At 47.0% G+C, this 72,089-nt stretch overlaps 1 long non-coding RNA gene across 1 annotated transcript; it reads right to left on the minus strand.

Annotated features, from left to right (window-relative positions):
* Positions 1 to 12,176: 12,176 nt before the first annotated feature.
* Positions 12,177 to 46,047, minus strand: LOC129386876 (uncharacterized). The gene is made up of 2 exons (XR_008614175.2): positions 45,715 to 46,047; positions 12,177 to 14,105 (listed from the first exon to the last, which is right to left on the minus strand). It is a non-coding gene; the product is annotated as an uncharacterized lncRNA (long non-coding RNA).
* Between the last annotated feature and the right edge of the window lie 26,042 nt (positions 46,048 to 72,089).

Genomic DNA, 72,089 nt, shown 5'->3' on the forward strand with positions numbered 1-72,089 from the left:
TGATTCGGTTGGGTTCTCACACGGCATAATGTAGGAAAGAAATTAGATGCAAGCATAGAGGCCCGTTTCACGAAGACACCGCAACAGTGACTTGTTAAACGCATTCACCATGAACCACCACTCGTAGTCGTCAGATTGATCATTTTATTGGCCGGCCTTTGAACAATCAGCTGTAATGGGCTAGGGCTATGGCTTTAGAAGCGATCGAGCAAGCAAGCCACTGAGCTATCACGAAGGCGGGTAGGATTGCTCTTCTGGATTCATCCTATTCTGCCTTGCCGCGACAACGGTGCAGGAGGATCTCAGCCATTAAGGCCACCAGCGAAAGCGCGAGTCCAGTGCAAAGAACAGCTAGGTATTCGTGCGACGGCATGTCAAAAGAAATGATGTCTTCGCTCACTGGAGGGAACGGGTAACGGGAGGCGGAATGCATCCAGATTCCAGATTCGGAGACAGCCATCATGAGCCGTTTGTGCTGGTACCTGCGCAGAGACCCGAAGGCGAACGCTGATTTTGTAACATGCATGCATGTAAACCATAGACGGAAACCAAACACAAAGATGGAGTTAGAGGCTGTTGATTATCATTCGTATTTTACACTGTCCTGTTAGCATTAGAATGACGATTGTTAGCTTGAAGCTTCTACATTTGCGAAGAACTGCACTTTCATTTCGTTATTATGTAAGCACGCTTAGGAATAACACAATTTATTTGAAATAAAAGCATATAAATACACTTACCTCAGCGGGAAGCGAATGTGCACCGCAGAGTAGGTTTGCCAGGCTGCCAAAGTACTCTCCCCGACAACCAGTCCATGCGTGAATGCTAGGCGACGTTCCTTTTCTACGCACATGTTGAAATAAACGTGCGTTCCATGGCGTGCTTTCTCCATACAACCAAACCCGTACGTGGATAGGCAGCTCGGCTGACATTTGTCAAGAGCTCTGGCGAGCGGTGTGAACACTGGCTGCGTTTCCCGGTCCCCTCGCATCTGCAAGGAAAAACTTGCAACGCACGGAGTCATGGTACCTTCGTGCAAATGCTTTAGCAACTGCTCTTTGGTAATCTCGGCTGAAAGCGCCGGCATGCTCCTGGAAGCGGTCAGGCTGCTCTGCAAGTAGTTCCCGGTAAAGAACATGACCAGCAACCATGCCACAAGCGCCAACCTCGGTGCTGGGCCACTGACGTTCAAGCCATGTGGACTGCGGCCCAGAAAAGTCGTCACGAAAAACACGATGACATAGGACACGGGAACACGTTCACTTGGACGAGTGTTACCGTGAAAGTGAAATACGAATATGATCGCGAAGCAGAAGGGGACCAAGCAAAGGAAACACAACAGGAAGAAGCTCCAGAAGTCGTAAAACGAAGGTGGAACGGGGACGCGAGCACGGACGTAGAAACAAAGTGCTGAAGGGGAGAAGAACCCATACTTGTAGTCGAACAAAGGGCTTGACTCCTTTTTGAGCCAGGAGTAAAGGACAAAGTCGACGCTCTTTTCACGTAGGAGAGCTTCACCAGAACTCCAATCAGCGCACTGCATATAAACTGTAGTGTTGATGGCGTAATATGCGTCTAAAAGAGCGGCTCCTTCGGGATGCCTCAGCTGGAGAGAGGGAAGTGCCATGTTTATAAACAACAGAGGCCCCATGTTTGTGCAGTCAGGAGGAATCGTTCCTCTCTCGTGCAGCGTGTACGTAATGCTTCTGTCCCTCGGATACGTTCCTTCGAGTTCCGGGGATCCCAGCAAGGTTTTCCATCGCAGGGTTGAACTGGTCACCCGTTCACTGCAAGACTTGTACCCATCGAAAGCCAAGCTGGTGTCCTTCTCGGCAACGGTCACTACCTGACAGGAGTGATTCGAAAGAAGCCCAGTCACATCCGAGTGTTCATCGACAGAGAAGATCCAGTACACGTTTGGGTCTAACCTGTCTAGCCGCCGAACCTCCTCGAAGATTCCTTTTGGCAAGCTGCGGCGCCACGGTGCAATGACGAATCTGGGCCTCGGAAAATTATCAGACGGCGAGATGTATCGCAGAAACAATTCGTGGCATCTGCTGTTCACGCCAGGACATGTCCACAGCGTTAAGGGAATGGGAAAGGTGCGATAAACCTTCCTCAAAAGGTTGCCTGTGTCTCCTGCTGCGATAAGAGCGACCGGAGAGCCTGGAAACTCTCGGATTGACTTCATCGTGTTAAGGAGGCGTTCACTAACGCTTGCCGACACAAAAGGAAGGCGAGCTAGGCATGCAGTGAGGAAAATGGCCAAAAGACATCTACTACCCAGAGCCAGAGACATGGCGGTGCCACCTCACCCTCCGTGAATTGAATTTTATGGCGTAGGATTGGCGTTTAGTGCGTGCCTGAATGCAAGGTCCCGCTATAACGTCTGATGTCGCTGCCTTAATGCCACAAAGCAATACTGCCAAGCAGTATTAAACTAAATGCTTTTCCGACAGAGTTGTTTCTTGATTCACGAAGTAATGCCTTCTTGTCTGGCGCTGACAGCGTACAACTGTGCGGTAAACATTGAGTTGGATTCGAGGTAATGACCTTGCGTGTATGACAAGCCAATGCTAGATAACACGGTGTTGCTAAAAGAAGAAATTCGCACCTCGATCCCCGTAAAGAGCTAGCCTAGAAACGTCGATCGAACTGCATTAGAGTGGTAATGGTTGCGATATCGTTATTGAACGAGGGCGTCTAGAAGGGTAGTCATTTTACTCCACGAAGGTGTCGTGACTGCACCTAGTTCACAGCAGGGAATGGTGCGTGTACTGCTAATGTACGCTGCCAGTTTACTGGTGACTTACTCGCCACTGGCTGACGTGCTCTCGATAATGGCCGGAAAGGGCAGGTAGGTCACGGCCGCTCGATAAAAAAGCAAGGTGCGGCCTGCTACGTCGCGCCGCGAACAATACGCGGGCGCGTCTCGGTCGAGTTCACAGTTGCGACCACTTTTCTTGGTGAGGGCGCCACTGCTCGGGGATACTTTCGCGACTTCGCGCCGGAGCTAAGCGGGCGTTGGTTATCGCGCCAGACCGTGTTTGCCTCGTGCTTTAGGCATTCACCTCATGCTTTCTCGCGCGCGTGTGTGATCAAGTTTGCCTGTGTCTCCTATGCTTTGTTAAGGCTCTTCGGTGTGCACGTGTGTCATATCCAGCCTCGTCCACGTGGCGCGATGCCGCGCAACTGTTGTGTGCCACTCTGCGACGCAATTGCCAAAAAGGACCCGACTGTGAAATATCACAAGTTCACCAGCGACTTTGAGCGTCGAGAAGGGTGGCTGAAAAATATCTCTCGCCATGGAGTGTCGGGGAAAGGAAACAAGTCGGAACCGACCTACAGGGCTCTTGTATGTTCCCTGTACTCTGCAGAAAATGACTATAAAAAGAACACGAAGCTTAGCCTCCTGCTTCCGACTGCAGTACCGACCGTGTGTTGCAAATATCCACAGTACCTTTCCACAAAAATCCACATATATCCCCAGTATACCGTGAAATTTCTAACGCTATGGTCAGATGGAGAATTAGATCTTGAACTAGCATCAGTAGCTTTTTCTGGCTGGGTACATTGTACGAGCTTGTCAAGAAAAAGTATGAACAGTTTTTTTTTGTAGTGGGCACAAATCTTGTTTTAAGTTGAGCGTAATGTTTGTGACCCTAATGTTTGGCCTTTTAATTGACCTTAATGTGAGTGCTTTTGGAAGTTCCGGAGCCTGTGCATAACTGTGCGCTGCATAAATTTATTTATAATGTTACGACCCTTTGAGCAGAACCCTTCCTTAGCACAATCAAGTTGTTGCTTAATGAAACATTTGACACTGGTTTTCAGGTGCCATGCGAATTCTGCAAGACCCAGCTGGAAGCACCAGAACCAACCGGGCCACTCTACGGGTTGATAGAAAATATGCACAATGAAGGCTTGACTTACGCTAAAATGGAAGTTGTTAAGCTTTGCCAGCTGGCTTGCATCTTTGTTCAGCGGGTCATGAAAACATATGAGATTCGAAAAAGCCGCAATCTGTGCCACCTGTTGATGTCAACATTACTTCCACATTTCACAGAGTGTCGTCAGTTAATGTATGGGAACAAGGACCATGCTCACAATGAGGAGCTTTCAAAATATTCGTGAGGAAGTTGCTGCGGCCCCTCTAGCCAACTGAGCTAGGAATAATCATTCAACAGTGGATCGACTTTTGAGGTTGTCGCATAAAGCTCTCTCAAGAAAGACTCTCCACTCGGTCAGCCCCAATGGCTGCAATCCTAACGAGCAAGCTCACTCTGCTGTGCGAGATCTCACATGCCGCGCATCAGATCAGGAACTGCTCCAGGATGACTGCGGCTCCTACTAAGACCCACTTACTACTTTTCACGAGATCACCTCACACTATAGGGACGGCAGGAGGTTTTTTCCTCCCCCCCCATCAGAAGCTCAACCGAGCTCAGGCAGTCATATTAAGAATGATTCAAACTAAATCTTATCCCACACCTTCTGTGCTTAACAAAATTGACCAGGATTTTCCCGCGGAATGTAAAAGTTGTGGACACACTCCGTGTCTATTTGATCATATGTTCTGGCTGTGCCCCAACCAAAGGGCTTCGGATCTCAACAGTGAGGAGGACTGGAGTCGGCACATATCCAGCGAAGTCCTCCAAGATCAACTCCTGGCCGTCCGGAGAGCTCACGACATCGGGAAAGCCTTTGGCCTACCGGTGCCTACGTGGGCGGAGCCACCGACTTAGCCTGGGGTCTTGTGCCCTCGGACCCTAGTTTCTCTGGACTAAAATAAAGTTCTTGCCATGCCATGTTATGTGAATACCAGTGAATATGTCCTTCCCTGCTTATGACAATGCAATAAATGTATCAAGGTCCTGGCTGAAGCATTTTTTGCACTTTCCTTCGCTGCAGCTGCACTCGTACACTTCCGACTACTTCACCTGTATTGAATTGTTTGTTTCAAATAATCACTTAAATGTGGACATCAAGGCAAGTAACAAGAATAACAAGAATATGTGTATGTGAGTGTTTGTGTGTGTGTGTGTGTGTGTGTGTGTGTGAGAGAGAGAGAGAGAGAGAGAGAGAGAGATGATATGTGGTGTTTAATGGCGCAAGGGCCAGGTATGGCCAAAGAGCGCCATGCCAAAAGGTACTTATAACAATGTATTGCGAAGGCGGTGGACAGTCAATTCATCATGGTAAATGTGACATGGCTGTAAAAAGGCCTAAAAACTGTCGCTTTAAATGGCGTAACATACATATGTACTAAAATGATGTCACTGACTAGGGCATGGGCGATGGTAATTGGTTTCGTTAAAAACATGATGGAACAAAACAACACATAACAGTGACAGTAGAACCTCAACAGAGCCCTTTAATAGAAGGGCTGTAAGTCGTGTGCTAAAAATTACCTGTCCAAATGATTTTGAAAGTATCTGTATTCGATAAAAACTGTAAGACTAATTTCATGTTAAAAAGCGGTTCATCACTAAGAAAAAATGCAGGTTGAAGAGGTATATTTTCACGATATGCAGAAGGAAAATACTTTCTCCTCTATATCTCTATTGCAGGGCACTGAATAAGAACATGGAGTACTGTCAGACTATTGCCGCACTTGCAATAAGTCGGGGGATCGCCTCCAGTCTAGAGATAAAAGTGAGCACCGTATGTGTGGCTTATCCTTAATCGGCAAAGAATTACTTCCTTGTAACGTGCTGTTTTCCCACTTATCCAGTTCCCCAGGTTTTCTTCTATTATGTGATGCTTATTCGTTACTTGTGTATCCCACTCGGCTTGCCAATGATTCCTTAATTTACGGCGTAGAAAAGGCTTTAGGTCTGTGGCAGGGATGCGAATATTTCCATCTCTGTCGGCATTTCCATCTGTTTCCATCTCTGTCGGCATTTCCTGTCGGCAATGCTATCATGCTGATAACGCGCGTGCCGTTCGTTACTGGAAAGTACCGGGCTCGCAGCGTTAAAGAAAGGAAACGCATCAAGGCAGATGACGATTATTGTTGTGTGGCAGAAGGGACACTCCAAAGGGTGTAAACTGTTCTTAGAGTGTATAAGGTGAGTTCATTTTTGGAACGAATAGAGTGCAGCTAAGCACGCCACCTTGTGGTACACCTGTTTGCTGTGTAAACAGACGAGATAGCACATTACCAACTCTGACTCGGAACGTGCTGTTAGACAAATAACCTTGGATGACATTCAGCAAATTGCCTCGGACTCCCATTTGGGCCTAGTCACGGAGAATTCCGAAGCGCCACGTGGCGTCGTAAGCTTTCTCCCATGTCGATAAATACTGACAAAAAAACTGCTTACGCACAATAGCATCACGAATATTCGTATCGATGCGGACAAGGTGGTCAGTTGTGGATCTACCTTCCCTGAAACCACACTCTAGGGGATCTAATAGTTTGTTACTTTCAAGAAAATGAAAGAGACGCCGGTTAACCATTTTTCAAACAGTTTGCTTAGGCAACTTGTCAAGGCTACAGGCCTACAGCTGTTCACCGAAGTTGGGTCCTTGCCATCTTTTAGTATTGGAATAATTATTGCTTCCTTCCAGGCAGATGGAATGCAACCGGCAGAGAACAAAAAGTTGAAGAGTGACAGTAGTGTTTTGCGAGTTTCAGGGTGTAGGTGTTTCTCATTTCTTTTAATCCCATCTCCCCCACCCTGCTCGCGCTGAGCCGTGCTCCCGCATGGGTTGCAGAAGATAGTGCCAGACTTTCCTCCTTTCCCACAACGACCACTTCTCATCATTACATACAATATTCCGTCACTTCCTGGAGCGGACTTGTCAGAGCCATTTAGCGCAGCCTGAAATTCCGCCATGCTCAATGGGCGGTTGTAAGGTTGGTTGCTATTTCCTTTCCGACCCAGAGGCAGTCGTTCCGCTTGTTGCCGGTATCTCAGAAATGTATCTGAGTAGTGGGATGAGCTAGAAATCCTTTCAAGATGTACCCCTAGAGAGTCAGGTTGGTCAATGAGTGTATCTCCTTGTGTATTTACCAATGGTAGAGGATGAGTTTCGCGGCCTTTTATTTTCTCTTTTGGCAAGGCGGCGCGTTCTTCTACCTTCTGATTTTATTTTCTTGAAACTGATAAAGTTCTCGATAGTTGGGCAGTCGCGAAGGCGACTCCAAGCCTTATTTTGATTTTTGCGGGTTTCCTTACACTGCTCATTTCACCAAGGAACACGTCGTTTAGAGGGTGATTCATTCGTTTGAGGGATACATACTGATGCAGCATCAGTTATAAATGCCGTCAAATATGACACTCTATCATCGATTGAGAGAGTACAGATGTCATCCCAGGTCAAATGTGTCAGCTCTCTGCATCGTTTCCAGTCAGCACAGTCGACCTTCCAACGGGGCAGATGTGGAGAAAACTTATCGCTTTTTGTTAATTTTAATACAATTGGGAAATGATCACTCCCATATGGATATTTGATCACACCCCACTCCAGGTATGGCTCTAGTGTACTTGATGTTATACTTAAGTCAATAGATGAGAACGTTTTATTCGCCAGGCTGCAGAATGTGGGTTCTTTCTTGTTTAGTAAGCATGCATTTGTGGATCAAAGGAACTTTTCTAATAGGCACCCTCTCCTATCACAACGAGAATTTCCCCAGAGGGTGTTATGTGCGTTTAAATCGCCTACTACAATGTAAGGATCGGGGAGTTCTGCGATAAAGCTCCGGAGTTCTGTTGTGGAAAGTTGATGGCACGGAGGGATGTACAGAGAGTTAAATGTGCCTAGCTTATCAAATAGCACGGCTCTGATTGCCACTGCCTCAAGGGGCGTTTGCAGATGCAAATGTTGGCAGGCGATACCCTTATCAACTATAATAGCAACACCGCCTGACGAGGCGAGAGCGTCACTGCGATCTTTGCGGTAAATGGCATATTGTTTGAGAAAGTATGTGAAGGATTGAGGTGTGTCTCTTGCACACAAAGCACCCTTGGATTAAACTTGCGAAGGAGTTCCTTAATATCATCAGGATTGTGTATTAAACCTCTCACATTCCAATGCATTATCTGTGTGTGCATATCGGAAGTGTTTTATGGTGTGTGTCAAGAGATCAATTAGGTTAGCTCACGAGCCCTTTCCAGGCCCCGTGATGCGGAATTTTTCTTTTTTGTTGGCGCGCTCCAGGGAGCTACGCTGTTCCTTCGGCGTCTGAGACGCCGGGCTAGTGTGTGTTACATCCATCGCCCCTTAGGAGGCGCTGGATGACGCCCGCTCAGCGGGCACTCTCGGGAGTTTACGCCATCACACGGAGTTGATGGCGTAAACTCCATCACACGGAGTGTGATGGCGTAACCGCCGTCACACTCCGTGTGACTCGCGCGGCCGCCGGAGGATGTGGCACTGCCCCCCGGTGCGTCACATCACTATAGGACGGATTTGATTGGTAGTGAACAGAAAAGCGCTTGCGCGCTTCTGTGAATGGAATGCTTACTTTCACCTTGAGTTCGATTATTTCTTTTTCTTTCTTCCATGACGGGCACGATCGCGAATAGGCGGGGTGGTCTCCGTCACAGTTAGCGCAGTGGGTTGCGGAAGAACAGTTATCTGATGTGTGGCATGGTCAGTTATCTGACCCATGCCCAAAACGCTGACACTTGAAGTATCGGCGCGGATACCCTTGCGGCCCAGAAAATAGGAAGTCAAAAGAAATGAATAGAAGACAGGAAAGATGGAAAAGTGGAAGAGAAAGGCGAAGATGAGGGTAGAGAGAGACAGAAAAAGGCGACTGCTGGTTTCCTCCAGGTGGGTCAGTCTGGAGGTGTCTGTCGTCTATCTGAAGAAGATCCCGAAGAGGTGTGTTGCCTGCGCCGGGGGGCCTTAAAGGTCCAAACACCCAGCATCGGCTCAACCCCCAGGATCCCCCTTTTCCCAGACACGGCTAAGCCGCGCACGGCTACACGCGGGAGGGTCCAACCCTCGTGTGCTCGGGTACGTGGTGTCGCAACACACCAAACGCCTGCTGACGCAGACGCCCCTGCGGGGAGTGTATGTGTATATATATATATATATATATGTATGTGTGTGTGTGTGTGTGTGTGTGTGTGTTTGTGTGTGTAAGAGAGAGAGAACGTGTGTGAGTGCATTAGCTTGGAGAGAAGAAAAAATAAGATCAAGTGCGTTACTAAAAATATTCGCGCTTTAGGGCCTCCTTTTGAGACCATCAATAATAAAATAATGCTCCCATTTTCAAAAGAGTTCGTTCGAAAGAAAAGTGGAGCTTGTATTGTTAGAAGCAGTGGCAGCTTCATTACACACTTAAAGATAACGGTGCATAAATGCGCACAACCATTTCTTAATTACGGTTCCTCTCGAAGGGTGAAGGAGGTACAGCGATAGCAAGCACGCGAGACCAGTGCTCCTGCGCAGCGTAAACAGCACCCCAGAGAACATCAGGCGTCCATGACTGCGTACGTAGCGAAGTTCCGTCGTTGGAGCATAGATGTTCTCTATGTTAGCGCTCCCGCACACACATGTTCAAAAGTGAGGAGACGCGCGCACACGTCGTCGCCCGTAGACGCCGATCGACTTGGAGCGCTAAGCATTAGCGCTCCAACGAGGATTAGTGGCTAACAAGGTAAAAAGAGTGTTCAAAAAAGTATCTATTATACTGCGAAGAGCTTTTTGGATAATCTGAAGTGACGGACAGATAAGAGATAAGAGGCTGCCGCCGCCGCCGCTACCCTGGCCTACGTTAATAAGATTGCGCGAGGTTCCATAAACCTACAGCGTTTCTGTTTCACTCACTTTTGCCACTTCCTGCCATTTCCTCTTCGCACAGGCGAGTAATAAATAGAACTTTCTTTGATATACCGTCTGCCACACTAAACTGCAAGCTGAAGACATAACAAGCTGCTCACAGGCGGCAGACCTGCGTGCGACCTACAACTTTGTTCCGTCAAATACCGAGAAGATTTGTTCAACGAATTGACGTTTAGAGATGGTTGACTCAAACAAAAGAAGGGGCTTGTTCACCCTGTGTTCCAATACCCACCACCAGTAATGACTCAAAAATGTCAAGACGCAGATCTCAAACCCGTTAGTTACAGTTTTCTGGAAGTTCATACGTCAGGGATCGCGGACGTGAAATATAAATTCAAGAGCACTGGACACACTTTCCACCACGACAGCAAAGACACAGCTCTCAGTTGAGGTGTGAGGAAAAACTGTGCAATGTTCGGCACATCTAGAGTTCTGAAACATTTCAAAGCAAACTGGCTAGAAAAATTATCCCACATTTGGCTATAGGTCGTTAAGTATAAAGGGCGCTAAATATGGGCGTTAGCTAGATGCCAGTGCCGGTGCTCAGCCTTTGCAAGTAAATTCCTTTGTTGATGTTTGCGTTCACCTAAGAAAAGTTTGCACCCGTTAGGGCTCATCACATTCCCCGACTATGACCGCAATCTACACTGCGTGCCCGGATCTTCCAGGACACGAAAAGCGGCATGTGCGTAATCACTCTGATAGCATTCTTAGATTCGTAGATTTGCAGACAGGAAGCGCGAACAAAACAGTTTATTGGTGTTCGGGCACAAGATAGGTTTCAAATGGTGTCATCATTTTTTTAGTGTATAGAAGTACACACCGAAACAAAATTTTTGAAGAAGCTGACAGGACATCGCGTAACAGGCGGAGGAGGAGAAGGAGGAGGAATGAACGTTTGTTGTTAGAAACAGCGAGAAAGTGTTCTTTCTTCGCCCTAGGTGGGCGGCTCTCTTAGTCCAGAAAGCCGTTGGCTAATGCCGCAGCCCGGGCCCGGTCCACCAGACTTCGCTGATCTTCCAGGCTCTGTGCCTTTAACATTGCCTCCCACATTCTTCGATCGCTTGTAGTGGTTCTGAGGCATCATCTTGATTGTTGTTCTCGCGGTATGGGTACGCCAAGACCATGTGTTGGAGGGTGTCTGGTACCTCAGAATATCGACATAGGTATGAGAATTTGGCGGGGTGCATCCGGTGCATGACAATTCCATGGACATACGTATTCGTTTGTAGTCTGCGGACTGCGGTGGCTTCTTCCTTGCTTAATTTTGGATGTGGTAGAGGATATTCTCTTCCTTCCAGTCGGTAATGTTGTAATATTGCGGCGTAGTTGATGGGAACGGCCTCCACCCCCGTCGCTTTCCGGAGATCGTGCGGCAGGAAATCCCGGCTGGTATGCTCTCGGGCGACAGCATGTGCTGCTTCGTCTCCTGCCAGGTGTTCGTGGCCTGGGGTCCATGCGACGTAGGTTTCGCGTAGTTCTTGGCGCCTTGTTATTTCTTTTAGAATCTTCACTGCTGCCGCAGAAATTCGGCCTTTTCGTAGGTTTCTACATGCCGTTTTCGAGTCACTCAAGATGATTGCTGTGTCTTTGTATGTGGCGATGCCGAGGACGATGGCCACTTCCTCTGCCGTTTCTGGTTTTCTGGCCGGTATGGTGGCAGCGACTAGCTCCACCATACCGTTACCATGTTGGTGACGGTAATTGCGTATGCTCTTCTACCTGGGAACGCCTTAAGCAGGCGTTCACTAACGCTTGCCGACACAAAAAAAAAGGCGAACTAAAGATCTAATCAATAATACGCCGAGAAAGCCTTTCTTGCCAGCACTAAACCCCATGGCTCAACCACCTCGTACGTGGTGAATCAAATTCTATGGAGTGCGTTCACCGTTGAGACTGGGCTTGAAAGTAAAATCCCGCAAAGCAATTTGTTCAGTGCAATGGGTCAATACTGCCGAGCAGTACTGAAGAAATTGTCTTTCCGTGAGTCTTCTTTATTGATTAGGAAAGTGCTAAGTTGTTTTCTCCCGCTAGCTGCATCCGACGCCATGGTAATTTTCCGTTCGACACGAAGTAATGGTATTCAATGTATGTAGAGCAAATGCTGAGCAAAAAAGAACTTGCGAAAGAAAGCGTTCTTCGAAGATGTCATTACTGCGCGAACGATATGGCATGGAATAGTGCATTTAGATACATGTTGTGTGTTGCCACTTAAGTGGGAGCAAACAATGGGCCTTGCTGTCTTGCTATCAATCAGGCTCGAAGACAGCACACAGAGGCAGCTTAGTTTGCCCGCTGCTAAGTGCTTGAGTGCAACAATGCACTAAATTTAGCGAGACTTGTTGCATACATAAGAACAAGCAAGAGTCTAGCGGTTGCAGAGAACGAATTCCTTTATTCAGGGGATCAAGTTTTAAGACAAACGTAGGAAAGCCGTAAAATTAAAAAATAACTGAGATATCATGTTTAGCACTGTGTGACTCAACAATACAAAAGGTTACCACATAGTCTGTAAAACTGCGCCTTATATCAAATCTAAAGCGGACAAAACGCGTGCATTACACACCTGTCTGAAATTGCTGTTCGAAGAAGCACCAAATCATTTTAAAGCTTTGCCTGTGGCAGTGAGTACGAATCTAACCCTTGATCTAAATTACCCGTTGGAGAAGCCACTACTTCTAAGAGAAATCGAAATTTTGATTGTAGAGCATAAGTTCACTAATTACATATTAATTGCTTATTTTACGGCACATATTTAAATTTACGAATTGCAGCCGGTGCAGCTCACGAGGCTTGCCTACTCAGAACGAATTCTCGTGACTACGCCAGTTTCGAAATATTAATTTTCGATGGGTGCGACGAAATTCAGTGACATTCCAGTTACTTTTACGTTTAATTGCGTCAGACAGCTGTTTCCTAGGAGAGTATAAGTGGAGGAACTGCGAATGTTTACCCCATGCTGGACGGAGCAAAGCCCGAAACCGGTGCTATATCCTCGAAATTCGTTCTAAATCCAAATGCCTTGCATACACGCGAGCTACAACTCGTAGATATAAATATGCGCTGTTCAGCAATTATATTGATACACGAATTAAACACATTCATTTCTCTTTCATGTAATCTAATAGTAATCTAATATATCTAATTATTAAGAATAATTAATCTAGTAATTTACATCAAAGATTAGAATTGTGCTATCTGTCACAGGCAACATCAAAGAAATTTGGTACAATTAAAGGAAAGGAGTACCCAGTATACCGACAATTTGCGAGCATATGAGTTGCATAGTCATTGTAAACATTGCAACCATTGCACTTAAGGTGCAAATAATTACATGGAACTTGTTCCCTTTAGGTGCTCGAATAGATGAGGTTTAAAGAACTGCGAAATCTGCTTTTGCTGAAGAGTTACCGATTAGCAGACATTATACTTCATTTCTATTCGTAACATTTTTTGAAACATTCAAATTCCTAAATCAAGATGCTCCTACGCAGAATCACGAGAATTTACCTTTCTCCCTCGATTGCAACAAAATTCATTCAAATCGGTTGAGTAGTTGCTTCCTCAGAGCATTTCTGCGTTCCACACGCATCTGAAATGGAAAATCAGAGCTGGCCCCGACCTAAATCTACCTTTTCAGGCATACCGCGTGTACTGCAACGCGTAAGACCATCATCACGATTTTGACTATACACTTTGCGAAATTCGACGCCAAAATACCCCAAGCACAGTTAGAGCATTAACGTTTGATATATTACTTTGATTTTTTCCTTACGCCTTCGGTTGCAAAGATATTAAAAATGTGGGGTTGCCATGCGGGATAATGTGGGAATAAAATTAGACGTGCGCATGGACGCTTGTCTCACGCACATACTGCACCAGTGAAATGCCAAAAGCACTGCCTCGAACCATCGCTCATGGTCGCAAGGCTAGTGACTTCATAATGTAGCATGCCCAAAGTGATTTCGGTGACACGCCAGCTTCTCAGCCGACACGCTACCCTGTGCAAGAGCCGTGGTTTTAGGAGCGAGCAGGCAAGTAACTGAGCTATCGCGCTGGCGGGTGCGATCGTTCGTCGTGAGTCATCTCGCTCTCACTAGCCCCCATAGCGGTGCACGAGGATCTCTGCCGCCAGGGCCACCAGCGACAGTGCGAGTCCAACGTAAAGAACCGCCAGGTACTGGTGCAAGGACATGTCGAAGGACACGGTGTCCTCGTCCACCGAGGGCCCCGGGTAACGGGAGGCGAAACGCATCCACATGCCAGATTCGGAGACCGCCATGACGATCCGCCGGTGCTGGTACCTGCGGAGAGGCGCGAAAGGCGAACGAACGCCCGTTTCGTATCACGTGTAAGCATGCATGTGTCAGAGAAATGGAAAGGAAATAAACAGAGAGGAGATGCGGCAAAAGGGGAGCATAACCAGACTGTTTGTTTTGTTGGGCATACCCTGTACTGGGTGTTGGGGGGGGGGGCGTCACTTTCTCTCACCGGACTGCAAATGGCGACGCCCTTACAGCACTGTTTCGTGCAATCTTAAACAAAATGACACCCTTTGGGTCGTATCTTCCCACACGACAATAATCGTCCTCGAGCGCGGTGATATTCTCCGAATCCGAACATCCCTGTTCGCTTCACAGCTGGAGCTCCATTACAAGAAATTATTAACAACTTCTCATGTTTGTTCCCTATTCTCTTTATGTCAAACTGACAGTACTTAAAAAAAAATCGTATACACTTGTTTGTTCACAAATATTTCACGTTTTTGCTTTGTCTATGATGTGCCCCGGTTGTTCATTTTATTCTGCGTTGTTTAGTGTTCTGTTGTATACCTTGTCTACCTTATCTTTTGTATATTGTTGAATATTGTTGCTTTTTCATTCTTTGAGTAGCTCGCACGTGTATTTATGTCAATTTTACTAACCTGCCCAGGAACAGCATTATAAAAAAATACAAACACAAGAAAAATTCGGCACGGACGCTTAACACTGTTTACGTGCAAGCATGCGACAGCATTTTACCGTTTGTAGACCTCGGAACGTCTTGAAGGCGCTCATTTCAAATACTCACGACGTGGCGCCATCTCCTCCTCCCAATTGGCTGCGCCATCACGTGCCCCAATGACGCACACATTAGGCACAACTTTACTCAGCCAGAACTGTGGAGCCGCCATAGCGGCGGGTAGGCGTGCACATCTCGCACACCAGAGCCTCGGGTTCAAATCCCACCCAGGCGGAGATGTACAAACAAATTTTCTTTTCGAAGGCATTAACTTGATTTCTTTACTGTAACCTCCCTGAAAAATTTCACCTCAATCCGAATATTTTTTTACGTGTATCTTACTCATTGCGCCGTCGGCCATTTTTCGTACCATCTTTCGGTCACGCCGCCTAACATGAATTTTGGCTCAATGGGCATATTATGCATTCGCATTAAAATGTGAAATAGAAACTAACTATAATGAAAAGGAACAGTTCAGAATAAAGAAAAGCCATACTGAATTCACAACAGAAAGACGGAGAAGAACATGAAAAATGCGTGAGTCAATACAAGTAATTTAATCGATTCAGCCTTTAGATTAGGTGCCCAGGAAAAACCACGAGGTTTTCATACTGGCATACAGGAAATCTAACTAAAATATAGCTTTCAGCTTCAAAAGAAAGGAAAGGATGGATGTACACAAAAGACATTTGGGCATAATACTAGCACACAACAGATTACAATGAAAGTTGCTAAAAGAAGTTCTTATCTATCGACAAAGAAAAGGCAAATCGAAAATGAATAGGTTAGTGCGCAAGCACAATGAAAAATAAAATTCTATAGCTAAAGACACAAAAGTAAGGCAAACTGAATAAGGAAAGGGCAACGGAGACATGAATTGCATTTACATGTATTTTACAACAAGAACATTAAATGTACAAGAAAAAGAAAACCTTGGAAAAGTGCACACATTGCCAAGCAAGCTGAAAGTTATTAAATCACAGGGCCAAGGAGAGCACCTGCACCGAGAAGAGAAAGAAAAGGATGCATAGAAAGGCAGGGAGGTTAACCTGAGGAAGTTCAGGGTGGCTACCCTTCACCGTACTTCCCAGTACTCACCTACGGGGCAGAAACCTGGAGGCTTAGGAAAAGGGTTCTACTTAAATTGAGGACTACGCAACGAGCTATGGAAAGAAGAATGACGAGTGTAATGATAAGGGATAAGAAACGAGCAGATTGGGTGAGGGAACAAACGCGAGTTAATGACATCTTAGTTGAAATCAAGAAAAAGAAATGGGCATGGGCAGGGCATGTAATGAGGAGGGAAGATAGACGATGGTCATTAAGGGTTACGGACTGCATTCCAAGAGAAGGGAAGCGTAGCAGGGGGCGGCAAAAAGTTAGGTGGGCGGGGAAGAAGACGAAGTGCTTCTCTTGCGGAAGACAAATAGTTTGGCTTTACTTCTAAGCATACGAAAAACCGCCTGCTTCTTGGCCAATCCCCCATAGTGGGTATGCGCCACGGTCTGGGACACACGACAAGACATCTCGCCCGTCTCTGTGCTTTTCTGGACTTCTCACTGCACCTATGGGGTCTACCGCCCCCTCCATCAGGGTGATGGATGTACAACACCCCGAGGATCCTCTCGGTTCCCGTTCACCCGCGGACATCGGTTCGAGGAAGCGAGGAAATACGTCGAGTGGTAGCGAGGACACAGAGCTGTACTCCGCATCAGGTGACCAGTGCTCGGAAGGCAGCTTTCGACTTGTCCAGTACCGCAAGGCCAAACGAAGAATTATCAACTCATCTTCGGCGTCCAGCCCGAACACTGTGAAAACAGCTCCTCAACGGTGGCCTCACTCCATCCTGTTTGTGCCACAGAACGCTACCGACAACCTGCGCATCCTCAACAGGCAAAGACTCTCCGTGTATCTAGAAAACACCGTGCCAAACGAGATAGAGGATGTTAGGATAAACACTAGGCGAAACATCCTGGCAATCGATGTGTTGAACCCGAGCGCGCTGACCATACTACAACATGTAACGCAACTGGGAAACATCAAGGTCCGATCCATCGTGCCAACGAATGGTGCCACAATAACAGGAGTCATCTATGACATTGAAAATGAAATATCTAATGCAGACCTCCCAATTCTCATAAAACCAGCAAGCGAACACAACGTCATTGTGCATGTTGGTCGCCTCGGCAACGCACGCTGTGTGAGGATAACGTTCAAAGGCGACTGCCTTCCACCCTACGTGAAGGTCAGCCACTTTCGCCACCAGGTTCGACCATCTATTCCAAGACCAATGCAATGCTTCAATTGTCAGAAGATTGGACATGTGAAGGGTGTTTGCAGAAATTCGGCTGTGTGATTTGATGTGCCGAACCCCACTCAGAAGACAACTGCAGCACAACCACGTTGAAGTGTCCTAACTGTCAGGGTGATCACTCCGCCTCTTCCAAAGCCTGTCCCCAGATCAAGAAAGAGATCACCATTCTTAAACAAATGGTCACAATGGAATGAGCCACATTTAAGAAATACGCGACTGTACTCACTTGATCCCACACTAAGTCTTCGAGCACCATCACAGCTTCGCCGTAGAGACGCCATGGTTTTATATCGACTTTGGTTAAACGTTGCCTTTACCAAAGCCTATGCGTTCCGCATAGGGATGACCGACACACCAACCTGTGACCACTGCGGCCATCAAGAATCAATTGGCCATATTTTGTGCGCCTGCCCGCAGTACAGTCCACAGAGGGCATGCCTTCGCCACGAACTTGACCAACTGGACGACCAACCGCTATCTGAAAAAAGAATTCTACAACATCGAAAGGACCTACCGTCACAGAAGAAAGCCGTGCAAGCGCTATTGCGCTTTTTGCGATCTACCGGCCTGTGTGAACGACTTTAACTGGAACGCCTTTTGCGTGTGCGTGTCTCGATGTGTGCGCGTTTCTTTTTTTTTCTTCCCCCTTTTTTTTCAACGTTTTCCTCTCTGTCGTCTTTCTAACCCCTATCCCCCATCCCCAGTGTAGGGTAGCAAACCGGAGACTCATATCTGGTTAACCTCCCTGCCTTTCTTCTTCATTTTCTCTCTCTCTTTCTCTCTTAGGTGGGCGGATGAGATTAAGAAGTTTGCAGGGACAACATGGCCCCAATTAGCACATGAACGGGGTAGTTGGAGAAGTATGGGAGAGGCCTTTTCCCTGCAGTGCGCGTAACCATGCTGATGATGATGATGACCCTTTACGGGGGAGAAGCAGTAGGGGCATAAAAAAAGAAAATGAGTGCAAGAGGGAGATGGAGAGAGAGAAATCGAGACGAGCACAAATTAACCGTGTACACTATATATAGAGCGGTAGGGGGTGAGGAGTTCTGAAAGTATTCTGAAGGTTCGTAGACCGCAGGAACCTTAGTAACGCGAACGAGACCTTCACTGCGGATGTTCTTTCGGAACACTGACCTAAAGCTTTCAGTTCTGACAATGGACGATTGTCCAACTGGTCCAGCCCTCTGCACATTACTTGTCTGTGGGAACTATATCGCGGGCAGACACAGATAATTTGTGCGAGCGTCTAATCGCTGCTGCATTTGTCGCACGTGGGGCTGTTGGCCATTCCAATAAGGAATGGAATACGAGTTCGTTAATCGAAGCCTAACCACAGACTGTACAGCATGGTCTGTTCACGTCCTGGTAGATGCATCCGTATATACGGAGACGACGAACGCAAACGACACATTGTGAACGCGTTCGAGTCCCACAAGGGCAAATTACATTCACGAGACATCAATCGCAGCCCAGCCGCACCGTCTGTTCGCGAAAGCATAAATAAGACACATTGACCACTTCCATGGGCAGATCGGGCCCTTCGTCGGCGTGGTCATTCCCGCGAATGCTGCAATGTCCTGGAAGCCATTGAAAGATTTTGTTGTGTCCCTTGTCATGGCAACGACGCTATATCTGTAGAATTTCTCAGGCCAGTTGTTCATTGGATCCGTGGCGCATTGGGCTTTGTATGCACTGAGGGGCTGCCTTGGAGTCAACAAAGACTGTCCATTGTTGCGGTGGTTCCTATTTAATGAAATCAAGTGCAGCACGCAGTGCCCTAAGTGCAGCAGCCGTCGATGTGGTCAGACATGGTTTTTAATTCGATTTCATCAGATTTTGCCGGGATGATGACTGCAGCAGCAGAGTTCTTCAGTTTTACCGAACCATCTGTGTGCACATGCTGCCGCAATGAAGCGGCAGCATGTGCACATTGTGAATGCAATGCACGTTGTGAATGTGTTCCAAAGTTGCTTACTTCAAAACTTGAAACGGCACTCCAGCTTTCTTTTTGATGCCCGGAATTGTCAATTTGTACTTGCGGCTGGTGCACACACCACAATGGGCCTGATAATCGTGTAGCAGGCGTGAATTGTGACGCCAAGTAGGACTGATTGATGTCTTACAGTACTTTTGGCAAATGTTGAATGTGGCCTCGTTGCTGGCAGGCAAGCAAGATGGTGTGGGGGAATCCGAGTCAGTGTCAGATGTGTGCTCTCAGGACATCTGTAGCAAAGCAGCCTGCCAAAGGAGCGTCTCTGGCAGTGACAACTGTTGCAATGAATAACGTAGTTTTTGGCAGACCGAGACAGGTTCCGAGTGCTTGGGCTTGCACATTCAGGAGTCTGCGGAAACTTGCAGTGCAAGTACTTCCTAGTAGAGGTAAACTGTACCGCAGGAAGCCCAAAAATGGTGCTTTATGTAATTGCAGCATTCATGGTACTGTAGCACCGCAGGACATCCCGCCGAGAAACGCGGAAGGCCCACAGTGGCGGCCAAACGCTTTGCCATGTACAAGACGTGAGGGCTCCAAGACGAATCTCGATCAATGATCATGCCAAGAAATCGGTGCGTTCGTCTGTATGGTGCAGTTTGGTCATTAATACGCAATACACATGGGGCCATCTCTTTGCGAGTAAACGCAACGAATGCACACTTATCAGGTAACACCTCCAGGCCTTGCCTTCTTAGATATGTTGACACGGCCATTGAAGCCTTATGAAGTCGTGCGCGGACCTGTACACGTGTCATTCCTGAAGACCATACGCAAACGTCGTTTTCATATACGGAGAGCTATACAGTTTGCGGTAACGAATCGGCGAGACCAACGATCGAGAACCAGGTTGAAGAGGGTATGGCTGAGTACTCCGCTTTGCGGTAAACAACGACTGGTATAGCTAGACAGCGTTGGTCCGTCTTCAGTCAAAATAAAGAACTTGCATACAAATAGCTGCGTATTCAGCGAAAGGCATGTCCACCAATCCCTACAGCTTCTAAGGTGTGCAAAATTGCATGATGAACTACATTATCATAGGCATCTTTAACATCAAGGAATAAGGCCGCAGTGATTCGTTTCAGATGTTTCTGGTGCTGTAGATACGTTCGCGTCGATAGCCAGCCAATACCTCTGGATAGAGGTTATAAATTCAAAGTACCATTGTAACCATGTAAGAATCATACTCTCCATTACCTTGCCGATACAGCTGATCAATGCTATTGGAGAGTACGATGACAATTGTAATGTATATTCGCTTGGCTTGAGGTGTGGAAAAAGGCGACTGGAGTTCCACGTGCTTTAGCCGTCATGCCACGATGCATTGCATAGGTCAAGAAATGCATCTCTGACCTCTTGACCAACATTTGCAAGTGCAGAGTATGTGATGTCATCGGGTCCTGGTGACGAAGATCGCCTGCACACAGCGAGTGCGGCCGACAGTTTGACGGAGAAAGAAGCGTCCATAAGGGGATCTCGGCAGCCAAGGGGGAATATAGGAATAGGTTTGCAAGGCTGCAACGTCGGGCCCGTGATCATTGCCAGAGTAATAATCTCCGGCTACGTCGACTTCCTGGCGTCCTTGATGGAGGACTAGAGATTTAAATGGACGGCGCTGTTGAGGAGATGTTCAAAGTCTACGGACTGTTTTCCAGACAACCGACAAAGGTTTACGCAGATCGAGATACTCACAAAAAGATTTCCAGCATTGGTTTTGCAGTACAGCCAGGCGACGTCGGGCCTCTCTAAAGTCGCAAACCGACTCTGTCCCTCTGTACCGTTGCTCCGCTCACCGGCGGATTGCACGGAGGCTTTGTATTTCCGCCTCAAAATTCATGCATTTCTCCAATGGCCGAAATCAACGCATAGCATCCCGCATGGCTTTGGCGATCCACGCAAAATGCTAAGTCTAAACAGCTACTGTACGTCCGGCTGCGCAGAAACGTGGGACTGCAATCGTATAGACAGCAAAGTTCATGGTCGCACGCAAAGCAAACGAGGTTTCTCCCTTTGGAATTTACCTTGATGGTTCCCCAAAGTGAACTATGTACCTTAAAGTCCCCCGAAACAACCCATCGACCAGGAGCCGTATCTAAAATGTTACTGAGTCTCTGTCTGTCGAAGCAACTTGATGGAGAAAGGTAAGCGCCCACTATAGTAAACGCAAGTTTGTGTTTTTTCACGGTGAAACAGACATACTGATTACTGTCATCAGGCCGCACTAGATGAACAACATAGGTCAGCTCACATCGTATGCAGATGATCACCTTGCTAATGCTATTACAAGTCGATGACATATCAGGTCCATAGCCTCAGGGTCGGGGGGTTCCGTAGGTTCTGTTCACAGACGACAATAATGGGGAATCGACTGGCGAAAACGTGATGGTGAAAATTAGAAATATGGGATTTCAGTCCACGGGCATTCGACTTCATAATAGACGCTTCCTTGACTTGCCTGGGGAACGGCAGAGGCGGTGGAGCCATTGTGCTTGCGACTCGAGGCTAGCAACAACCGGATCCAGACTGTCCAGCACTTGCAGTGCACCCCGAGCAGATGGCATTTACCAACGCACCAATGACTTTCATTAGATACTTGATTATTTTGATTACTTGCTTGTTTTGACTTCGCACGCGATTTGTGCCGTCAGTGGTGCGTCGGTAGTGCACCGTCAATCTTTGTTCTGCTGGAGGACTTAATGTCGGAAGTGTAGGCCAGGCGCTTGCAATAGGCGTATTCACTGCCTCACCAGACACTGTGTTGTCAGTGCGGTATACCGACTTGGGAGCACGAATTGCAGGATGTAGCACCTTTTCTTACGACGGTATCAGTGTTTCCAGTCGACGAAGATCGTCAGCGATGGACACGACGCCATCACAATTTGGCGGCGAACTCTTTGTGCATTGAGTTGTCTCTCAGCATTTGTTTTAGGACTTTCAGCTCTGTCTTGTGTCTCGGTCAGTCTTTAGACGATGCTTCATGGGGACCAGAATGATTAGCACAATTGAAGTCAGTCGCACGGCAAGCATCAGCGCTGGCTGCCCAGAGCATTTACGACACACGGTCGAATTTTTGCATATGCCGCTGACATGCCCGATCTTCAATTAATTACGGCACTGAAGAGGTCTTGGAACGAAAGGTCACCCTGGATGACTAAATAATAAAACTTTGACGTGGACGGGAAGCTTCCTCCCTTGAAGGTTATATTCACACAACGTGATCCTCCTAATCCACGAATTACAATAATAATTACATTTGCTATAGCGGGTCTAACCAATATAGGCAGGTCGTTGTCGTTCATTGAGTCATCGACATCATAAATCACGCCAGACGAAGTATCGCTGTCCTGTATCTTGTCCAGCACTTTGACTGTACTCAAGATATCCAGCGGTGTTCAGTTCTTGACGTGGACCGCCAGAATGTTCTTACGGATGTTAATTCTCATATCTGTAATCTCATGCGGAACATGAGCCTCTAGTGCGACAGATATGTGGCTTGCCTGTTTAGCCGATTCTGGTTGTCGGTCGGTGTCTCGCCCAAGAAGAGGCTGGTATAAGCCGGTGATTGTTGTTTGCAATCCCTGTCGTCCTTGTTGATGAGAAGGAAGGAGTGACGATTCTCCTCTTTCCTTTTTGTCTTACAACTGTCAAGTAGACGCCGTCATCCGACAGATCTTCTGAAGCAGACTAGTACAGCAGGGCCTGTGCGGCCTGTGTCGTTCATGAGGTGATTGCGCTTACTAGGAGCTCTTCACGTTGTGACGTCTGTCTCGTGTAGACGTCTAGCTGGCTCCGCTTCCGTCACCGAAGGTCTCGGGAGCGGCGCCTCCCGAAAACACGCAAAAATACTCGTAACATGAGAGCAGTGGAAAACAGGGTTTTCCACAAGAGCCACTTCTTCGTCGCCCTTATACACTGAGAAAACTAGCACACGACAATATGAAGATGTGGACAGAAGAACTAAAGTGACTGATCAAAAATATCACGGTCAACAAAACAGGTATTATACAGATTTTGTATTCTATACACAGCAGAATGTTTGCTTTGACAAACAGGAACGAATAATGGTCAGTGCTCACCTTCTCCGGAATCCGAAGCGTGACATAAATAAGTAGCTGAGCGCAGTTCAGGCTTCCGTGAAGGAGCTTATATACAAAAACAGAAGGTCCGCTGCGATACGTTGGCAGGTTAGCAACCGTAGTAAACGTAAATTACAAGCTTCGCAAGATTTACCAAAGCCAGCGCAAGAACGATGATGATAAATTGCGACAAACTTTTTTCCGTACTCTTTCTAATCCATCACGACGGGATCTGGCAACAACCGATTCCTGAATGACATGACACCGATCTGCAAGTTGTTGATGGCTTTATCCAATTCAATACTGTAGATGGTGCAGTCCCTACAATGCCCCCTTTTCCCTTCTGCTCAGTTTCAAACGCCACTACGCGCCTCCTCACCATGACCCTCGTGCTACATAAAGCGAAACGGACAATAAGTGTGTCGCCATATTTTGATTCTCACATTTGCAAATACACACACCTTCATTTCCCAAATGTGTAAGCACCCAAATGCGTAAATGATGTAGAACATTTACCTGAACGGGGAGCGAATATGCACGGCTGAGTATGTTTGCCAGGCTGCCAAAGTGCTCTCCCCGACAACCAGTCCATGCTTGAATATCATTGGACGTTCGGTTTCTACGCACGTGTTGAAATAAATGTGCGTTCCCTGGCGTGCTTCCTCCATACAACGGAACCCGTACTGGTCGAGGCAGTTCGGCATACATTTGTCAAGAGCTCTGGCGAGTGGCATGAACACCGGCTGGCTAGTCTGATCACCGCGTACCTCATAGGTAAACCTTGCAATGCACGGAGTCATGGTCCCTTTGTGCAAATGTTGCAGCAACTGCTCCGTGTTAATCTCGGCTGAAAGTGCCGGCATGCTCCTGGAAGCGGTCATGCTGCTCTGCAAGTAGTTCCCGGTAAAGAACATCGCCAGCAACCACGCCATAACCACCAGCCTTGGTGCTACAGCACCTACGTTCATAGCCTGCGGACTCCGACCCAGAAAGGTCGTCACGAAGAACATGATGACGGCGGGTAACCGAGTACTTTCGCTTGGACGAGTGGCGCCTTGAGCGTGAAATACGAATACGATTGCGAGGCACAAAGGGGTCAAGCAAACGAAGCAAAAGAAGAAGAATATCCAGGACTCATCTAATGAAGGTGGAACAGGGGCGCGAGCACGGACGTAGTAACAAAGTGACGACGGGGTGTAGAATGCGTATTTGTACTCGGTCAAAGACGCTGACTTCTTTTTGAGCCAGGAGTAAAGGAGAAAGTCCACGCTCTTTTCTCGTACAAGAGCTTCGCCAGAGGTCCAATCAGCGCACTGCATATTAACTGTAGTGTTGACAGCGTAATACGCGTCTAAAAGAGCCGCTCCTTCGGGATGCCTCAGCTGGAGAGAGGGAAGTGCCATATTTATAAAAAACAGAGGCCCCATGTTTGTGCAGTCAGGAGGAATAGTTCCTCTATCGTGTAGCGTGTACGTAAGGGTTCTGTCCCTCGGATACGTTCCTTCGAGTTCCGGTGATCCCAGCAACGTTTTCCATTGCAGGGTTGAACTGGTCACTCGTTCACTGCAAGACCTGTACCCATCGGAAGCCACGCTGATGTCCTTCTCAGCAACGGTCACTACCTGACAGGAGTGATTCGAAAGAAGCCCGGTCACATCCGAGTGTTCATCGACAGCGAAGATCCAGAACACGTTTGGGTCGAACCTGTCCAGCCACCGAACCTCTTCGAAGATTCCTTTTGGCAAGCTGTGGCGCCACGGTGCAATGACGAATCTGGGCCTCGGAAAATTATCAGACGGCGAGATGTATCGCAGAAAAAACTCGTGGCATCTGCTGTTCGCGCCATGACATGTCCACAGCGTTAATGGAATGGGAAAGGTGCGGTAAACGTTGCTCAAAAGGTTGCCCGCGTCTCCCGCTGCGATAAGAGCGACCGGAGAGTGTGGAAACTCTCGGATTGATTTCATCGTGTTAAGGAGGCGTTCACTAACGCTTGCCGACACAAAAAGAAGGCGAACTAAAGACGCAGTCAATAATACGCCGAGAAAGCCTTTCATGCCAGCACTAAACCCCATGGCTCAACCACCTCGTACGTGGTGAATCAACTTCTATGGAGCGGGTTCAGCGTTGAGACTGGACCTTAAAGTAAGATTCCGTAAAATAATTTGTTCAGTGCGATAGGTCAATACTGCCGAGCAGTAGTGAAGTAATTGCCTTTCCGAGAGTCTTCTTTATTGACTAGGAAAGCGCTAAGTTGTTTTCTCCCGCTAGCTGCATCCGACGCCACGGTAATTTCCCGTTCGACACGAAGTAATGGTCTTGAATGTATGTAGAGCAAATGCTAAGTAAAAAAGAACTTGCGAAATAAAGTGTGCTTCTCAGATGTCGTTACTGCGCGAACGATATGGCATGGAATAGTGCATTTAGATACATGTTGCGTGCTGCCACTTAAGTTGGAGCAAACAATGGGACTTGCTGTCTTGCTATCAATAAGGCTGGAAGACAGCACACAGAGGCCGCTTAGTTTGCCCGCTGCTAAGTGCTTGAGTGCAACACACAATGCACTTAATTTAGTGAGACTTGTTTCATACATAAGAAAAATCGACAGTTTAGCGGTTGCAGAAAACAAATTCCTTTATTTATGGGGTCATGTTTTAAAACAGACGTAGAAAAGTCGTAAAATTACAAAAAAACTCAGATATAATGTTTAGCACTGGGTAACTCAACAATAGAAACCGGTCCAAATAGTCTGTAAAACTACACCTCATACTAAATCTAAAGCGGACAAAACTGATGTATTGCACACCTCTATGAAATTGCTGTTGGAAGCTGCACCAAATGTTTAAGCGTTGCCTGTGGCAGCGACTTGATAGATTTGTAGAGTTTATGGGCGCAAGGGCCAGATGTGGCCAAAGAAAGCCAAGTCAATGATCCGTGCTTCTCAATCATATGTGAGTGTTAATTGCGGGGAGTAATCAAACACGGCTGTATGTTAACATATTCGCTAAACAGTGCAAAACATACATGTGGCGCAATGCGGCTGTACAAGGAGCTAAAATTTATTCGCTCTAAAGTGCGTAAGATACAAGTATATACATATTAAAAATGACATTGATTGATAGTTTCTGCGATGACAATAGATGTTTCACGAGATAGGGATGATCAGTAAAATAGGTAGTAGATGTAGCACTAGTGCCTCAGCAAGGCCTTGAAAGCAAGGGCAGGGAGGCACGCGCTGTAGAAAATGGTTTCGTTGCAGCTACGACCTGCAAGTGGAGGCTGTGCTACAAGTAGACTGGCCAAATCATATTTAAGGTGTCAGTTTCAGTTAGAAAGTTTAATACTGATTGAAAAGTAAAAAGGAGTTCATTGCTCAGAAAGAATGCTGGGTGTAACAGTACGTGTTGGAGATAAGCGGAGGGAAAGTACTTTTTTCTTTCTGCCTCTATTTCAGCACATTGGATGAGAACATAAATAACTGTAAGCCTGTTGCCATATTTGGTACATGTCGGAGGTTCGCTTCCCGTCAAAAGGTAGGAGTGAGTGGTGTATGTATGTCCTATCCTTAATCTACAAAGAAGGACTTCCTTATGCCTTGCTGATCTTTCAGATATCCAGTTACCTAATTTGGGTGTGATAACGTGTAGCTTATTCCCTACTGCATTATTCCATTGATCCTGCCAGTACTTCCTTAGTTTATGGCGTAACAAGGGCTTAAGTTCTGTTGCTGGTATGGGTTTATTCACATCCGTTTCATTAAAGGCGACTGACGTTGCACTTTCGTCAGCAGCCACATTACCTTTTATGCCCGTATGGCCTGGTACCCAACATAGGAGGATATTTTGGTTGTACGTAAAGGCTAAACATAGTTGTTTGTATAGTTCATTAAAAATAGGGTTCTTATGTTTCCGAAATCTCATTAGGGCCCTTTTTACGCTTAATGAATCTGTGAAGATGATGGCCTTATTGAGATTTCTTTGTCTGATGTGTTTTACAGCTAAGAGTATCGCGTACGCTTCAGCCGTGAAAATACTTGTGTTGGGATTTAGAGTACCGGAGGTGGAAAAAAATGGCCCAAGAGCTGCATACGCGACACCAGCAGATGATTTGGAGGCATCTGTATAAAACTCGGCACAGCAGTACGTCGCTTGGAGTTCGAGGAAGTGTGATCGTATGTGTGCCTCAGGTGCATGTTTCGTTATTTCGACAAAAGAGATACCCCACTGCATAGTCTGCCATTCCCAAGGCGGTGCAAGGCGAGTGGGAGGCATTAGAATATTTTCCGGGAAATGGATGTCTGTTTCTTCTGCCATTGCTTCCAAGCGCAGGCTCTAAGGAGTTATAATAAGTGAGCGGTTGCAGTAAAGTCTGGCAGTGGCCAGGTCGCTAACGATGGTATGACATGGATGCTCGGTGTCTGATTTTACCTTAGTGTAGTATGAAAAACTTAAGAATGTCCGGCGTAGATGTAAAGACCATTCGTTGGACTCGACCTACAGACTTTCAACAGGGTTCGTTCTAAAGGCGCCTGTTGCCAGTCGTATACCGAGGTTGTGGACTGGGTCGGGAATCTTTAGCGCACTCTCAGTTGCGGAGTGGTACACCACGGCTCCGTAGTTGAGCCGCGATTGTACGAGACTAATATAAGCTAAGCAGGAACTTCCTGTCACTGACCCAGGATGTTCGAGAAAGCAGCTTGAGGAGGTTCATGGTCTTTAGGCACATTTCTTTAAGATATTTTAAGTGGGGAATGAAGTAAAATTTTGTGTCCAGGATAGCACCTAAGAATTCGTGTTCAAGGCTGACAGTTAATCTTTCTCCATTAAGGTCAATATCTGGTTCTGGTGGTACACCTCTCTTGTTTGAGAACAGGACACATTTGCTTTTTTTAGGGTTCAATCTGAAACCATTCTCGTCTGCCCACTTTGAGAATCTATTCAAGCCAAGCTGTAGCTTCCTCTCGCAAATGCTAAGGTTACACGACATGAATCCTATCTGTATATCGTCCACATAGACGGAGTAGAAGGGTGTGCGAAGTAATATGGTGTGTAGTGAGTTCATTTTAACAATAAATAGCGTACAGCTCAGTACTCCACCCTGCGGTACGCCTGTCTCCTGTATGAATGGGCGAGACTGCACGTTGCCAACTCTCACACGAGATGTCCTACCAGACAGATAACTTTCAATTATTCTCAGCAGGTTGCCCCGAATGCCTGTTGCAGAAAGATCCCGAAGGATCCCGAAGCGCCACGTAGTATCATACGCCTTCTCCATGTCAAGAAACACTGATAATACAAGCTGTTTGTGGACAAAGGCATCCCTGATGTACATTTCTATGCGCACAAGCTGATCTGTCGTTGATCTGCCTTCTGTGAAACCACCTTGATATGGGTCTAATTTCTTGTTTATTTCTAGATAGTGGGCCAGGCGGCTGTTTACCATCTTCTCAAAAACTCTGCATAAGCAGCTCGTCAATGCTATAGGCCTATAACTATTTGCCAAAGAAGGGTCCTTACCCTGTTTCAAAATGGGAATTATGATGGCCTCTTTCCAAGCAGAAGGAATTTGGCCGGAAGACCATATAGAATTGCAGAGACAAAGAAAGGTTTTTTTGTGTTTCAGATGGCAAGTGTTTTAGCATTTCATATAGGATTCGGTCAGAACTTGGGGCAGATTTGTTGCAGCTATTTAGTGCTGCTTGAAGCTCTGCCATTCAAAAAGGCCTATTGTACGCCTCGCATTTTGTGCTTTTCCGTTCTAATGGTTGTCTTTCTATTTGCCTTTTGTACCTTTGGAATGTTTCAGAGTAGTGCGACGAGCTTGATATCTGTTCGAAATGTGCGCCAAGAAAGTTCGCCTGATCTTCCATGCTGTCGCCTTGAGTATTCACCAAAGGCAGCGAGTAAGGCTGTCGATCCTTTATTCTATTCACTATATTCCAAATCTTTGTTTCATAAGTGTAAGAGTTAATGCCCGATATATACTTGCTCCAACTGTCTCTTCTAGCTTGTCGCCGCGTTCTCCGACCCTGGGATTTGACCTGCTTGAAGTTGACTAGATATTGCTTGAAATTGACTAGATTTTCTGCCGTCGGAGAATCCCGAACTAAACCCCATTCCTTGTTCTGCTTCTTACGCGCTGTTCGACACTCATCATTCCACCACGGAAGACGGAGTTTTGTGGACAATCCACTTGTTACAGGGATACATGTCGAGGAGGTGACAAGGAGAAAAACCGTAAAATATTTAACCGCAGCGACTATGCTTAAAGCACACATGTCGTCCCAGGATAAAGAAGCAAGATTTTTGAACTTTTTCCAGTCAGCTGAGTCAGTTTTCTAGCGAGGTAATTGTGGAGGGCGTTCATTAGACATTGGTGTGCTTAGAAATAGAGGGAAATGGTCACTCCCGTAAGGGTTTTTAATAACTTTCCATTTAAAGTAAGGTAGAAGAGTAGGAGATGCAATGCTAAGATCTATTGAGGAGTATGTTTTGTTTGCCAGATTATAATACGTGAGCTCCTTCCCATTTAAAAGACATGCACCTGAAGAAAAAAGGCACTGTTCAATCAAGCGACCTCTCGCATCGCAGCGCGAGTCGCCCCATAGGTTGCTGTGTGCATTTAAATCTCCAAGCACAAGATATGGTTAGGTTGTTATTTATTGTTTTGGAATTCTTGTTTGTGAAGCTGAAAATGCGGCGGTATATATAAAGAGCAGATGGTTGTCAGTTTATTTAAACGTACAGCTCGAACGGCCACTGCCTCAAGAGGTGTTTGTAGCTGTAAGTGTTGACAGGCTATTCATTTGTGAGCTATGATGGCTACGCCGCCGGACGATGCGAGGGCATCATCGCGATCCTTCCAAAATATAACAGAGCGACGAAGGAAGTGTTTATGTTTGGAATTCAAATGAGTCTCTTGGACACACAGCACTTTTGGACTTAGTTCATTAAGGATTTCTTGGACATCATCGAGGTTGCAAAGCAGGCCTCTGATATTCCACTGAATAATCAGTGCATCCATGTTAAAATAAATGTTTGCTATGTGTCAAAGAGAATGAGCTTGGTTTAGCTTACAGTGCCCTTTTGGGGTCCTGTAATTGGAGTTTTGTCTTTTGACGTAGGCCAGCAAGATGCAATACGTCGAAGGAGACGCTCATGAATGCTCGAAGAAAACAGAGCTAATTTTCTTCGTGAGCCGCGCCTTGGAGGTTTGAAGGCAGCATTGCCGGACAGCATCATTTTGGGGAACTCGAGCGGCAACGGTGGCGTTTCCATTCAAGTGCGAGGTTTCATGTTTTATTTGGACTCGCGGCTTATCATGACGTAACGTATGGCCGGCTTCTCATAGAATAACGCATGCCAGATGTTCGTGTTTATCACATGCCTGTCATTGCGCTAGTTCTCAAGTGCGCCCGACGTGTCGCCACCATCGTGAACGTTACGGATGGCGAAACGCGTTAAACACTTCGCTGTAAACGAAAGTGTATTCGGCGTAGGTTTGAGACTGCATGACGGATGTGCAATCCCTATTGAGTAGCACCGCAGAATTTCGTTAACGTGCTTTCGGCTTCTTTATGGGGTGTTTTTGGTATTCCGTTCGCAGTAATAATCGAAGCCGTCATGGGGTGTGTTCAGAGGACCGTCAGAGGGGGAGCCCCGAGCATATATATTTTAGACTATATATCGCCTAGATTAAAGCGTAACTGTCGCTTCTGGACACCCGTCACGGGTCTTTGATATCTTTATCGAACCGTGACGGCTGCTTTGTTCCATCCGGATTCCTAACTACCGAAGGCCCGCTCGCTATTGTTACAATGCTTCATCAACGTCCCGGTACTACGCCAGAAGCCAAGGACGGAGTTGGATACGTCTTGTGAGGTCCCCTTGATTATTGCCATTCTCTCAGAGGGCAATGAACGAGTTGCGTCTGCACAACCCTTTGCTCTCGGAGAACGCCTGGAGACAAAAAAAAAAGCGGGCCATCATCAAGGGACGCTAAGTTGCCGATGGTTTCTCCGACGAAGGGGGAGCGGGTGGGGAGGTCAGTGCCCGGCTCGAACATTCATTCCGCGCGTGTGCGTAAGCTGCGACTGTGCTCGAGCCGAGATCAGGGTGTTCCTAAGAGCCACAAAGACAAAAGATCTCCTAGAAAGACGGCAAATGAAGCGACCCGCACGCACAGAGGCGCACGCCTACAGGGCGACAGGTACAGACAAACGCGCAAGCTCGCACGAAGCCGCGCACGCACGCACGAACTCACAGACACGTACGCACACGTGAGCCCAAAACACGCACGCACGAACGGGCAAATACTCTTGCAGGAACACCCGCTTACAAATACACACGTGTGCAGGCACACACACAAACACAAAAAAAGACACGGATAAAAGGAACGAGTCTAACGTAACAGCGTAATAGGAAAGGAATGCCTGCGCGAAAGCGCAAGTCCAAGCCGTCTTCGCATCGTCGCGTGCATGCGAAGAGCGCAAGGATTTCTTGCTCACGCAAGCGCAGGCTTTCACGAGTCATCGCTCCGGCCACAAGTATCGGACGCGAGTGCGAAATCACTCGGAAGGGCGCGGCGGTGGAGGGCGTCCGCGTTTGATATCATTGCCGGTACTAGTGACCATTGGCGAGGGCGCCCAATTGCTGCCCATTCGCTTTCATCTTCGCCACAGAGAAGCGACCCCCTCGGTGAGGAAAGATTGGTCCCCCGGAGATGTTTCCGCGAGTCAGTCGTTACTACTTTGTTCCTTGTTTCGTTCCTTTCCGCTGGCACCGCCGAACGGCACGGAATGCCGTTTCCGAAAGGAGACTTTGGCGTGAGCAGGAATTTCGTTCGTTGGGTCTTTTGCAATTGGTTAGCCCGCTTAAGCATTTCTAAATATTAAGAATATAAGGCGTTCTTTATTTCTTCACCAACACAGGTTTGTCTGCGTCCGTGGAGAAAAGGCAGACCAAATACAATAAAGTTCACACAAAAACCTGTGCGGACAGGAGGTGGTTCGGCGTAGAGCATGTACTCAAATAGCAAATAGGAGGTATACGTGTACCAGCAGGGAAGATCATGCTGGAAACCTTCATCAAGGAAGAGATTCCCTTCGCTTTACATTGGCATGATATTCAAAGCCTTAGCAAAATTTTGGACCTCGTAAAAAACCTATCTTGCGATAGCGTAGGTGCATACAACAGTATCGGCGCAAATTTTTACGTATAGAACACGAGTGGGCTCGTGAGAAAAAAAGAAACTCAAATAGACGTTGCAGCAGTAATTACAACCGCAAAGTCCGGCTCAGTCGGTGGTAACAGCTTTCGTAACTTCTGCAGCTTCTCACTTCTCCACGACTGTCGAACAAGCAGAGACTGGTTAAAGTATTTTCGTAGTTACAAAAGTGCACAGTAGTTATCGCCTTAGTACACCGCTGTCCGAACAGTTCGAGAAACGTTTCAGGCAGGCTCACGGCGTGACACATCTCGGTGACATAGCCTTTAAAACGCTTTTATGGGCCAATTATTTGATGAATAAATCACGGCAACACAATGGCCTTCCACCCTTCAACCTTCCGTCGCTAAATTCAGTTGTCTATTGTGCCAACTTCCGCAAAAGCACCGTAACCTTATGACAATGCCGCGACATAAAAGAGTCATTGCGGGCCACCGCGGAACTCGTTTGCCATGAAAGAATGCGACGTCGGTAGCCGTTATTTTCTCTCACGCGTCAAGCCCGTTTCTGGACAAGTGGACCCGTCCCTACGGCCGCCACATCTTTTATCTTTCGAGCATTCTGCGGATTGCAGCGTACGTGAATGCAACAGTATAGGCACAATAGGGGATGAGGACTTCGGGAACAAAGGCTTACCTGCTACATAACCTCACAATATCTCTTCCATTCCCCGGAAAAAGCGCACCGACTTCTTACCCGTCGTATGCTCATGAGATGCTCTTATCTCTCTATTTTTTTTTTTTCTTCTTTCAAGCGCAAGAGTGTTACTTCCGTACGCTGGTCATGAAATACTGCGTGTGTTCTTATGACCCGTAGTTGAGGCTCACTTAGGCTGGTCAAACTGGCGTGCTTAAATGGAGCGTTCGTCTGAAGCGCGAAAAGCCACGCCTGAGGTGGCTTATCGTGCCTTCAACTAAACGCTAGCATCGTTGACTGCCGAGTGCAGCCGTTCTTTTTTTTTTTTTTGCACTTGATACACACATCGCCGAGCGCAATTACTTTGTCTACGTTTCGCTTACTGCTCTTTTCCGTGAAGTAAGCCTCGGACTTGTCCGACGCGGCCGGTAAAGCTCCGTTGATGATTTTGGTTGTTTGTGCAAACGGGCTGTTCTCGTTTAACTGCTCACTATGCCTCGTTGAAGCGAATAATGAGATAACAGCGGCGCCGGCTCCTTTGCGCACGAGCCCAAAGCGTTGACGCCGACCGACGGTAGCGGAACACACCGGGAAGAAGAAAGGGAAAGAGTTACGCGGAGATTGTCGAGACAAGCGAAACGGAAAACGTAGGAAGTGCAAAAGGAAAAGGCCCGCCCGTGAGCGCGCCTCAATTTGCACTACGTGCTGTCACGTGCCAGCGAAGAAGGGGAAGTGAGCACCGTCGACGTAATGCGCACCAGTCAGGAAAATTGAACGCGGATGCTGACTAAGTTTGTTACATAGCAAAATAACCCGCGTACATCAAGAGTCTTGCCTGCCGCGTACTTTACGCGTCCGCGCACGTGACTCGATATCGTATAGCTCGCATCGCTTACGCTGAACTCAGGCTCGCTTCCTTATTAAAGAGATGCACCGCTGTTAAACACGCCGGCGGGCAATGGCTCCATCTGAACTTGACCGACAGGCACAGCGCTGCCGGCCCGAGGTGGGGGGGGGGGGGGGGGAGCAGCTAAACGGAAGCGACTGACCCTGGCGCTTGAAGCAACAACAGCACGCTTTGTCGACCTTGCGATTACCGCAGGTCATCCGTTCTTTTTTTTCGTTGTTGTTTTGCGTTCATGCACCTGCTCCTAACTCGGCGGAAGCGTCGCAACGAATATTTCTTCACACGTGACTGCTGCGACAGAGCAATTACGTGTGACCGGCGTTCCCCTGACACTGTCTATACCACATGGCAAATCGTAGTGACCGATTGCCCCCTTGTTGGTAATAACTTTATTGGATTGTCCTGCAGGTTATTGGAAACCCGGGCTCAGGTTTCCCACAATGGGACGTCGAGACCTTGTCTCAGCCTCGCCTCGTGAACCTGCTGGACGGCCCAGAGTTGGTCGCCGAGGCTTGAGATGCGCAGAGCGGCGGCCCACATGGGCGATAGGGTCTCGGAGTTTAACTCGTTCTTACGTTGGACGTTACATTCCGATAGCATGTGTCTGAGGACTGCTGTGTCCAGTTTGCATATCTTACCTGTGTATTCTTTGTGTACTTCAGGGAATACCCGTTTGATGTGATACGGGTAAGGAAAGGTATTTGTTTGTAGTTGGCGTAGGGCCACCGCTTGTGCCCTGGTTCGGTCTTTGTGTGATGATGGGAATGTTCTTCTGGCTTGTTGGTACATCTTTGTGATGTCGTTGTATCTGGTCAGTCTGTCTAGTTCGGCTCGGGGGTCTTCCCGAGAGGCCGGCCGGGTGAGGTCCATCAGCTCTCACACTCTGCGGTGGACTACCTCGTTGAGGTTCGGGGATGCCTGGTCGCCCGTGTTAATGCGGGCGGGGAACCACACCCTTAAGCTTTCTTTTTATTCGTAAATCAGGAGGGGGAGTGGGCTGCCTTCATACCTCAACGAGCTCTCAGCTGTCGGTTTCTAACGTAAGGACTCTCCTAACACGTTTGCACAAGCACATTCGTGGCTGTCTCACGTGGTTCACCATCCCTAAGGTGCGAAGTAGGCTGTTAGGAACAGCTTATTGATGTCTCTGGATTAACTTTGGCAATGTGTATTGAGTTCTCTGACGCGTGGCCTAAGCCTAAGCATTGGAGCGTTTCTCTTATCTGGTTCAATCCAAATGCGGCCACCACGGCCGGGTATCACGGTTAAAAGCACAAAGCCTTATTGAGTCGCATGATCGATGCAGCAAAATAACATGCAGGCATAAATTGGTATATACAATTCTACGAGCAACAAAATTCCAGTAACAACCACTTCGGCCTCCAGAATTTCATTCGCGGCTACTTCTTTTCATGAGCAAGAGCGCAAGAACGGCAACCGGAAGAATAAAATCAACAGATCACTTTTTAGGCAACGTCGCGCTCAATACGAGTTGTTGGACAAGTACTATGCTTTGAACTATCGTCATCCTGAAGGTCGCTGCTGTCTGTTGGGCTTCTGTAGGCCATTCATTTCTTGAAAGCCGCTCGCCAAAAGAATTACATGCCTGCGACAATCTGCCATCCAATCTCAATACCACGTAGCCACCGATCCAAGCTGCTTGTTACAAACCAATATGAAAGATGGTAGCCGTCTATCCTTCACGGTCTTGATCTATAGGCCACCGCCTCCAACGCGCCACGCATCTAAAGAGCGATGTGGCTCGTTACAACCCGTTCGGAAAGCCGGTAGCCTCGGCTGGCACGGACGAGATCAATCGGCCTCCGCCTTCCGTTGGCCTACTGATCGAACGCACGAGGTCACGGGCACTCAGACGGAGGCGGAACTGTACGGGAGCAGCGTCTGGAAGGCCAGCGGCAATCACTTCCGACAGGTTATAGCTATGAACTCCGGGAGATCGGGGCGTGAAAGGGGGTGGGTGACAGTGACACTGCCGCGGGCTGCAGCTCGTCATCGTCATCGCTCCTCGTTCGAACAAAGCCGGCTGCACTTCCCAGAGTGAAACCCGTCGTCGCCATCTGCTCCAGAGGTCAACGGAAGCAACCAGAGGGAGAAGGAGAGGCACTCCTCGACACGGAGCTGGCCATCGTTTTCGGGTGCGTGCCGAGAACAGTCACACATTGGCATGCGGATCGCCTGCTTGCTTGGCATGCGGCTGCTGCCGCCTCGGCGGGGTCTGGACACCACGCTGCGCCTTCACACGGTAGCAGCACAGACGGCAGCGGGACTCACCGCGAGGGGAACCGTCTTCAAAGTCGAGAAGGTCAACCCGCCGCCGGGGTCACACCGCCCAATGGGGGGTGGGGGCGGCGGGAGGTAAGAGCCGGGCGCCCGGAGATGAAGCTCTTGTAACGGCCGGCAACGTATATGCCCTTCCCAACCACTTCTTGGCCTTTTGACGGCCGCGATGCTTTTGTCCTCGACAGACCAGACCTTCGGCCCGCTGCAGCCGGCTCGCGTGTTACGCATACGTGGCGCTATGCTGCGGCGAATTGACCGTTATGAAGGCGATGCGGCGCTCGGTATGGAAAGGAGTGGCTGTGTATAGCACTCGGAAGCTGGCTGCGTGCGCGGAGTGCCATGCGCGGTGTGTTATTGTTGGACGTCGTGCGACCGTTGAGTTTCTTGGGCGCCCCGCTGGTCGTTTGGTTCGCCGGTCTTTGTGGGATCGTTGATAGCGCCGTGGCTACGACGTTGCTGCTGCTGCTGCTGCTGCTATAAGCTCGTCACGTTCCGGGCTCCTCCATTTCCTTACTGTACGATTCCCACCTGGGCTCTCTATGAGGCCCTAAGCCTCTTTGTCAGCATCGTGGGCGGACACTGTCGCACGGTTAACAGTGCAGGGGAGAAAAACGAAATATGGTTTCAGGCACACCATCAATGAGACGTATTTCGATCGACGGTAGTAGGCTGCACTCTTTGCAAAGCACGTTCTGCACCTATAGTACGTAAACGGCGCGAGCAGTGGCGCAGTTCTGAGAAGTTGTTTGCTCGTTGGGGCTGCAAACACGACGCGTTCGGGCATTCACCGCGGAAGCAGTACTGCCAACGATGAAGGATTCAGTAAACTTTGGTCATATTTTTTTATGCAGTCGGGCACTGTCACCGGGCATGTGCGTTTGTGTGGGCAGTAAAATCTTGCTTCCGGAGATCCCACTGAATAAACGGAACATATTCGCCGATGTTGTTTAACGTCCCCAGTCAACACTGAAGCTGCGAGAGGCGCTTTAGTGCATCGATTCTGCATTAGTGAACGGTGGTGCATCGTAACCACTTCGGGTTATTTATCATGCAGATCGACCACACGGGTGCCTTCTTTTCTTTCTTCTTCTTAAGGCTGCCGTGACCAGCTTTACGCGTATGACAGCAAACATGGGAACGCGTGCCGTTCGGTGCGCGGAGAGCAGTCTAGGGATGCACCGGCGCACTCTCACGGGTCGCACGTTTAGCGGATCTGATAGAGCTCGATCACGCGTCGTCTGCTGCAGCTAACTACTTCACGCCGCCAATCATGTAATGATTGCATTCGTGAAGAGCGGTGTGCTATAACTCTCTTTCTTTATGGGTGTTTTAGACGGATCTCGCAGTGTACTTTCTTTTTTTTTTTTTAATGGAAGCACATAGGACGTTTCTCGTTGGTTTTTCTGTGTTTCACGTTAAGATACCGCGAGCGTAAGCGCGCTGAAAAGATAAATAGATGTTTACTTCGCGCCTGTTCAGTGCGCTGTGCTGCAGCATGCCGGTTCCCGCGCAGCCAGCGCGAAACGGCGAGCTCACCATTGTTTTAACAGCTGCCGCATCTGCTTCTACATTGTTTATGCGCAATTTAACGAAAAAGAAAATTAAAAAAGAAGAGCACCCCCATCGCCATCACCAACAATAACAACATACGGTGCCCCTCTACGCGATACCATGACGACGTGTGCTCATCGCAAATAGAGCAATGCTGCAATTATGCTTGGCTACCAATACACTATAAGTGATCCGTGAAAATTTCTTTGTGCTGCAACATTTCACAATGACGAAGATGTTGAAATGGAAGCCGCAATCGACAAACTAACAGAATCACTAACTAATGAAAGCAAAAAAGCGCAATTCTTCTCCGTACACTTAGCTCCGCTGACAACTCGATCTTCAAGTCGCCCGGAGTTCTCGTTCGCGAACAGGCGCCAGTGACCCTTGTCGTAATGTTTGCTTTCTCACTCAGAGCACTTCCTTCTTGATGCTTCTTCGGGAGACTGCTTTAACCATACCACTAGGCAGACCACTAATAAAAGCTCGATAATTGACAGAGCGAGTTACGGCGTCCTTTCAGACCTAACTGTCAGCCGGTTGTGTCAGTAGAATACGTGTGCGCGCTTCTGCTTTGACACTGCGCCGTCTAGTTAGAGTAGTGAAAGCTCTTCAAGTAGAGCGTTGTGGGTGGGAAGGGGGGGCGGGGAGGAACGTGATCGAGAAATCCCGTACGGTAGCCCTTTTCAATGATAATCAGCGCCAACACGGCTGATGGCGCGTTTTTGTAAGGAAAGCTGCAGTGGATGTTAGCCTTCAATGCGTTATAGAATAAAGGTCCGAGCAGTGCGTCCCGATACAGTCTTTGACTATGGGACCTCCTTATGTATACTACGCACATGTAATTATCTGTATCTTTACTAATAAATAAATTGTGAAATTATGAAAGCGCACAAGAATTCGTGTTTAGAAACGCCATAATCAGCAAAAGAAGGTCGCAGTTTAGCCCGAAAGCCGAAGCATCGATTGCAAATTAGTGGGCAGCTATACGAAGTAAGGATATCAGTTTTATCGACCGTAAAAATTTGTAAGCATAGGCATACTAACTAAAGAAACAAGCATTGTGTCACGCGCGCACGAGCAAGCATGAAAACATCTCACTCGACGACCGCGGAGACTCGCTGTCAAAACGCTGGAGTGAGGATGCGCGGCAGCAGCAGCGAGCGAATTGACCTTCGTGCTGCCTCTCGCATCAACGCCGACTTCGGCGCGAAAACACAGCGCAGCGCGGACTCTGTACTTGTCGCCTATGTCTTTCAAAATACAGTGGCTCGGCCGTGTGCGCCCGGCTGCCGGCAAGGAGATTCTTAATGGAAGGAGGTGACAGTTGAACCCCTTAACACAAATGTATCTTTATTTTTGACGTTTCTATGTTTTGAATGTATACATGAAAAGATCTTCGTAGTTGCCATAACGGTATTTGTTTTTTACCTTGCATTGTATAATATTTCCACTATTTCAAAACGCCCAGTGATGTAAAGTCGTTCAAATTTTCGTTTTGTGAATGTATCACTTTGCCTGCTGTCTGCATGGTGCCCAGAGCGCCGCAAGTTGTCTGTGACAACTTTTTTGCCTGGAGGAACCTCAACACTGTGTTGGAGATAAACCGAAGTGAAATGAAGATAGATAAAGTGCAGCGCAATAACTGCGCGAGCCGCGATAGCCGGCTCCCCCTCGCTAGCTTTCACTCGCAAGTACACCATATGGCGCGCGGCGACGATTTTATCGTCCTTTGACTTTATACGGAAGCTCACGGCGACGGCGACGCCAACATCAGAAATGCGCATGGAGTGTCCATATAATTGCGATCGCAATGAAGCAACACTGGCCAGCCTGACCCGTCTTTCTTCTTCGTCTTGGTTTCGTGTTTACCATTGGTTCTTTAGTTATATTTTATGAGGACGCTGGCTTCGTCAGAAACAATCTCTAGCGATAGGCTTTACTTCAGAGAGTGTCTTACTGTATATCCTGCAAAATACACTGCAACATATTTTTGTAACATATTTTGCAACCTCTGCGTTTCGTGCCGGAGAAGTTACGTGCAGTTGTACGTCGGTCACCTGCCATCCCAAATTGAACGCAAGCAAAGGAGTTATCGCCGAGCCGTCTTCATGTTACTCGATACTCAAACCGGAAGTGCAGGTGGTAATCGGCGGCGTTATCTCGTTCAGGCCTCACAGCCAGAGAAGTGCCGACCGCAACGCTAACGTAACGCGCGGCATCGATGGTTCGCTGATTAGAGGCGGGCGCACCTGGTTACACTCCCAGATTCGATAGCGTCGCGCGCGGTAACTGGTAACGAGTGTTCGCTCCCTGTAGGGGGGGGGAGGCATCACTGTATGGCTAATAGCACTTGAGCGCCCAGCTTGTGGGAACCTCGTAGACGAGGCTTCGTCTTGACCGCTCCTGGCTACCGGGTCAGCCAGGTCTGGCGGAGCAGCCCCGTGCCGTCGGCGCATGCCCGGAAAGCTACGGCAGCGCCCCAAGCGGCTGCGTGAGTGATGTGGGAGTCTGTCCGCTGCGGAAGAAGATGCAAGACAAGCGTTCGCCGCGCCGCCCCCTTCGGTGGGTCACGGAGGCCTTTGCTGCTCTTGTTGCTGCGCTCCCTTGAGAGGCAACGTTCCCTTCGGCGCGATGTTATCGCCGCGGGACGCCCTATTCTTGCACGTTGCCTAACCACCACTACGACGGTGTTTATTTATTATTATTTTTTTTCACGAGGGAAGCGCTCGCTTCCGATGTTTCCGGAGAGAGTTTCGCTGCAGGTGAACATGCCGCCTCCAGATAAAGACAAGGGGTAAAAATTACGCGCGTCTTCGCGCTACTTCTGGACGACTTGCTTTGGTGGAGCCTGTGGGCGCTATGTAACTATATTGGGTGTGTACCTTTTTTTTTTAGAACGTACAGAAGTTCTTTTTAAATTGCATGTGGCAAATAGCATAACTCTGGTCACTGAGCTGAATTACTTAAACAGGTAGATATTACTCGCTCGCTAAATCAAAATCCATAATCGACTAATTATCAAAATATTCGCTAACTAACGTTTAAAATATTCCTTTACGGCACATATTGGAGCTTATGAATTGCAGCCGGTGGTTCGCAAGGCGTATAGGCTTGGGACAAATTTTCAGGGTGACAGCAGTTTCAAGATCATCATCATCATCAACTTATTTATTGGTCCACTGGAGGACGAAGGCCTCTCCTAGCAGTTTCGAATTACCCCTGTCTTGGGCTAGCTAATTCCAACTTGCGCCTAACTTCCTGCCGTCCTCGACTGCGCTTCCCTTCTCTGGGCAGTCATTCAGTTACCCTAATGGTCCACCGGTTATCCGCCCTACGCATTACATATGGCCTGACCAGCTCCATTTTCTTCTCCTAATGTCAGCTAGAATATCGGTCATCCCCATTTGCTCTTTGATTCACAACGCTCTCTTCCTGTCTACTTAACGTTACGCCTAACCTTTTTCCTTCCATAGCTCTTTGTGCGGTCCTTACTTTGTTCTCGAGCTTCTTTGTTAACCTTCAAGTTTCTGCCCCATATGTTAGCACCGGTAGACTGCAACGATTGTATGCTTTTGTTTTCAACGACAGTGGTAATCTCACTGTCAGGATTTGCTAAGGCCTGCCGTATTCACTCCAACCCATTTCTATTCTTCAGTAAATTTGTTTCTCATGATCAGCGTCCCCTGTGAGTAATTGACCTATAGATAAACCTACTCCGGCACAGACTCTAGGGGCTGACTGGCGATAATGAATTCTTGTACCTTTGTCTTCTGCATGATAATATTCAACTATGACATTTTCTTGTTTAACTTATTCAGTCATTCGTTGCAGTTCATCCCCAGTGTTGCTGAACAGGACAGTGTATGCGCAATTCCGGTTGTTGAGATATTTGCCGTTGATCCTTACTCCGAAGCCTTCCCAGTCTAACAGTTTGAATACTTGCTCTAAGCATGCAATGAATGGTATTGCAGAAATTGTGTCCCCTTACTTGACCCCCTTCTGGATATGAAATTTTCTACGTTTGTTGTGGAGAAGTGAGATAGCTGAGTAATCTTTGCATATATTTATCAAGATGTTGACGTATGCCTACTGTACTCATAGATTACGTAATGCCTCCGTGACTGCTGGTGTTTCTACTGAATGAAATGCATTTTCAGAATCTCTGCAAGCCATATAGCGAGGTTGATAATACCACGGAGATTTCTCAATTACCTGATTGATAAAACGGGCGTGATCCAATGTAGAATATCCCTTCCTGAAGCCCGCCTGTTGTCTTGGTGAATTGAAGTCAACTGTTGCCCTGATGCTATTGGACGTTATCTTGTTGAATATTTTAAACAATACTGAAAGCAAGCTAATGGGCCTAAATTCTTCAATTATTTAGCGTCTCCTTTCTTATTGATTAGTATAATGTTCGCATACCTCCAATTCTCTGTAGCGCTTAAACTTTTACACGTTTACACGTATATAGTATATACACGTTTACATAGTACATAAACGTTTACATAGTATATCCTCGATCTTTGATTAAATCCACTGTTAAGGTATGCTCCCCTGCCGCTTTTTCCCGGGACAAATCTTGCCAGGCCCTACTCACTTCATAGTTAGTTCTTGATGGAGCCTCTGTATATATCATGCTCACGCCTACTTCCAATGAAGTTTGCATGGCAGCTGTGGGTACAGTACAGGTCAGTATAGAATTTTCCCGCTGCTTCTACTATATCATCGAAATTGCTGATTACCCTCTTGTACTGTGTACATCGTGCCCTGTCCTATGGCAAGTTTTCTTCTCACCGATTTCGTACTGCGGCGATTTTTCACTGCTTCCTCAATCTTTCAGACGTTATAATTTCGAATATTGTTTACTTTCTTCCTCTTTGTAAGCTTTGACAGTTAGGCGAATTCTGTCTGTATATACGATTTAGACGCATTCATGCTTTGTCGTTTCATTAGTATATATGGCCATTTTTACTTGGAAGAGTTTACCTACTGGCAGCCTTGGTGCCTTACCTCCCACTTCAATTGCTGCTTCTTAAATCAGCCTAGTTACGGTTCCACTCATTACCTCTATGTTAGCTTGACCTTGTTCTAAAGCTGCATATTTGTTTGCAAGTACCAACCTCAATTCGTCTGCTTTTACCTTTATTACGTCTAGATTTGCCTGTTTCGTCTTGAAGAATTCTTTCCTCTTTATCTCTTCAAATTGAGATCAATACTAGACCTTGCTTGCTATTGTTCACTAGGGTTGATGATTGGGCGAGTTGGTATTGCATTCTAAAACTGGTACAGCGCAACACAGAAAGGAAGAAACAAGCCGAGCCGGCCAGATGAAAGAACAGAGCGCTGTGCACGAAATATATAGCTACAAGATAGCATCAGCACATGCCTTCACCACACTTCACTGAACGTCACACCATCATGAGTCACACAACGGTCAATTCTGTCACACACGGTTAAATTGATCAACAAAGCTTACTTCGTGTGAAGAAAGGCACGAAGATGGCAGGCTAACACACGTGCTGCCAGCCCTTGCTATGAGATCAGCTTCAATAATCTCCCGCGTAAGTTCTTATCGGTGCTTTTTTAGGACTTCACACCGATAAAAATTCGGCTTACATCCACTGTCGCGACAGTGAATTCCTAAGTGTCCCTGTGTAGCTCGGTGCACATTGTCTAAAAATCGGAAGCTGTTGTCAGTAGGCATCTCATAGGTGAACACAAGCGGATGAAAGCCATCTGTTCAGCGCTATTTTCTTTCATCTGGCCGGCTCGGCTTGTTTCTTCCTTTCTATGTTGCGCTGTACCAGGTTTAGATAGCTTGGTAGTGTATCATCATTGCCCTCTACCCTGCCTAGCACTTCTACATCGTTTCACTATTCGGGGATCGGCAGAGAGTATGAAATCTATTCCATTTCTTGTTTCTCCATTAGAGCTTTTCCAGGTCCACTTCCTGTTACTGCACTTCCCGAGAAAGGTGCTCATTATTCGGAGTCTACTCCATTGCGTGAATTCTTTGCTCGACTGCATGAAACGGTGAACTGCTAAAAGAGCCAGTAGAACAATAGTGCGTGCGGACCTCAAGTATCATGGCACATATCTCGAAACCCGAATATTCTCGAATATTCAATCCAAATGAATATGCCTTGCGAAGTCACCGGCTACAGTTCGTAAACTTTAATGTTCCGCAACGTAAATAATGAAAAACTTAATTGGACAAGTTTTGGTAATCAGTCGATTATATATTTTAATTTCTCGTGCGAAATAATGTCAACAGATTCGACAATTCCGCTATCTGCACAGACGACTCTTAAAAACTCCGTACGGTCTAAAAAAAGAAAAAAAAAGACACCCTATGCCAGGATATGCATGTACAAATAACAGCGCTATGCAACTGCATACGTTGCATACATGCCCTTTGTATTCATATACGACATAAAACGACAGTATTCGTGATCATTGTCCCATCATTCACACTAATTCCTGGCAATACCTCGTGCGTGCTAATGAATCCCGATGTATTATCGTGCTCAAAATGAGCTGCAACACGCGAGCCGTGGCAGCAGCTATGCTTTCGAATAAAAAAAAAAGAAGAGTGGAGAGGGCGTCGCCATTTGAGCAATGCGCATGTCCCCTGCTATCTATCAGTCGTCTGCTTTCTTCCCGGATGATACACTGGCCCACCGAGCTGATATCGGTCCACTGCGGATTGCAAAAAGAAGGAAAGAAAAGCGAGAAAGAAAAAGGATAGTTACAAAGCTAGGGCAGCGCACGCCATGACGCAGCAAGCCGCGCAAAGGGCTCAGGACATTACGAGTTGCCCTGCGGGCCACTGTATTATCGCTCCACGAAAAAAGCAGACAGCACAAGGCATGGGGGGTATCCGCAATTCTGAAATGGCGAGGCCTCCATTTTTTTTCTTCTCCAGAGCGTAGCCGATGCAACGGCTCCCGCATTGCAGCTCACATTGAGCACGATAGTACTTTCCATATTTACTGTGCATTACTACACTGAGACACGCGCCCAAGTATGAAGATTGAAAAAACATACTGACAACCGGACAAACGTACTGGCGCGCTACTCCTCTCTGAAGGCGGAGCGCGAGGCTAAATTTAGCTCAGATCGCGTCATGCGTGAGGCGACAAAAGCACCATCTGCGCACGACACACATGCGTGGTTTCTTTTTTCAGAACGGCTTCTTTCGACCACACAACGACACCAAAGTAAGGTGTATGGGTAATGCGGCCGCAAAGATATAAGCGAGAATGGTATAACATGTTTTCGTCACATCGGTTTCAGCGAGCGACCCCTTTCGGTCGTTATCAAAGACGTTTTGCGTCAAAAATGTGTTCATCAGGACGTGCGAGCTAATGTCGAGAATTCATGTGAACGACAGGTCTTCACGGATAACAGAGGTAGGGCGTGCGCACTTCTGAAGGGAAGAGTGCAGCAGACGACGCTTGCACGGCAGGGTTTCTTTGTGCACGTGCGCGTAGTAGATCGTTTATTTAAATAACTATCGATGTACAAAAAAAAGGGAAAAAGAAGCGAAGGAAAATTACTGCTGGTCGCACTAACTGTTAAACGCACTCTTTTGACACCTGAACCGCGGTCGGCAGAGGAGGGAGGGCAGGAGGGAGGGAGGGGGTTGAGTAAAACGACAGGGATGAAAGATAGAGCAAAGGATAACCATATATATTTGCATATGCACAAGATAGCGACTATGTAACTACTATCCACAGCTCGCTCGCGAGTGACTTCCACGAGAGAGTTTGCACCATCGCCGAACTCTCCGATTCCCGACAAAGCACGCGGTCGACGCTCACGCTATACGGCAAATATATCTAACAGATTGTACGGCAAGTTATAAGAGCGCAGCTGACCACAAAGTAAGACATGCTCTACTCACTACTAGGCTCAGCAGTTGCCGACGGCGTACGTAACGATGGGACACCTCCACGCCATTCCTTCACAGCGTGATCTTGACTGAGCAGTCAACACAGGCGTAAGCACAGGTCCCTTTGGTCACTAGCACACGTCACCAAACCACGCCGAACGTTTTCTGAAAAGGAAACGTTCGAGGAAATTACACTCGCAGTCTTTGCGTTGCCACAAATAGGCGCCACTTGCGCCCTAGGTTCTGCTGTTCCGACGCTCGATCACGTGACACGTTCGGTCGAGTCCTGGCAAGATTTTCTCCGTATAACCTGCACACGAACAGCGGCGCTTGCGGCTATCTGCGTTCTTATGTTATCTTACTCTGCAACGAAAATGACGACTCGGCTGACGATTCAGCGCGGCTCAGGCCAATCGCGTAAGGCGAAACTCGACACAAAGTGAACGCGCGTTTAGAACAGCGATATCTGATCGCGCCCCACGTGCACAGAGACGCAACGACATAGCCACTGATATACCGCGGCGAGTCATGTGACGATCATCGTGACACAGAGTGCACACCTCATTTGCTTGATAATGAACACTGAAACCCTGCGCAGCAAAATATCGATCCCTACAGCGCATTGCGAGTAACGGCAAAACAAGATTTAAAGCGCGTGCTGTGAATGAATACGCGTTCTCGGAATACGCCTACACATTTGACATGCCTATAACGTATACTATGCACGATGACCAAAGTATGAGCTGTCCGAACATTCCGCATTGGGATGGCCGAAAACCCTGCCTGCAACAAGTGTGGCTGCGAGGAGACGATCGAGCAGACCCTCGGTGACTGTCCCCGCTAGAATGTGGCAAGTGCTCACGACCACGCACGAAAAACTGGGCGATCGCCCCTTCACAGAGGAAAACGTTCTAGGATATTGGTCCAGGCGGCTTTCGGCACTCAAGGTCCTAGGAGCTCTGCTCAAGTTCTTAAGGGCTTGTGAATTATGCGACAGACTGAAAGTTGTAGCACGTATAGCATAACGTTATTGTGTGAATATATGGCATTTTATTCTTCTTCATTTGTTTCTTCTTTCACCTTTATTCGCTTTACCCCTTTCCCCAGGGTAGCCAGCCGGTACTTGCACTGGCTAACCTTCGTCTTTCCTTCCCTTTTGCCTCTCTCTCTCTCTTAACGAAGTCATGCAACGAAACGGACTTTTCTAGACCACAGAAAACTATGCTTGTTAGATCGGAATCTCACTTTTATTATTTATTTTCCTCACAGCGTGTCCAACACGATAGCACGCTGGCCTAAACGCCAGCATTCAGAAGCTTTCCTAAACGCCACACCAAGATTTAGTATTAATACGCAAGCGCTAAGGGCCCCGTGCCGCAAAAAAATGCGATGTCGGCGTCGGACGTCGCTTGGCGCAAAATGATTCCGAACCCCAACCACGCAGGCCCTCCGGGTGGCGCAGGGGCGTTACCGAACTAATTAAGCTCCTCAATGTAAAATGCGTCAGATAAATCCTAATGTACGACCTAAACACAATCTGCAGACATGATATCGTCGGAGTTTAATTTGAACGTGCCAGAAAACATAATTCTGTGGCTCAGAAACTCAAACACAAACCCCTCTTCCGAGTGGCGCGGCCTGTTGGGTTCCTCGCAACACCACCACTGCGCTCGCCTCCGCGCAACCGCAAGATAACTGCGGTTCCCGGGAAGCGTGACAAGCAGTCAGGGATTTTTGAAAACTATCGCGTTCCACTCTTAAAGGCGAAGCTTAAGCATCCTCCAAATTTTTGGTCACTACTACGCTAATACGCTTCCCGGAGCAAGCGCTTCTACGAAAGGTCTCGTTTTCGTCAGGGTGGTAACGACGACGAAAATCTTCCTTGTCGGAACAGTCATTCCATGTCGAGGATTACCTTGTTGCGCCACTGTTAATGAACTCACTTCCTCTTTGTTCCTCTGCCAGCCCTTTGGGAAAATGGTGGAGGAGGGGGCTTGTTAACATTTGATAAGGTGACGCAAAACAAGTTTTTTTTTTTTAATTGCGGCGGCGTGAACAGAGAAGCTCTGTATAAGGAACCCTGGAGATATTTGTCCGGCCACACGTCTCGCTTGCTACTCCAGATGGGAACGACAATAAACGAAACGGCACGCACAGCCCACGGCCGAAACACAACGCACACGAAACAAACCACACCACGTAACATGCAAACTGACTCAAGTGTCTCCTCGGGACACCACTGTCTCTCTCTCTCAGGAAGATTAGAACCGCCTTCGTTGCACGGGATGCAAGGACAGCGCTATGAGACAGGCACGGGCAGGCATGAGAGCCTTTGATTACGGAGCGGTGGGCTCGGGTAACTAACTACCCAGACGAAAGAACAAACTATCAGAGCAGCGTGTGAAGACAACTGATGCAGTGTGTGCGTTCGCTGCGCCGACTCTTTACCTTTCCGTTGTCGCAACAAACACAATTATACAACTGCTACACGCGTAACAGCGGAAGTGGAAGCGAACGTGTCAGGAATTTTTTTCGCCTGGTCCCGCGCATGCGATGTATACACGAGTCGAAGACATTCCGCTCTGCAGGCCGTTGCGCGTCCCTAGGTGGCGAGGAGGTCTCGCGCGAGACAACGTTAGGAACCGCCGACACGGGTCACAGAGCTAGCGGAGCTGCATTCGCGAGAATCACGCGCAAACGCTCGACAGGCATCGCGAAACACGGTTTACTGTGCGCGTCCACGTATTGGGGCATATAGTTTCTCACTATAACACCTAGAGGGAAATCTGGCCCCACCGTCTAAGGGAGCTTCCTAAGGGGCGCTGTGCCGTCATGGGAATGACGGTATATGTGTCGGCGAGGCTTGTGTTGGCTGGTGTTGGTAAGAGGCTTCGTCTAAAACGTGGATACGGCTACACAAATAACGCTTTCTGAAAGTAAAATCTTCATAAAAGGTTTCCGTTGACGCGTATCACATCTTTACTCACCTGCAATGCGTGACCTAGCGAAGAAAAGCAAGAACAGACGACAAACTGTTTCAGAGCGAGCGCGAATTTTATCGTCTGTCCTCCAACTTTAGCGGCCCGCTGATACTTTTTACGTGTCGTATAACTGTACATGCAATACCAAGTTCTCATAGTTAACCAAAACATGTTCTTGCGTAATAATAAAGTTAAAACAGCTTTTTACGTGCTGTTTTAGTAGAAAATTAATCATTGTGACAGACGAAACGGTGCTTGCCAGGCGAGTCTTCAAGGTGTCCTGGCTCTCCGAGAACGATGCCAATCCGAAGTCACAATATACCGGCATTTCCATGCATACCACAGCGCAGCAGCGCCAGATTTCCCTCTAGGTAATGTAGTGAGAAACTCTATGTATTGGGGCAAGCCGCGCCTCGATCGGGAGACGACGACGCGGTAGTTTTAATGCCGCGGCGGGCTCGTGTGCGATGCTTCCTGACGGGCCCGCCCGACGTTTCGCAAACTCCGACCAGTCACGGAAGGAGATGCCGAGTAAACGTCTTGCACTCTCCTGGAGCTCACAGGTCGGCTCCGGATGTGTCACGTGTGTACAGCGCGGCATAGATCATGCGCAACGTGGGGTGCCCGCGTCAGCGTTTAACGATAGTGATCTTCGTTTTAGAATCACGGCTATATGTGGGGCGGGGAAGCTTCATCTTGAAGCGCGACGTTTCGAAGTTTCCGGCTATCCTGGTAGCTCCTATTATCCATCCCGCGGGCTCCGTTCTCTCAGTACGGTTGGTCACGTTGTTGGCAACACGAGCAAAGAAAACAGAAGGAAGTTGCGAAAACGTTCTTTCAAGCGGTGCTTGCCTCTAGTAGTGCTAGTGTCGAATCATTGATGGTCGTTGGGATTATTGAGAACACCTTGCGCGGTGCTGGAGCTTATAGGTCATCTCAGGCACATCGCGCGTAGCGCCATAGACTGAGTACAACGTCAGGTGCCCAGGTCAGCGTTTTATGATTGTCATCTCTGTTTCAACAGCGCGGATAAGTAGGGAGAGTAAGGGGTCGGAGGTAAGGCTTCGCCGCTAAGCGCGACCTATGCTTTCACGCTTCCGATTATCATGGTAGCTCCTATTATCTATAATGTGTACTCCACGGCTCGGTCAGTACAGTGGGTCAGGTCGGTCGTATCCGGAGCAAGCAAAGCAAAGGGATACAGTAAAAACAACCTTGCAAGCCGTGCTTGCCTGCAGCATCAGCGTCAAATATATTATCATTAGAGTACCTACAAGAGTTAATTGCAAAGCAGCATGTAGGCAAATATTTATGTACCGGCAAATCGCTCTGTCTTTCGTACAAATAGCTCTCTCTCTCTCTCTCTCTCTCTCTCTCTCTCTCTCTCTCTCTCTCTCTCTCTCAATTCACGTGCGGGAACAAGCGAGCCTCCTAGAAGTCTTGCCCATACTACGTTCTAAGGCCTCCGCCCAAGATTTAAGACGTAAACATAAATATGTGGGAAAGCCACGACACATCAAAGTCAAATCAACGAAACGAATCTCGGAAGAACACGGAAGTCCAATAACGGTCGCGAGCTTAAACATACAACGGGTATACATAGCCAGCGTGGTTCGTGCCACACGCACGTCCAAGTCGCGGGAAAATACCTACTGACCCCTGCCACCATTGGGAAAGGCATTATTTCCCTCATTAGCAGCAGCTCGGTTGTTTATTAAATGTCGTGATCCTGGGAAAATAGGCCACCCAAGGGCCGGCTATCACGAACATCAACGACAAACCCCAGCGACCAAGGCATGTCAACAAACAAAGGCACAAAGAGGAGGAAAAAATATCGGAGGAATAAGACATTCAATATGTAATGACGGGCTGCAATAAATGCTCATGCGTGTCCACGCTTTAATTTAGTGAATAATTGTATAAAAACGAACACCTTTGTTTCATGTCCTTGTGACTGATAATTTCACATTCCGTTGTAACTGTTTGGAACCCTTTAACAATTCCTTGGGCGCCGGAAAGTACCTGAGTTTACTTGTATTGTGTACGCACGTCTACAATAAACTCCAAACTCATGCATAGCCTACTATACTAAAAAGAGGTCAGTGCATGAGAAATACTAAATAGCATCTTGCACTGTCGACGATTTCGGTCAACGTGAATATCTGTAAGGGTGCTTTTTTTTTTCAGCTGCACGAAATCTTCCAGATTATTCTGGGGCACTCGAACTAAATCCGCAATGAGGCGGACTCGACCAATATAATGCAGAATTGACTAATTAACGGAATTTCACCAGTTAAGATTTCTTACTAATTCATTTAGAACACATATTGCAATCAAAGAATTGTAGCTAGTGGGTTTCGACTTGAAACGAATTTTGATGATGGCATTGGTTTATGAATATGCCCCGTCAAACTTGCGGTAGAAATTTGACCATGAGGTATAATTTGACCATGAGGTATAAGAGTAATTGATTATATATCAATGGTGATTCTCGTTTTTCTTACTCTGCCTTGCTATGCTTTTGCAATATCATCGGCTTAATACAATAATGGAAGTGGCGCTTATAAACCGAATGGTCCCCACAATATTGCTAGTGAATGTAATGAAGCTGCGCAAGTCGCGCCTGCTGCGTTTTGTATTTAGTAAGTAAGCGTATTAGCAACAATCTTGTGAGTTCCACTCGTAAAGGTTACTGCATTCCTCAGTTAGTAAAATCACTACCATTACCGTTACTACTCAACGTTTCTGCGTAGGTATTGAATATTGTGAGAAACGCCTACTACCTTGTAGTTAGTAGCTACAAAGACATTTGTTTGAAGAGTTAACGATCCAATACACCATCCTCTGACAACGGTTAGTTCTCTAGACGGGCAAGAATATGAGCCAACACTTGTCGATCTTCCCCGTATTGACATCACTCGCGTCGTACACATGGTTCATAGATTCATGGACATGGCGCAGCTCACATTCTGGAGGCTCTTCGCGTCAAGTGAAAGTAAAGACGCGCAAACGCCACTCCCAGCCTAAGGCTACAACGAAATAGCCCGCAAGGAAAAAAAAAACGCAATTAAAATCCTGCGAAGAATGCCCGCATTCGGCAGTATCATTTCTCGCGTCTCGACGACGCTGGTCTATCTTTTTGTTGAGCGTCGCACAGTACAGCTCACATCGAATCGCGATCTCCACACCTTGGGCAGCCATTCGATTCGAGAGCGCGCTAAAAGTACACTGACAGCAGCAGCGGACGCACTGACCGTAAGTATTTGCAGTAAGCGGGTTGCTATTGAAACCGTTAGGCAAGTATTCTGAAGTAAGCAAGAGTACGCCCAGGCTACGAATACTCGGCCCACCCTTCCAGGTTCATTTGCCCGTTCGCCACGCACGACCATTGGCGTCACGAAAAGTCAAGTGTTTTTCGACATTTCGGAGAAAGCGAGATAAAGCAGAGCACACGCAACGAGGCGACGTGACTGTCGGGGTGCAGCGAGGCGGTTTGCAATCGGAGACGAGGAGGTCCGGCTAGAGAGACGGCGCGGCTTGGGCTTCGTACGGCGCGTGTGGCATATACCGAGAGCACCGTTAAGCGCCACTGCAAACAGCCACGAGCTCGGCGCCACTTCCCCTCCCACAGCGTGAGAGAGCAACTGGCCCGAGATAACGCTGCGAAGATGTCCCCGCCTAGCGGGCTTAACGGTCTGTCGGCGACTTGAGGAGCCCACAACGAGGCGTTTTCACTTTGAGTGAGAAAGAGACCAGATAATAAAAAAAAAAAGAGGGAGAGAGAGAGAATGAGAAATAGATGAGGGGTGCATGAAGAAGAAGAAAACGAACAAGCGAAGGGTTCAAATTTTTCTTCTGGTCGCAAGTAACCCTACCTTCTCCGATCTGGCTCTTTTCGTCGTCTCAACCCCTCACGAACTTGGGAAGCGCCTCGCGGCGGCTCGGACGAGAACCTTTGCGACTCCGGTGGGAAATGGAATGGTACAGTTCAAATGGCACTGCGCGCAGATGCCTGTGCCGGTCGGCGCGGGTCCATTGTTAGACGCCGGGGACTCCCGTGTGTAGCCTTTTGCTTATTCTTCTTCTCCTTTCTTTTTCTTCTTTCCTTCGTAATTGCTTTTTTTTTTCTCGGTTGCCAGTTCTCTGGAGCGTGTGGTCGCGGACGCGGGAAACCGTCCAGGAAGTTTCTGCAAGCGCAACGGGGGAAGAGGGGCTTCCTGAATGACGCCTCCTTCCGTCTTTACGCCGAGACGCTTACGAGGTTACGGGGATATTTGAAATGACCGAGGGGTGGCAATTAACGAACGCCAAGGGCACATTACTAGGTTCAAGGTTACTACAATTATTCGGTTCCCACGTGTGCAAAAGAATTAGAGTGGTAAGTTCCCCAAGTTTTCTTGCAGCTGCAGTAGCCACATTAACTTGCCAAGTTAAACGTTGAGCTTCTGTATCTGTGATGCTACAAGTCACCATTAAAATTTGCTGAGAAGATGTCGCCGATGACATCACTCACTCACTCACTCACTCACTCACTCACTCACTCACTCACTGAGGAGACAAACCGGTGGTTATTATTGGCTGCCTGCGGAAAGTAGCTCCCGCTACTCTCCTTTCATAGGCTGTCGCTCTTATATGCTACGTGAGAAACTGCTCAATGCTACACACTTAAAAACTTTTACTAGGCAGGCTAAGAATATTTTCAAATTTGTTTTTAGCAGGACCCTGCTGAAACCCGCCGTGGTTGCTCAGTGGCTATGGTGTTGGGCTGCTGAGCACGAGGTCGCGGGATCGAATCCCGGCCACGGCGGCCGCATTTCGATGGGGGCGAAATGCGAAAACACCCGTGTACTTAGATTTAGGTGTACGTTAAAGAACCCCAGGTGGTCGAAATTTCCGGAGTCCCCACTACGGCGTGCCTCATAATCAGAAAGTGGTTTTGGCACGTAAAACCCCATAATTTTTTTTTTACCCTGCTGAAAGCTGTGCGTGCACTCAACCATCTTTCCCATGCATTAGCAAATGTGTTACGAACAGCAGCTATCATCGCAACCGTCGTCATCATCACCACCACCACTACCACCACCACCACCACAACCACCATCATGATCATCAATGTCATGATTACTTTAATTAGATTTACTGCGTGGCGAAGCCCTATCAGCGTAAACAGGATGTAAATGCCCCGGAGAGCTAGAGGGGCCTCTGAACGTTCCCAACTAAATATTACTACTAAGCATGAAGTAGCAACAACCGGACATTGTCACTTTATCTTCCGTCTAAGGACCCCGTTCCACGGACTATGAGATACACTGAGCTAACGCATGGTTTTTTTTTAATTCGTGTCGAGGAACGGGAAGGTTAGCTACATCAGAGCCGGCTATGCCAACAAGTAAAGAAACTGAAGCTATTCATTTCCCCATATAGCAGGCACACACATTCCACAAACACAGCACCATACTAAATCTACAGTAAGCATAAACCAGACAAAACAGCCACACAAAATAATAAATAACTAAAAAATCCTAGCAAGGAACGGTGTCCTACATGCACTGTAACACAAGCCCCCCCCCCCCCCCCCCCCCCTCCCCTTCAGACTGGAAAAGCGAAAAAGGAATATGCGACGAACTACATAAAAAGGTAAAGCGATAAATTCGCCAGGGCAGCACTCAAGAGTAACCGGCGATGCGTGAGTAGGAAGCAAGTAAGGAATCCTGGTCTAGCTCAACAACATTACTTGCACCATCGACACACGGAGAAAACTCGCTCACTGACGATTGCGAGAAAGATTACGATGTATATACCTGTTTCTTAAGTCATTTGTTGGTTTTTGGAATTCGGTGGTTTCTTTCGCACGGATGAAGGAAGCACTTTCGGTGCCGTGGGTGCGAGAGTTCGAAAGTGGACGTAAGGAGAAATATTGACACGCACTTTGATATATATCACACCTCAGTGTGCCAGTCTCCTGTCCGGATAAATACTGTACCTTGCGGAGAAGACACCGTTCCTAATTTTGGCGGAGGGCTCAGTACCGCGGTTTCTAAGAAGTTGTGATGGCTAATCCGATGTGCATATTAGCGATCTTCTCAGTCTGCCATTCGTAGATAAATGATTCGCTGACAATCCAGAGAAAAACTGTATGCATTTGATGGATTGCGTCGCACAGTGAATGGGAATAACATCCTAGTTTTCGGCAGAGCTTTCTTTTTTTTTTTTTCTTTATGGTGCGCCAACCCCGAGATCTTAGCGTAACGCACGCAAACTTCTTCGACAAATCAGCTCCGGGAAAGTCGGCAAAGGTGGAAGAAGGTTCCTGAAAGGGAAAAAGTGTCCTCCACTCAAGTGTAGCACGAAGCGACAAAGGAAACCCAATACGGGTTTCTCAGAAACAAAGCTTCGGAGTTGAAGAAAAATTCGTCTCCTGGTCCGGGATTGGAACCCCAGACCAACTTCTTTCCATTGTGATTGCTCTACTATCCGAGCTAACTAGGAGGTTAGCAGGTGGCAGAGCGAGGACGAAATAATCTAGAACTCAAAGCACAAGGACGCTGAATATATGACAAGAGTATTCTGGAAGCCCGTTAGGTCGAACAACGTTCACGAATGGTAAAATTGTCACCCGCCTGACTGTAGCACGAAGCTACAAAATAACCTTTTTATTTATAGCATCGTGGTATAGTTAGGTTGGTGACGATTTTGATTTTCCCAATCTGTTTTGATGCAGTCTACAGTCTGCGTTCTGGTTCCTCAGTTTACTTTTCAATTACAGTGTCATCCTACTTCATCAACTTCTGAGAGGTAGAATGTTAGTATGCGCACTTCCTCTGACACGGCGTATGACTTCTGACATATACCAGCCTCTTTCCTTTTTGTCCTTGCGCTCATTTTGTCTCAAATCACAGGATTCCTGGTTCATGTTAACAAGTAGAATGTCGAACTACTTTTGCACGCATGACTAAATTAGCGTTAAATAACAGTTCCCTGCGCTATGTGCTTTCCCACTCTTTCGCCCAGCACTTTTCTAGACAGCTCTTTCAAGCCGTCTCTTGCCAATCATACAGCACACAGACAAAGGCTACGGGAAGTTGAAGCCGAAGAGAAAAAACACGGAGAACTCCAGTTTCTTGCTCATCAGAACACGTATTTTGCTTGATACAGAAATTGCGGTTTCTGAGGCCTGTCGATCTCAGGGACTCTATTGACGCACGTATCGCTTTCTGGGCTTGTGACGCGTGCAACTGCGACGCAAGCAATTTTGCCACCGAGATCGTACTTGAATCCAGGGGATCTAACCTGCTGGTCGTCACACCTAAGAACGCGTATAATCGGAAGATGAAAGAAAACTGAAAATCTAGACCGATCTTGCCCGACTTTGCAACGGACGCGCAAACTCAACAGTAAACAACGACACAGCGTGCAGACCGGTGAAGGATGCGTCTCAGCGGTCATAAATTGCCCGGCCAGGCCGAGAAGCACGGTGTGGAGGCGGAACCAAAGAGTCAGACGCAGCTAACGACCTCGACCAGCTGCTCCGGCCATCCTGACGCCCACATCATTAAGAATGCCCGCGGGAGCACAGCGCGAGGGACCTGCGGTGATTGTAGCGGAAAACAAATGATGAAGCCTTCAGCAGTCCGAGGAGCTCCGCTCTCTCCGGAAGCAAGACAGTGGGGTTCCATGCAGCGTACCGCGAGTTGTGGCTTACGAACACGGCCCAGCGAAAAAAGAGACTCACCCCCCCCCCCCCCCCCATACGGTTTCTTATACACTAAAGCCTTACTTTCACGAAATAGCTTATTCGAGGTCCCTACTTCGGTGCACGCATTCTGTAGCACGGATTATTCGAAGTGTATGGAGGCCGGACTTTGCTTATAGTACGGAGTGCGAAGCGGGGAAATCCACGCTGAACCTTTCTTGGCAGCAAGTGTGCGGTGCCCCTTCGCGTTCATTCGCGTTAACCTGGATACGTAGGGGGCGCTGCGAGGGTCATTCCACCACGCGGCACCAGTTGCTCGGGTTTGCGACTGCATCTTGTCATCATGAAAGAAGGGACAGCTGCTGGCGGGTGTCTGCACAATCTCGCTACTGTCTCTCTTTTTCTGTCTCCCTTCCGCTCTCTTTTCTTTTCATCCCCCTACCCTCTACCCTCGTGCAGGATAGCCAACCGGAACTACCTCTGGTTAACCTCCCAGTCTTTCTATGCAACCTTCTCTCTCTCTCTATCTCTCTTTCTCGCTGCTGTCTGATCGGCACTATCGTACGAGGCTCTGTTTAAGTTTACGCTTCAAGAGCCTTCGCACCTTTCGAATGCGCTGATTGCTTTACTATAGCTTTTTAGTGATCGCCGCTTTTAAAGAAATGTTGATTTTAGAGAACTCCACTTAAGGTCTGAATGATATTGTTATAACGAGAGTTTACTGCATGCAGTAAACTCTCGTTATAACAATATCATTCAGACCTTAAGTGTAGTTATCTAAAATACAGTAAGGTTACAACAGAGGACAATTCGGTGCTACAGAGTCTGCATACAGCGCCGGTATGGCGATTGAGGGAGTATGGGAATGATTACAGCGCATGAATTTGTCGAAACCCTTCCTTCTAGCTTCAAACGGTCATTGCAGGCTCTTTGTAACCTTCTAGAGAGTAAATTCTAGACGAAAGTTCGCTCTCTGACAACGGTTACTGCCTTAAGCTCTTACTTTCAGCCATTCTACCATTGTTGTTCAGAATGTAAAAGAAAATTCAACGGGCATTTAGTTATACCTACGCGGATAAATACGAAAGCAAGCACTGCGACCACGTCACCAACCGACTTCTTCACAAAATGAGCACAATGCAAGGTCATCGTTTCGACTCGACCAGTTGACCAGTCGAACCCTCGACTGAGTGGGTCGAGGGCTCGACTCCCACCAAAGGTCGTGACTTCGAGTGCCTTAATTAACTACAGCTTAATTAACTGTGGCTTAATTAACGCCAAAGGTCGTGGGTTCTATACTGCCACCAAAGGTCGAGGGCTCGTTGACTTCGGTCACGCCAACACCAACGCCGGATTTTCCGCCTCATGAGCCATATAATGCTTTCGCATTAGTAACGTTGGCGTAACTTTCTGTCCAAAATGTAATCTGCACCTTACGCCACTCATGTAGTAAAGCACCCTGATTTTTCGTTTATAAAAATTGCTCGATAAACTGAATTATTTTCAATATGCGAAACTCGCTCCTGAAAAGAAAAATCCAATGCGTGCGCACAACGCACTGTTGCTTGTCAAACCACTAAAACTGTCGACTTGCGAAATTATTCAAAAAATCTCAACCCATTACGCCCAGTGAGCTTGCTCTGTTTGTGGCTCCATATTTTGTTCAAGCAGTATTATTGCGAAATTCTGTTAGTACAACATATTAATATAGTTGTACAAAAAATTTGACATAAACTGGTTCGGATAAGTTGTACCATCAACATAAATTTAAAGGGAAACAGGAAATAACTCATAGGAATGCCTATTACGCGTACATGCATGCATGTTCAACGTGTAACTGCTCTGCAACCAGTTTCTATGCATGAAGTACTCCCGAATACATGATTCGAAGTCTGCATTAAGCTGCGCTTACAAATGCAGGTGTACCTACAAACGGAACAACGCACTGGATCATTTTTGGTGTTGTACGCATTTGAGTTCATGCCGTGATTACATTTCGCAGGTGGGAAAACTAATGAAGCACTTCTCCGTGTTGATAGCACAAGGTACCATTCGGAATGTAACCCTGGACCTCTCCGTCAGCACTTAGTTACCAAGAAGAGACTTATTTGCTTTCTTCTGTTTGATCAACTTGCCTGGCAATAAACGTTTGCAATTAGTGACGGCGACGCATAAACGGCCAGTTGCTGTGTCCAATACATGCACTGTATGACAATTTGGTTCCTCTGATACAAAACTTTAAACAATATCAAGCTTCATTCTTCTACGGGAGGCGCTCAATTTTTCACCATCTAGAAAACTTTCTTAGCGAATGTTAGTATCCCTCCTGCCAGGCATCCCCACCATCGTTCTGAGGATGTTACAGCGTTTGACAGCTTATCGGTATACTCGCTCGAGCGAAGGTACCGCTACCTAATTTCAGAATTTGGGCAAGAAAACCGACGAATGCCGAGAAGAAATAGAACCAACGCATTGTTACTTGCACGTAAGCACCGTACTTAGCTGCTTTGTTCCATTTGCAAGACTGCACAGACTAAACCCGTCACTTCAACTCAGACCTCCAGCCGGTCTGCACCGGCGTGAAGCGTCTCTTCTGTGTCGGTTACGGCTTGGAATGGCCTTCACGAATGCCTACTCAGCACTAATTGGAATGGCTGATAGTCCTGCATGTGATGTTTGCGGATGCGAGGAGAACATTGACCACTTATTGTGCCATTGTCCTCAATTTCAAGCACAAAGACAGTATTTGTCCAACATATTGAGGAAACTAGATGATCGTCCCCTGAGTGAACAGACAATATTAGAGCACCGTCCCGACCGATCATCGGCTCAGAAGGCAGTGAAGGCACTTTTGTGTTTTCTTAGAACTTCTGGTTTGCTCGAGCGACTTTAACTGAAGTGCTGTCCGTACACGTACCTACACCTTCTCTCTCCCTTCTTTCTCTTCCCCTTCTCCCATCCCCCAGTGTAGGGTAGCCAACAAGACTATTGACTGGTTAACATCCCTGCCTTCCTGTATTCTTCTCTCTCTCTCTCTCTTGCTCGGCCTACCTTGCTGTAAGACGATCGAACTTCGGTAATTGTGTTAATGACTGGAGCTCACTAGAGCACGGCCTCTATAGACTGACCTGAGTTCCGAATCGAATTAAGCAATCTGATCTCCTCGAGTTAGCAGCTAGATTCAGGTCTTAGCACGTTTCTTAGACGGGTTGGTGCGGCTGAGAGAATGCAGAGGTTAGGCGAGAGACACTGGTCGCGGTCCCGATGTGTGCACCGAATCCGGGACAACATTCTCTCAAAATGAGAGCACTTCGTAAGGTTGGTAGCTTTCCTTTTGTAGCTTTAGCCAACATTATCAGTTGGGTAGTTTTTCTTTAAGTTTTTTTTATTGAGATGAATATTAGGAGAGGTTGGCGCCATTATGGCGGCGCCGGCTACTCCTTGTCTCTTAGCAAAGGAAACAGATTTGAGAGAAAGGGAAGAACGATGACACAAAATATGGCACTCAGTAGTGCACCAGATGGATAAACGCTATACAGTCTAACAGTACATGAATCGCAAAGTTTTCTGCATGAGTTCAGTACACAATGGCATATATAAAGACAGATGTTTTGAATAGCCAAACACATAGCACATGTAATTACACTGCAAGCACATATCACTGCCACACACTGCGTAAGAATCACAATCACTACTTCAATCAATCCTTAACCCAGAACAACGCCCATATCACTCATTTAGCTTTTGAGGATCAGCTGAAACTTAATATTTCCCCAACATATTGGTGTCCTCGAAAAACTTCTGCAAAGCAAGAAGTGCTTTTTTCTGAGGGCACGCAGTTGGCCATGGACCAACTATCTTTTTTAGACAGAATGTTCTTCTGTTTTGGTTAGTAACAACTTTATTTAGAGTCCTGCAGAGCTTTCGCCGACGGGCCTTATAGGTCTCCCACGTGGGGACGTCGAGGTGTTGCCTCGCCACCTAAAAGCAAAAAATTTGCTTGCAATACCCTTCGTTGTGGATCCTATTTAGTGCACTCGAGGAGGAGATGTTCTCGTGGCCATCCAGACGAAGATGTGTATCAGTTGTGCGGTTATTGAATAGGAGTTATTTTTTTCACCTGCTTCACCGCAGCGAATGGTCGTGCGCTAGGTGTACGTTACGTGCAAGTATTATTACATTAAGACTTACTTCGAGGTAATACGAACCACAACAAAGCACGCGTAACTATGAAATCAGCCGAGGCTGCGAGCACGCCTCAGGCTATATCTCGCTGCTCTTAAAAGCTGAATCTCGGCGCACGATAAAGCGTGCGCTGCACGTAACTGAAATCAAGTCAAACACGGCGCAGTGCACAATAGAGCTAAGGACAAGGCGGAAGCAAACAAGGCTGACCACGCCTGAAGCTCAGAAAAGAACGGGTGGGGCGAATGGTTCCGGGGAGGGGGGAGGGGAGGTTAGGTTTGAAGCGTGACCAGTCGGATCGCTTTGCTCATTTACCTACAGCGACGCGTGGTACGAACGCGGTGGCTTCGCCACAAGGCATGAGACTCGCCGCGTGCCAGCAGGGCTTTGTTGTGTAGCGGCGAAGCAGAGGCGAGAGAGCGTTCTGGAAGGTCCATTTTTCAACGCTCGTCAAAGGAAGGAGCGGTACCAAGGGGGTGGAGGGAGGGAGGTTGGTTTGCTCGGGGCCGACGCTAACAGTACACGGTGTTGCACCTGGAAGTGACGAAACGCGCCCTGCAGTCCTGTCTCGTCTCGTCCTGCGCGCGTGAATATCCGGTTTCACGCACACGAAACGCGCCATCTCGGCCGGCGATACATCATCGCTACAATGGGCCAGCTGTCAGCGACGCTGCTTTATTTATTTTTATTTTTTTGATACTTCCTTCTTTCCCATGCTAACTTTTTTATTCCTTTCCAAAATGGAGATAAGCTCGAGCCAATGGTCCAAGTAGGGAGGATGCGAAGAGCGCCGCAATCTGGGCGCGTTGCTGGTTGCGGATTTGAAGCGGAAGACGTGATTTCAGTGATAACGATCAGTCACGCGGAAGAAGTTGAGGCGCGTAGAGCCAGCGATCGTGTTTACTTTAGAAGATTCAAGGGGGGTGGGAAGGGGGCGGTCTTTTTCTTCGTTTCCTTTTTTTTAAGTCTTTATGTAAGTATCGACCTACCTATTTCGATAGAGACATCAGCATGAGGGCCAGTTTCCCGAGGCCTGCCCCCTTAAAATTCTGCCTGTACTTTTTTTTTTCTTAATTGATACCCCGGGAAACAACGTGAATATGCATATTATTGGGATAGAGATAATATTTTGCTGGTGTGTTGCACAATGTTCGTCGTACGCAAATATATTTACGCATCCCATGCAAATATATGAACACCTACTTACTGCTGGAGAAAAGGGAAACAAAGATTATGGAACAATGTAAATGTTGATCACGCAGTCCAAACTTCAGGCCTGAGTCGATCATTGGCATGACGACGGCTGCTATTACGTGCCTTGGAATATTCTTCTGTGGTATTTGTCATTCGACGAGGGTTCCAGCCCTACCCATTTGCGAAGAGTTTTGTATCTGAATAGAAGAAGCAAATGTTGCAAGAACGGGGTTATATGGCGCACAAGAACAAATGGGACCTAACAACATTCACCGAGCTAACACAGAACTCTCACTGCTGTCCGATTTAGCGCTATTACTCGATACGCGCTTAAACGTCAAGAACCGTCTTTGCTTGAGCGGGACTCTCCGCAGCAGGTACTGGCTACAGGTATTAAGACCAGCGGATTATCATCGAAACATTTGCAGAGACAATACCACCGCCATTCACACTCTTTCTCTTGCCAAGTGATCCACAGCGTAGACACGTGAACAACGTGTAAGCATATCGATGGACGTGCAAACGGACGCATCAAGACGCGAAAGGTTCCGAAACAGCTTCCGCTGCAACGCATCATCTCGGCTGTCGCTTACCTTTACAGCGTAGCTGCTAATTAAAAACCTTCCAGAACCGCTATCCTGCGGTGGTGGGGGGGCTGGGTATCAAATGTCAATCGGAGAACATCCAGGAACATACATGAATCATATTCCGATATTCTTGCTTCGAACCAAAATTACGAATGATTATAAAATAACAGCTACTTCGCGTGTGTTTCACTCGAATAGTCAATATTTTTTCGCAGTGTTTATAGACCGCAAATCTGTTATGTTTTGTTATCGCGCATTGTACCGGCTCCGCGTTTGACGTCAGCCAGAAATTTCTGCGTTCAGCTAGAATTCACTCCGCCGGTGAGAGGTGTTCGCTCGCTTTTAGCAACGCAGTCTGCGCGTGAATGCCAAAGCACCCGTGCGTCGGTAATGAGAAATTTCGCGCAGCCAGGAGGGCCCTCTATTGACCCTTTTCACGGCGGTCACATGGGCGCTGCCATGTTTGATCACATGGTGACGCGTCCATTGCTTGCCTCAGCTACCTCCGTTGCCTCTGTGTTTACAATGCATGTGCACGACGCCAGTGCGGTTCTGTGAAGCTTCGTTCCGGCGGATATCGTAGACGGTGACAGGGTGGACGACACGCGAAGCTTTGGCTACACCTTGAAAGGACATGTAAGCGCTTTCGGAGCTCATTACGCTTTGTCAAAACGGCGCGAGCAGCGTATAAGGCGCCTGTAATAAAAGCGAGTCTGAATATGCATTTCAAGCTATCCTAACTTTCCGCTTATCAATTGAGTCAGTATCAGTGTGTTTAGCTGTTCGTTCTTTATTGAGCAAATACATTTTAGGCAGCAGCTCGTCATGCTTCTCACTCAGTAAAGTGTCTAGCTGATGGTTTATTTTCTGCCTGATCGCTCACGGGTGTGCTCAGTTGGGCACAAGGCTTGTAACGTAGTTGTTCTGTACGTTGTAATAGCTTGCAGCAAGTACGTATGATCGCTAGTCACTCCCTTACTGTGTGGACCCTAACGGAACGTTCAGCTTCGAACATTAGTGTGCTGTCGGTGTAGTTGCCGACACCCATGCTTCGGCGCATTGATCCAAGTGTGCGCCCGTTCACTTATTCTTGATACGTTGGCGACACAGCGGGTTTAAGCTTGTGCGCGAGTTGGGGTGGATGTGTGTTGATAACGTGCGAGAAACTTACTACATGCCAAGAAGCGGCGCTACTCCCTTTGTCACCGTATAACGAGCATCACTCTTGTAGACGTTCCGGGGTTGAACTCCTTTCGTTGGAAGTTAGCGCTACAAGCCGGTGGATGAGTGAATGTTCTCTTTTTATCCTCGAGGGATGCCGTGCATCATGAAGGGCTTATATATATATATATATATATATATATAGTCATATTGTAACAAGCCAACAAACTCTAACACCAAGGGCAACATAATGGAAATTATTTGTGCTTAACAAATGAAATAACGAAACGACAAATTAATGGAAATGAATGTGAATGAAAAAACAACTTGCCGCAGATGGGAACAATACCACAATCTTCGAAGATTCTGGGATCGTTCCCCACCTGCGGCAAACTGTTTTTTCATCCACGTTCATTTCCATTAGTTTATCGTCGTTTCTTTATTTCATTTATTAAGCATAAGTAATTTCCCCTATGTTGTCCTTGGTGTCAGCGATTGCTGGCTTCTTAAGATATATATATATATATATATATATATATATATATGTTATGCTATAATACATGTCCCTACACTTCCGATGAAGGACGCGAGAACTGGCTTCGTTATCTTTGATGTATACCAGTAGCTCATAATGGCCCTACACCTGCGAATTTCTTCTTTATTTATTTAGTTATTTACTTACTTCCTGCTCTTTGAGGCACTAGCGTTATGCGAGTTCGTCTCACATCTTTCGCCCAGAAGCGCCGCCTCGTATCAGGGCGGGCCGGTGTCGAAGCTCGACCTGTGGGCAAGCGGAGCCGTCGCGAGAGGAACCGAGAGGCGTCGTCAACATTCCCGAGGTCGCGAACGCGCATCACTCTCCGCCGCCTAATTGCGAGCGTTCCCGAGACGGCCCTGCCCACTTTTTCCAAGAAATGCTCCGCTCGAGCGCGGCCAGATGAAAGAGAGCAAACAGTGGCGGTCGCTTGGTTTGTTAGCCTAACGACGCTTCTTCATACCGCCGCGCGCATGCGCACAACGTAGAACGAAGGCGTCGAGTAGACGTGTTGTGTATGCGAGCATAGCTGTTGAATGCGTCCGCGTCCAAGGAGCCCGTTATAATCTCCATAGTGTATAAACGAGAGACGAGGTATGCTGTTGAAGGCCCAGGTAGCGAAAGCTGTGTGTGTGTGTGTGTGTGTGTGTGTGTGTGTGTGTGTGTGTGTGTGTGTGTGTGTGTGTGTGTGTGTGTGTGTGTGTGTGTGTGTTCACAAACGTCAGCTAATATCTCACCGTGAGATGAGCTAACGCCACAGCCACAGGTGCCTATAGACACGTGCGACTAAGAACCTGTTGCCGACGTCAAGCGCAGGCGTATACAGATAGGCTTAGCACGGACGAAGGCCGAATTGAAGGTTAAACCAATACATTGTAAAATAATGTACACCCTTAAAATTGAAAAATGGTGTAAATGTGTCTATAAGTCATACCCATAGCGCATCAGTTATATAAATCACACCCTATGGGCGCGAGTTATAGACACATTTACACCCTCTTTCAATTTTAAGGGTGTAAATTATTTTACAGTGTAGTGGAGCTTGCGGACGACATAGGAGCGCCAGAGCTTTCATTGGCGTAGCCATCAATTTGGTGGCGTTTACGGCGTGGACAGCGTTTGTAGTTAAACAACACGTTACGCAACCTGAACTGGCTGTCCACGCCGTAAACTGTCCAGTCACGCTAACGACCATGGTATACCTTTGCGATGACAAATTGTGGAACGCCGAAAAAGGAAGCAGATGGTTGATGTAACTTTGCCAACTATACTCTGTTAAATGCGACAACGAATAGCAGCGCAGAAGCTTTGGCAGCAGTAAATTTTAAGTGTGCACCTCGTTTTTCTCGCCAACCGCATAGGCGTATCTACCGAGGGGGGGGGGGGGGGGGGGCAGCGAGGCTATTTCTAAATTAGAGCTATACTGTTACTTTTTTACAGGCAGGAGCCCGCACAGCAGATATTTAACATATTGAAGAAAAAAATGAGGGCCACTTTTTGGTGATGTGTACCGAAAATTTCTACTGTGTAGGTTGCTTATGCACTGTGAAAACATGAACTGACCGGTCACTTTATCCCAATTTTTATGCGTATTACAAGGTATTTGGTTGTTTCCCCCGGTATCCTCGGTAAAATATGCGGGGCACGGTTTTTATATTTATTCGGAGTACGAAACAATTTCCCGATTGACGAGCGAAATATGCTTATTCCGTGCAGGTTCGTTGCAACCTCTATAGCAAGTTGCTCAGTGAAGCGTTCCATGGTGTCATACTGCCGCTAATCTAGATGTTTCCTAGACTCCTAAAACAACGCACGAGATACGGACGTGAAATTCCGGGAAAATGGGAACATTTTAAGCGCAATGCGTTGCGAAACTTTCACTTTCCTGCTTTAAATGCAAGTCTCGCCGGCACTTACTTAACCATCGTTTTTTTCACATATTTTCGTGAAATATCTTCTGTCACGGTTTTCAATCGACCGTACATAAATGTGTGAAATTTACATTTTATCCCGAGGTGCTGGTGACTCCATATAGAACGAAGTCATGGTGAGGGAATGACTCTGCGCATCTTATACTGACCCATCATAATTACATAGTAATTAAATATTCATTTGTTGTACAGTCAGTCACGCTAAGTTTCTTCATTAAATATATTGTATCACCCGCTGGAATTACATGCGCAGGTTAATTGTTTGTCACAAGCATTACAACAAGGGAAGAACGAATCTTTTGCAATTACTACCGAGACGCCCCATTTCGAACGTCCCGTCAAATACGGCAATGGCTTCATGAAAGCGGTCGTGTGACGCAATACATTTCACCCAGAAATGGAATGGGTGTACTTTAAGAAAGCAGAATGTTCAATTTACCCAAAGCTTAATGTTCATTGTCTATTCTTTGCAACCACTGTACAGTAATGGCAAAAATAAATGATATATATATATATATATATATATATATATATATATATATATATATATATATATAGAGAGAGAGAGAGAGAGAGAGAGAGAGATCGTCTGCTCGATGAGGGGGCCCATTACGTCGACCACAAATCAATATGCTTAATCTAATGAATAACATAGTACTAATTTTCTCGTTAGTTAATTACGTTATGGTACATATTTAAATGTACGAATTCTAGCTAGCCAGTTTCAATCAATCAATCAATGAAGTTTACTTTCCTTCGACATGGGGGAGGCCAGGACTAAAAGCCACACTCGCTTGACAAAAGGTCCTGACTCACTCTTTAGATGATGGCGCAAGGCAGCGCACGAAACAATAGAAATAATTATTTTCACACATATCAGTGTACTCAAACCTTGTAAGGCACACAGACTTGGAACGAATTCTGAGGATGGCACCGGTTTCAAGATATATGCGCCGTCAAACTTGGGGTAAAAATGCACTGCTGTTCCAATCAATTTTTAAGTGTTATTTTATGCATTGCAGCATAAAAGTAGATGGGTCGCCAATGTATTTCGTTGGACCCCTTGAAAATGAATATCTCCAAACTGGTGTAGACCTGGGAATTCGTTCCAAGTAGTATCGCGTTGCGAAGTTACCGGCTAGAATTCGTAGATTGAAATACGCGCGGTAATGCAGTTAAATAAAAAGGTAATTAGCCTGATTGTGATTTTCATAAATTTAGTATTTTGATTTCTTGTAGAAGTAATGGCCGCCTCAGCGAGTAATTTACCTGAAGGCTTAGAATTGGGCCATCTGCCAGAGGCAATTTTTAAAGATTTGGTGCAGTACATAAAAAAAGAAACACCTGGTATAGCAGCGTGCAAATCTACGAGGAAAATGAAAGCGCTCAAATATCGTAAGTGGCACGGCGTCATTCGGCTCGTAGTATCAGTTAGAAAGTTTTAGCTTCAGAGTGGATTAATCCCCAGGCGGAACCCTTAGAACCAGTTATCGAGCCTGAAAGGCAAGATGTCTTTAATAAAGCAACTGCCTCCTCAGCTAGGGCCTAAATATTGATTTAGTCAAAAACTACATTTAAGAAATGTTGTAAAAAGACCACAGAGTTGAATGTCATGCATATGCCACGTTTCCAGTCACGTCGAGCAGGTATACGCACTTCGACGTTGTACTGTTCTACACAAGTCTGGCAACTTGTAACACTGGTCGGAACGCGACCTCACCTAATTGATAACACACAAAAGAAAAGGAAATATACATTATCATTATGCACCGATATAATTCGACTTAAATATGTTGAAGCTGAACCAGCGCGAACAAAGAAAAGAAAACAACTATCAGCCTAAGCCTTTGGACAAACGGCTGTGTATAAAAGGTTCCACAAAATTATGCAACTTGTGTAATCAAATGTGGCCGAATTCGACGTGGGGAGTCTGAGAATGACAGTCTCTCTCTCTGCATACACAGTATTTTTTTTCTTGCGATGGTTTGCCCTACGGCGTCGAAAGGAAATGTTACACATAACTATGAAGCTCGGTGTCCATCACAAAGTCCAGAAAGGAGCGGTGATGAGGGCCGAAATCCCTTTGTGTAGTTCTGGCGGCCGATTAGGGTGGAGACCCACACGTGCGGCTCAAATGACGTCGACGAGTCGATCGCAGACCACGGCATGCCCGTGGCAAGTGCTTGTAGATCTGCCCTGGCGCAGGACAGTACGGCCGCCTAGACGAGGTGTCGATATATCCCCGTTGCGCGGGGATGGAGGGCGAGGCAGGTGGACACTCGAGCGAGCTCTTCGAAGTGACACTTCCTCTTTGACGGGTGAGGCCATCCGAGAGGTCCGACCGACAGGGATGTACGAGAGCTCGCGTGATGAGCCGAAGAATTTATTTGCGTGTGTTTCAAGAGTGTGGAAGCCAGGGGCAAGGGCAACGGGTGCACGTCAACTTTCGAGGGATGGCACGGGGAGTCTGCCAAGGTGCGAACAAGGAGTGCGAACAAGTAGTTCGAATTGCACGACATGCATCATTCTGTCATACAGAAAGCAAGTTGCGTACGTCAGAAAGAAGAAAAAGTGTGAACTAGTTTATCCATTCCGCTAAAGGTATAGTTTGTGCATTCTAGAAGACGTGTAACGGGGCGGCGAGACAAAGCAAGGACGAAGAAAGGTACGTACACAGAACGGGCGCGAACCTCCACACTCTTTTATTACACTATTCCTTATGTACTATTGCACAATTATAACTACCTTTTCTTAAACATTATAACATCTATTACCTTTGCATTTCTCACTTTATGTTAATGTATTTTTATGCCACCCCACCCTTCCCCGCATAACACCATCGTATAGATCCAGATTCTTGTCCGGTTCACTGCAGTGGGCTAACGCGATTACTTCAGGAAAAACACAGGCAAGCGATAATAAGCGGGGGGTCATCGCTGCGAGAGAATGCTCCTTACTGTACGGAATAAATAAGTTACGAGCCGAAGGAATCCCCAAAGTCAACAATATATTTTTATTTAATAATATTTTTTGATGTCAGAAACTTCAATATGCGACGCGATGCGCTCGACCTTTAGCTTAGTTAAAAACAACCAACGTACAGCGGTGAAATTCCGAAAGCGCCGCTTCTTCCACGCCGCCATCTATGAAGCGGCACGAAAATGTCGAGCACCGCGCGCTGAAGCACCCACCGCGAGATGGCGCTAGCAGTTTCAGTGGGCGCATTAAGCGGGATCCCAAGCAAAGCGCTATTGCTGTCATCGTGTCTTATTAATCCGCTTCAGAAACGTCATGCATTTAAAGTACACTAACGTCGATTACTTGGCAGAGCGAAAATAGGTCTAAGCATTAAGGAATCTTTTCGTCGCGTAAGGCACCTTCGTTTGATATGCCGTAAATACAGGAGTAAATTAATCTCTCGTTGCGTGGCCCCGAGTTCCGAAACTATTGAGGCAAGAAACTTGCACAGCAGGCTTCCATTAAGACAGATTTGAAGGGACGAAGAAAGTCTGTTCATCTTAGCAGCAGCCGCCAAAGAAAGAAAGAAATATCACTTTTCTAGGTGCATCAAACTACTAAAATAAGAAGGCACGTGTAAAAATAAGGCATTTATTGCACTTCCCTCACTGCAAGCAATGTTTTGTGTACTTCTGTCTAGGCCACTCCGTAATAATTTCTCACTGGCGCATTTCAAATTTGTGTGCCATCTAGAAATTATTTCGGTTACCTTTATCAATCATTCTTCAGTGCCTTCATGTTGAAGGGCACTATCAGCTGCATCATGTGTATGAAACAGTGGCTGTTGTGGCTCCTCGGCAGTGGCGTGGCTACCGTTATAAGTGTGCAAAGGCAAATTGAGGATCTCCTCAAAATTAATGTTTTCGCGGCACAGGCCCCCCATGCCTTCTACATGAGTGTTAACAGTCCCATCGGCCACAGATACACCATCTGATTTTGCCGGACTGAGTGGTTGATCCGGATCTCTCGCTGAGCTGACGAGGGAGCTTTGGCGATGGTTGTGGAATTTCGGCGTAATCGAATGAGCGGTTCGCTTTAAACGGATGTTTTCCATTTTTCTATACTATAGATATGAAACCAACCGAGCAGTTTCAGGTTGTTCGGCACATCGGAATGTACTGCTTAACCAATTTTGTCATAAAGAGGCCTTCTTTAATGCTTTGATCATACGGTTGCTGCATCTGGAATAGTGAAGGCTAAGGCAGTGGCGGCGTGAGGGAAAGCGACGGAGGATAAGGTGAAATTTTATACCATTGTTGTCCATTAGCTTAGACGTAAGGGCAGTTTCGCGGCTGAAGGAATAGTTATCACAAAGACTTAGCTGAAAAAGAAAAAGTTGAGAAACGAATTTTTAAGGCATGCACTTAGTTGAAATTTTGTGTTGATTTAATTACTGGATAGCATTATACGCGGATTTCGCCTGCTTTGGACCAAAATATGGGCCTAATAACGTTAATAATAATGTTTATAGAGTATGCACCACGCGCACGCAACCAGTATATGTTGTGCAAGCCTTGCCTGCTTTGGACGTAAATAACTTCTAAATCGGACCTATTACTAGCTCATGGCTATTGGTCTAAAAAGCGATGTATTCCGCTGTGAATATTCTTGAAGACGAATGGTATTTGAAAACAAACGGAAGGAACAAATGACAGGAAAGAAAAGTCGCATTGTCACCCGAAAGCCGAAGCATTGATAGCGATTTCAGTGCATTAGACAACTACATGAAGTAAGGGGTGCATATTTATCGGCCGCGTAAATTGCACATATTCGCATAGTAATTAAATTAACAGCCAATTTATTTAGCGCGCTAATACCTAAAATTAACTAAGTTTTCATATAACTGCTATCGCAATAAAATGATAAGGCAGTCGCAGAACTAGTCTGTAGACTTCACGAGAAGGTCCGAGAAAAAGAAATAATTGATGAACGCGCGGAGGCACACATTGAACTCCGTGCCAAATTCTGATGTTTTGCGAACGAATAATCAGTGAATGAATATTCTATGCAGCAATTTCTGTGGACCATTCGACATCAGAAGGCTGTTGTATATATAGCTCATATAAGATGCCAACGCACGTCAAGGCATTGAAAAAATGAAATACAGCCAGTCGTACAAAAGAAGATAGTGATTTCGCTAGTTTGCAGTTTCAACGTTATTTCAATGAGGTATTTCTAAGTTCCGTTGATATAGAGCACAAAAAAAATAATAGTAAAGCCGGCTATGCGGGATGCTGTCCTGACACTTTACCTATAGATGAAGTAGCGATACAAAAAGCGCTTAGGGCAGAACTTATTATGGCAAGAATACGCTTAAGGCTTATCCGTATGCACCAAGCTTTATATCCGAGGCGTACATTTTGCGTAATCGTTCCCCAGTTAATGGAGAATTTTGCCTTGACCACTCTGTACGGAAATACCGAGTGTAGGTAAACGTGAACGGCAGTAATGACGCTAGCTGCGACATGTTGTGATGCTTTGTCCAACAGATCGTCTAACATTTTTGTGTTACACAGGCGTTTTCGTCAAGCAACATAAAGCAAAGCGGACACCTGCTAACGACAACGACGCTGCCGACGCTTCACACCAACAGGTAAGCATAGTACGATTAGTTACTCCAATAATAACTATCTGTCCTCTCTGGTTAAACCCTGCACCTCTATATGACGCCACCGACCCAGATGCTAGTACAACCAGATCTGTTACAGGGACAGGTAGCAGAACAAGGTAGATATAAAAGTTGTGAGGAAGAAAAAAAGATTAGGAAAACGTACACAGAAATGCTAAAATGAAAAGCATATATATTATACCTCAGTAACTCGGGTAGGCTTATCATAAGAAGCCAACAAAGACACCAAGGAAAACAAAGACGAAATGACTTGTACTTACTAATTGAATTAAAGAAATGATGTCAAGATCTGTGAATGGTGGCGCTGGCTAACACTCCCAAGGTTAGTGGTAGTAGTAAAACGTGCATACCGAAGAAAATAGATGAAGAATGGCCCCGCGGTAGCTCAGTTGTTTAGAGCATCGCACGAGTAATGCAAAGACGTGAGAGCGTTCCCTACCTGCGGCGAGTTGCTTTTTCATCCACTTTCATTG

The sequence above is a fragment of the Dermacentor andersoni genome, chromosome 11 (genome assembly GCF_023375885.2).
Source record: "Dermacentor andersoni chromosome 11, qqDerAnde1_hic_scaffold, whole genome shotgun sequence".
NCBI classification, from domain to species: domain Eukaryota; kingdom Metazoa; phylum Arthropoda; class Arachnida; order Ixodida; family Ixodidae; genus Dermacentor; species Dermacentor andersoni.